General features: G+C 42.5%; 3 protein-coding genes and 1 pseudogene across 3 annotated transcripts; 3 read left to right on the forward strand and 1 right to left on the reverse strand.

The window, feature by feature from the left end:
* Positions 1 to 3,156: 3,156 nt before the first annotated feature.
* On the forward strand, positions 3,157 to 35,737 carry LOC147457306 (uncharacterized). The gene is made up of 5 exons (XM_086513565.1): positions 3,157 to 3,730; positions 3,995 to 4,042; positions 35,097 to 35,154; positions 35,235 to 35,307; positions 35,396 to 35,737. Exons 3-5 carry the CDS (start codon positions 35,097 to 35,099, stop codon positions 35,694 to 35,696), a joined length of 432 nt encoding a protein of 143 aa, XP_086369691.1. The 5' UTR covers positions 3,157 to 3,730; positions 3,995 to 4,042; the 3' UTR covers positions 35,697 to 35,737.
* On the forward strand, positions 31,056 to 32,653 carry LOC147457307 (uncharacterized). The gene is made up of 3 exons (XM_086513301.1): positions 31,056 to 31,221; positions 31,272 to 31,594; positions 31,739 to 32,653. Exons 1-3 carry the CDS (start codon positions 31,056 to 31,058, stop codon positions 32,651 to 32,653), a joined length of 1,404 nt encoding a protein of 467 aa, XP_086369427.1.
* Positions 32,788 to 34,884, forward strand: LOC147457308 (uncharacterized). The gene has a single exon (XM_086513302.1). The coding sequence runs from the start codon at positions 32,788 to 32,790 to the stop codon at positions 34,882 to 34,884; it is 2,097 nt and encodes a 698-aa protein (XP_086369428.1).
* A 7,763-nt stretch (positions 35,738 to 43,500) lies between the features above and the next one.
* On the reverse strand, positions 43,501 to 45,249 carry LOC147457309 (protein ELC pseudogene; annotated as a pseudogene).
* Positions 45,250 to 72,089: the final 26,840 nt, after the last annotated feature.

Raw genomic sequence — 72,089 nt, forward strand, 5'->3', positions numbered from 1 at the left:
TAGGTGCTGAGGGTTGTGGTACAGGGCTGTAGAGGGAACCTACCAATTGCAAGGGTGTCCCCTACAGGAGTTTGTAAAGCCTTATGGCCGAGGGCTTGGGTTGATAGCTAGATGTAACCTTTGGAGTTGTAGTTGCAGGTGTTTGAGTGGATAGGTTTGTGATCGCGAACTGGCAGAGAGGCCAAGCTATAGAGGTGTTTTGCTCCGGCTTTCTTCAGTCAATGTGAAATACATGGACACATTTGCCATCGTAGAAATTTGTAGAGACCTTAACCATAAGATAATCCTAGGAAGACGATTCATGAGGCAACTGATGGTCATTCAAGGTTGGGGTCACATTTGCCTTTATCTTTGTCATGATGAGTTGACCATGCAATTTGATCACCCATGATTATAGGGGCTTAAATAAGCTTCTAATTGCTAACTTTGAGTCTGGCAGTTCTCTCCTTAGTAAAAAAACCAAGATTGCAGACAAGGGAGATAATAACTTTTGACTCTTTGAGGTACAAGGGATGGATAGGATCTCTACTTGGAAAAGAGCTAGGCAAGGATACACGTAGAGATGATGGTTACGCCTCCTAGCCTTTTCTAGAAGATGAATTAGATGCACATCTTGGCAACTATTGATGCAAAGGCCCTTCCTTCGAGAACTTAGTCATGATGAAGAAGGATGTCTTAAGAATTCCAGGGTCCTCTCCACTTCAGGGGGACAATGTAGTGCCGGTAAAGATGATCTCTATTTTTGACAACCCACTTGAGGAAGAAATTGAAGAAAGAGAATTAGCATGGATACCTTCTCATGTACAAGGCCAAGAGTATTACACCTCGACTTATTTGAGTGGAACTAAACAAGAAACAAATAGAAACTATGAGGTGACCACGATCCAACAACTCTTAGCCATTAGGTTCGAACTGAGCAATAAGGAAAAAATTACTGCATGAAATTTGAAGTGTATTGGAAACAAGGGATAGGGTGCAAAACTACAATAGAGATAGCACTACTAGAGGTACCAATCCCAAGCCCTTTTTGTGCTCAAGGGTTAGAGCATCTATCCCCTTCTCTTTCCAAAAATAAATGTATGCTCTCATTCATAGATGATCTCTCCCACTATGCGTTCACCTACTATATTACAAAGAAGTCAGCTACACTATACCGATTCAAGGTCACTTTCGGCTACACATCCAGAAGCGGGGCCAAACAAGCATCTCGACAATGCGAGGCCACACGATCTCAAGAAGTCAGATTTCCACAGGGCATAGGCACCTTTTGAAGAGAGAGAAGAAGAGTATTTTAACTTTGTAGGAAACTATCCCAAGAGACTTTAAAGATCTATCCAACAAGGAGAATTGACCTCAAGACGTTTCCTCCTTTCCTATTGGGGAGTAGGTTCTCACGATCGCCCCTCGAGGGTGTAATGTACAACAATGTACAGTTGTAAATACATGATATGTGTATAGTTTCTCCTTACTATCTTCACCGCGCTCAATGGTAATAAAAAAAACAAAATATTAAAGCAAAGTAAGAGAACTTTGTCTACACACACACATATATACATATTATAAAAGAAAGAGAAACCGCAATGGACGGATTAGGACAACCAATCATTCGACACAAAGAGCAGTACGTTGAGTTCGGACAAAGATGGGAACACTAACATAGCAGGGAAAGCACATTTTTCAAGCACAAAGTTAAAGAGGGAGAGAGAGAGAGCCGAGCAACTCATTGTGACTCCAGCTGACTCCATCGCCCACAGAGAGAGAGAGAGAGAGAGAGAGAGAGAGAGAGAGAGAGAGAGAGAGAGAGAGAGAGAGAGAGAGAGAGAGAGAGAGCAAAGGTACCTGTAGGATGTGACGATATCGACTTCCTCCCTCCCTCCCTCTCTCTCTCTCTCTCTCTCTCTCTCTCTCTCTTCTCTCTCTCTCTCTCTCTCTCTCTCTCTCTCTCTCTCTCTCTCTCTCTCTCTCTGTGTGTGTGTGTGTGTGTGTCTCTGGGCCCCTTTAGCTCCGATGCAAAGCAAGGGCAGTCAATCTGCACCTACGCTTGCATCTTGAAGATGTGGCATTAAGCAAGACGTTGATATGGGCCAGGCCTTCAGCTCCGATGCGAAGCAAGGGCAATCAATCACCAACGCTTGCATCTTGAAGGCATGCAGCTTAAGCAAGACGTTGATATGGGCCAGGCCTGTCATGAGTCAATACCTACGAGAGCTGCTCGAGTTTTCTCCTTGCCCTGTACACAACTTTCATTGAGCCTCCACGATCACAGTCGGCAACCGAAGGCTCTCTCTTCTTCTAGCATTGTGAGCATAGGACGTCTCCCCATGCTCGCAAAGGACCACCTGGTAGCGTTGTTTCAACATTGTGAGAACCTGGCAGCCCACGCGTGTGCATGCGTGCGTGCGCGTGTGTGTGTATTTGTGCTGTGTGTGTGTGTGTGTGTGTGTGTGTGTGAGAGAGAGAGAGAGAGAGAGAGAGAGAGAGAGAGATGGCAGCCCACGCGTGCGTGCGTGTATGTGTGTGTGTGTGTGTGTGTGTGAGAGAGAGAGAGAGAGAGAGAGAGTATTTACTTGCTCATTGCAGGGCTCGAGTGGGCGGGTGGTGCAGCGAATCCTCAGCCCGGGCTACTAGGTAAACAAAATGTTTTAAGTTAAATGTTTTTTAGTTTTTTGCATTTAATTGTTTTATGTTTTGAGAGAGAGAGAGAGATGAAATGTAATGTCATATTGACGTCTACAGAATGCCAAAATAGACCCATTTATGTATTAGAGAGGAGAGAGAGAGTATTTTTTGGCAAAAAAAGAGTATTAAATTGGTAAAATACCCGTCTAATTTGTGGAAATTCCCAAAATACCCCCTTATTTGGTCATAAATTCCCATACTAATAGATAAAGGGGGAGGGGATTCCCGCTCCCCCCTGCCACATGGCGGCATTTCCTTGCTCCGGCAAAGGCAGGCAGCGTGCCTTGCGTGAACAGTGAACAACGAGCAGCCAACTCCGGTTATGTGTGCCTCGCAGCCTAACCGTTGTGGGGGAGAGAGAGAGAATATGACTGAGAGGTGCCGCCTAGCCTACACCTGGCTTATTGTGTTAAAGTAGCCACGCGGTCCCTTGGCTTATTCAATGCTTAGATCCAGCTTCCAAGCCGTGAGCACACATGCGAGCGCAGAGAGAGAAAGAGGGGGAGAGAGAGAGAGCCGAGCAACTCATTGTGCCTCCAACTGACTCCATCGCCCAGAGAGAGAGAGAGAGAGAGAGAGAGAGAGAGAGAGCAAGCAAAGGTACCTGCAGGATGTGAGGATATCGACTACCTGCAGGATGTGAGGATATCGACTTCCTCCCTGTGTGTGTGTGTGTGTGTAGGCCCCTTTAGCTCCGATGCGAAGCAAGGGCAGTCAATCTGCGCCTACGCTTGCATCTTGAAGATGTGGCATTAAGCAAGACGTTGATATGGGCCAGGCCTTCAGCTCCGATGCGAAGCAAGGGCAATCAATCACCAACGCTTGCATCTTGAAGGCATGCGGCTTAAGCAAGACGTTGATATGGGCCAGGCCTGTCATGAGTCAATACCTACGAGAGCTGCTCGAGTTTTCTCCTTGCCCTGTACACAACTTTCATTGAGCCTCCACGATCACAGTCGGCAACCGAAGGCTCTCTCTCCTTCTAGCATTGTGAGCACAGGACATCTCCCCATGCTCGCACAGGACCACCTGGAAGCGTTGTTTCAACATTGTGAGAACCTGGCAGCCCATGCGTGTGCATGCGTGCGTGCACGCGCGCGCGCGCGTGTGTGTGTGTGTGTGTGTGAGAGAGAGAGAGAGAGAGAGAGAGAGAGAGAGAGAGAGAGAGAGAGAGAGAGAGAGAGAGAGAGATGACAGCCCACGCGTGCGTGCGCGTGTGTGTGTGTGTGTGTGTGTGTGTGTGTGTGTGAGAGAGAGAGAGAGAGAGAGAGAGAGAGAGAGAGAGAGAGAGAGAGCATTTACTTGCTCATTGCAGGGCTCGAGTGGGCGGGTGGTGCAGCGAATCCTCAGCCCGGGCTACCAGGTAAGCAAAATGTTTTAAGCTAAATGTTTGTTAGTTTTTTGCATTTAATTGTTTTATGTTGAGAGAGAGAGAGAGAGAGAGAGAGAGAGAGATGAAATGTAATGTCATATTGACGTCTACAGAATGCCAAAATAGACCCATTTATGTATTAGAGAGGAGAGAGAGTATTTTTTGGCAAAAAAAAGAGTATTAAATTGGTAAAATACCCGTCTAATTTGTGGAAATTCCCAAAATACCCCCCCTTATTTGGTCATAAATTCCCAAAATGCCCTTTAATGTACAATTCCCCTGACGAGCGAGATACAGGCCCCGCCTTCTCGACAAAGAGAGAGAGAGAGAGAGAGAGAGAGAGAGAGAGAGAGAGTGGGAAAGCGAGCCGCCTGATATTGGGAATTTGGGGGGAGGGGGCACTAAGATAAGGCTGTATTCATACAACAGCCTGCTTTACTGTACGCACGGCACACACACACACACACACACACACACACACACACACACAGAGTTGTTGTGTTCAATTTCAAAAATGCCGGTTGCGGTCAAGGGAAAAAGGAAATATTTCGCCCCAAAATAGAGAAAAATAGTGGTAAAAATGGAAAAAATAAGCCATTTTTGTGAAATCTCCTATTGGCAAATTCAAAGAAAGCAATTTTGTAAGTTTGGAAAAATGATTTTTCCCGGACACTGGAGACAGACCATGCAGAATCGCAGATATTCAATGTTGGATTTTTGTGCAAGGATGCTGCACAACGAGGGCACACAAATGCATCGAAAAACTGACCAGCCGGCCACGATCTCCACCATCGCCCTTTGATTGATAGCTTGCGAACATGCTTGAGGATGTCCCTCTCCGATCACCTTTGCAAAAATGATGTAGTACAAAAGAAAACGGTTCTCCGAGATGCCCGCGCAGTGCAGCTCCTTTCTTGCCTCTTGAACGACGTTCAAACCGGGGGGAGGGTGAGGGGGCGACGCTTTCATCACGGTGGGGCGTTAAAAAAGGCAGACAAAACGAACAACCTCTTGGCTGACTGCATGTGTGAGCTAGGGCTAGAAAAATACATTTTCCTCAATTGGTGAAAGTAAGGCCAAACTTTAAATTCTCTCAGACTCTAAGTCCAAGGCATCCCTCTCTGATCACCTCTGCAAAAAGTTGCAGTGCAAAAGAAAACGGGTCTTCGAGATGCTCGCGCAATGCAGCTCCTTTCTTGCCTCTTGAACGACGCTCGAACCGGGGGGAGGGTGAGGGGGGCGACTCTTTCATCATGGTGGGGCATTCAAAAGCGCAAACAAACGAACGACCTCTTTGCTGATTGCATGTGCGAGCCAGGGCTAGAAAAATACATTTTCCTCAATCGGTGAAAGTAAGGCCAAACTTTAAATTCTCCCGGGCTTTAAGTCCAAATTTGAAGCTTTTGCCGGTAATTGCTCTAAAAGCTGTGTAAATTTTCTGTTTACTTGAAGGCAAGCTAATGGGGGAAGGGATTTCGGCCCCTCCCCTCGCCCACGTGTCAGCAACAGGAGAAAGCTTCTGGTGTATCCGCCGATCCGCCATGATAGTAGCACTTGAGAGAGAGAGAGAGAGAGAGAGAGAGAGAGAGAGAGAGAGAGAGAGAGCACTCCTATGAGCAGGGCGACCTCCATCGCAAAGGTATTCTACAGAGCTCATGTTGTCAACATGCATATCGCCTTGAAAGGGAGAGATGAGGCCTCTTCTTTGAAGTTGTACAAGGCAGCATGCTCTGAAGTGACAGAAGGAGGGTCGAGAGAGGTGGTAACTCGGCCAGCTTGCGGTGGTGCAATATTGCAGGTGGGCTGAGGATGGATGGGAAGGGGTGAAAGAACATAGGAAGCCTCAGAGCGAAGCCATGGCTAGGATGAAGGTGGTCAAGAGGCATGCACGAGCTGAGGTATTTGTGCAGGTAGCCATAGTGACAAAGCTTCTCAAGTACTGCTGCGAGTCCAGCTCATGCGCCGAGTGTGCCTCTCTAATTTATGCTTTGGAGATCCTGCTAGTCAAGCGGGTTGTTGTTGCCGCTGCTGGTGCGCAGTAATGCTAGAGCTTTGCTAATGCTGTATATTTGCATTATCGATATGTCTGTTCAAAGTTTCTAGATCTCTCTCTCCTTTGTGTAGTGATTCATGGTCCGGTAAGTCAACGTCTCTCTCTCTCTCTCTCTCTCTCTCTCTCTCACACACACACACACACACACACACACACACACACACACTCACTCAATCACTATCTCTTTTTATTGCTGAATTTAGGTCGGTAAAAATATTTTCCTTTGTTGAAATCTTCTCTTCCTATAGTAAATTCTGTTATGTCCCCACTCACCTATATCTTGGAGGACCTGGCCGTGAGCCTGCGAGTCTGCTCTCACTAGAGTATATTACCGCGCCTGTTCCACGAGTATAAACAACTGCTGGAGCGCTGCACTGCAATCCGACTACTATTGGTGTGCAGTACTGCAAACCCCGCCCTTCAGCGCGCCTCCTTTTCTTTGTGGATCTGGGTGCACGTCCATTTATGAGGTCGATGCCCAGAGGGAGCATTAAGGGACCTACTTGCCAAGGATTCCCCTGGAGTCAATTTGTAGGTCGAGGTTGCCCACACCTGCACCCCAAACCTTGAGGGCAAGATTTATTCAACTTCAAAGTTTCAAACCCTTAAGTATTAGGGCGAGGGACCAGCAGATTGAGAGCGAAGGAACCACAGAGGTGACCAGGTTGTCCCTGGGAGCACTACACAGACATGCCAGTGTTGTGAGGGCAGCAAGACTCAAGAGTGAGCGATGATAGTTGGCTGAGGCGGGACTGACTCCTAGCTTGCGTCATGCTCTGGCGTCTGCGCCATCAACACGACAGGAGAGAAATTGGAATTTGGCCATACTCTCTCTCTCTCTCTCTCTCTCTCCAGAGTGTCCGGGAAAATTCCCTTCAAAGGGAAAATTACCCCTCTAATTTGTGAAAATTCCCAAAAATATCCCTCAAATTTCATAAATTCAGAAAATGTCCTTCAATTTTTCCAAAATTCCAAAAATACCCCTAAGGTTGTGAGATTAAATTTCTCCAAAGATAAAAACTTTGTAGCTTTACATAAGAAGACTAATTTTCTATCAATACAAGATGCTAAAACTAGAATTTGAGTTGATTATGTAAGCTCTGGAGATGAATGACTTTAGACCTAATTTCCTTTTGTGACAAATTACAATCCAACCAAATTAGATTAAGCGCAATTTGAGGGGTATTTTCAGAATTTCCACAAATTAGAGGGGTATTTTGGCAATTTCCCTAGAGGAACAATCCCAAGAGACCTCAAAGATCGATATGAGGAGAGAGAGAGAGAGAGAGAGAGAGAGAGATTTATATTTGTGCGAAAAAGATGAGATGCGGTGCATGACCTCGAGCGGGCAGACATGGGGTATAAAACCCAATGTGGTCGCATAGGTAAGTGGGCGGGCCGCCAGGTATGTACACATATTCTTTTGTAAAAACCTAATAAGAACTCACTATGCTCTACACATTACAGTAGAGCGAGTTCACCATATCGTCCGGCTCTTCTTCTCGCACTCTCTCTCGCGTCGCACTTCCGCTCGTACTCCTTCAACTGGTATCAGAGCTCAGATCGAGGCTCGGGACAGCACTGCAGGAGGCTAGAGTCACCAACTCATATTGGAGTGAAATTCGACAGGCGAAGACACGGCCCCAAATCTCATGGGAGAAGTCGAAGGGCTCGGTGTTCTCAAAATTTCATTATGAGGTCATCTCGGCCACCGTTCGGCTTCGACAAAGGTCTGCGCAGGCCATTTTCGACTACGTGGTCTCAGCGAATGCAAATCCGACTCTGCAAATTTGGGGTTTTTCGGCCTACGACTGCATGTGCTGAGGATATCGACACTCCCAGAGTGTTCATTTGTGGCTGTCTACACATCGAAGGACGGCTCACAGTTCTTGGAGGCGTGTCACATACGACACGGGCGCATCTACACACAGACTGTAGGCGACATCCACTAGTTTATCAGGTAGCTTGTGTTTGCTACTTGATATTCCAGATTTCATCCTGACATTGCAGGTACTTCCACATGGGATGTATTGTCAGAGATGATGTATGTCTGTTGAGGGTTTGCTGGCTGTGAGTCACGCAGCAAACAACTGCTGCAGCGGTTACAGCATATAGTGGGAAATTTGTGGATGTATGACTTTGTGGGAAGTCTATGTACTGTCAGATTTACTGCAGCCTTTGTTGAGGGTCTAGTGAGGTTTTATTGAGCTGGGGGATTCTCGAATGTTGAGATTCTTTCGGTGATACAGGTCTTGGAGCGATCCCTCGAGCACCCTTAGATAGGCAGCTAGGATGCATTGACTGTGAGTTAGACAGTTGGGATTGCATCTTTGCTTTACTGCCGTTGAGGCATTGTCACAGTCTATGCTTACAGGCTAGTGACAGGACAGTCAGAGACAGTACAGGTGCAGGACAGGTTTACCCATAGCTTACAGTGTCAGAGAGACTGTGTTTTTTGAGCTGTTTTTAGTACACCGGAGCCATTTTACAAAGGAGACTCTGCCAAAATTTCTGCAGAATCTGAAGCTTTTTTGGTTCGTTTGACAGGTTGATATTGGTTCAGAGGTCAGTTTACAGGGGAAACTCTGTCGAATTATTCCCAGAAAAGTAAACTATTGTGAAGCGTAGCTATGGCTGGATCACAGGACACTGCTCTTTACAATATCAAGAAGCTGGATGGAACCAATTTCCCATTGTGGAAGAAGCAAATTTGGCACATGTTGGTACAAAAGAAGCAGATAAAACCTATAAAGCTCAAGGGGATAAAACCAGAAGATATGGACGAAGATGAATGGAGCGAAATGGATGAATTGACACTTTCTACCATTATGCTGACTTTGGCAGAAAGCGTTTACTTCAATGTAGCAGACGAGATGTCGGCTTATCAAGCATGGTTAAAGCTGAGTGATCTTTATGAGAAGCAGAGTGCAGCTTCACATGTATACTGGCTTAAGAAGCTTGTTGACTTGAAGATGAAAGAAGGAAATCCTATGTCCAATCATCTGAATGAATTCAACACAATCTATAGTCAGTTGTCAGCTCAAGGTGTCAAGTTTGATGAACCTGTTAGAGCTATGTTCCTGTTGATCACATTGCCGGAAAGTTGGGACACTTTTCGCACAGCTTTGAGTAATTCTGCACCTCCAGATGGTTTGAACATAGCAGGTGTAGAAGGAAGTCTGCTTACTGAAGAAACCAATAGAAAGACAATGGACAAAGGCAAAGGAACAGCCTTAGTTGTCAGGGGAAGGACCAAAGAAAAGTACAAAGGTGGAAAGAGGAATCAGTCTCGTAGCAAGTCCCGCAGTGCTAAAGGCAAGAGTGACATAGAATGCTGCCATTGTGGCAAGAAGGGTCACATGAAAAGAGACTACAGAGAATGGAAAGCAGAAAAAGGCAAAGAGAAATCTGAAGACCATGGTGAGAAGAACAAGTCCTCAGTGAAGATTCAAGAAATAAATGTGACAAACACTGTTGCAGTGGATGACAGTCTAGTGTCAGGAGACATCTACTTCTTGAAGAATACAATGGACTCAACTCTTCTTACAGCATCTGATGGAAATGCACTAAGTGACTGGATTATAGACTCAAGGGCATCACTTCATGTGTCTCCAAACAAGGAGTGGTTTACCTCTTATGTGCCCACTAAAGATCATGTTCGGCTAGGCAATGGGCAGACATGTGAGATCTTAGGTGTTGGAGATGTTCAATTGAAGTTTCAGAATGGCTCTTCTTTCACACTGAAGAATGTGAGACGTTCCCGCAATTACAAAGAGATTGATCAGCACAGGTTTACTTGATGATGCTGGCTACGTCACCACTTTTGGACAGAACATGTGGAAGATATCCAAGGGTTCTATGACAGTAGCACATGGAGTAAAGTCTGGAGGACTTTACATGATTTATGTATCAAATGTCTCTAAAAATGTAATCAATGTAACCGAGCAGTCGAACGTTTCTTTGTGGCATAGCCGGTTAGGACATATGTCCAAGAAGGGAATGGAAATCTTGTCTCGTTCTGGTTATTTGCCTGGCTTTTCATTTAATGATTTTGAATTCTGTGAACATTGTCTGTATGGTAAGCAAACACAGCAGCCACATAAGCATAGAAGCAGTAGAAGAGATACACAGTTGGCACTTGTTCATAGTGATTTGTGTGGACCTATGCCTAACCTATCTCTAGGGGGAGCTTCTTACTTTATGACATTTATAGATGATTACTCGAGGAAAGTATGGGTTTACTTTCTCAAGCACAAGGATTAGGTGGCATGGTAAAAGAGGGAGAGTGCAGGCTGAGAGAGAGAGAGAGAGAGAGAGAGAGAGAGAGAGAGAGAGAGACGTGTACTAGGTAGTGGGAACAACCCCTAGGTTGTTTAACAGATTAGAAAAGTTTAGGTGGATGGAATCTTGGTAGCAAATTAATGAAAAACTTTGAATTTGGACCGTAGGTCCAACCAACTGCGGGTGAGCAAATAAAGACAGAGAAACGAAAGGAGTTTTTGAACGAACGGGAAAGGACCACCCACTTTATGAAAGCCGAAAAGCTTGGAGGGCCTCAATCACTATTTCTAATCCACCAGAAGGGGACTCTCCACGCTTCGATCCGACTGGATCTATTCGTTGAAAGAGGAATAGTTCATCCGACATCACATTAGAAACTAAGGAGTGAAATTTCCAAATATAACCTATAGCTTGTTGCGTTCATGCTCCATTGGCCATACTAAATATTAGCAAATGGGAAGATGAATAACCGAGAGACAAGCTTCACATCTATACCACAACGCTGAGATGCTCATCTCTCATATTGACTAGGTTTTGTATATTTTGTATGCCTTTCTTATGACTTAAACGAGGTGGCTTCGGAGTGTATCCTCAATTCTCCCTCCTTTTGGATATTTTAGTATTTTGATCTCTCTCTCTCTCTCTCAAAGTAGGGGGTACCCAATTGTAGAAAAAGAAATTGCAACCAATCTTAAATAGATGTCGTACTGTGTTGGAAAAAGGCGAAGGTGGAGGTTGCGGGATTGATGCGAATCAGACAGACGGAGAGCAAGTGAGGAAAGGCTACAAACAGGTAGAAGAGAAGGCTGGCCGCTGGGGGCACAGAGGCTAAGGGTGATGAGAAGGGGAGAGGGGAGGCAGGTCGAAGCACGCAGAGGAAAAACAGGCGCACGTTTTTTTCTAATTGCATGGCTCGCGATTGAGCGCATTTCAAGGCGTTTGCTAGAGTGGTTACGTGAAGCATTACTAACTCGATGCCTGCCCTTTAGTGCGGTTCGAGTTCACATCTCTTAATTTTATGAGCTAAGGGGGGCAAGGTAGAAATTCCTGCGATTCCCTTGTGAGAGAGGTATCTCAAAGATTACTAGGATATAAATAAGGGATGGGTTTTGAGAAGAAAACCACATTTGGCACATGTCAACCAAAGCTCCCCCAAGGAGGGGGCTACAACTTTGTGCAAAAGCTTTACACATCCTAAGAGATTAACTATGCACGTGTATGGGCTTGCTAGACATATCTTGAAACCAATGTAGCCTAAGGACTGCAGCTAATACAAGAACACATGTGATTTCATCTAAAGAGAAACCTTTTCTTTGCATCCCATGAAAATAGCCCGCACCTCTCTCCAATCAATGCATTCTAAGACCTTCCGCATCCTTCCTTGTTGGACATACCTTGCGATCAATGCATCTATACTAATAGATAATGGGGGAGGGGATTCCGGTTCCCCCCCCCCCACCACGTGTCAACCTGTGAGGGCTCAGGCGCTTCCAAAAAACCTCAGCCGGGCTCAGTTCAAAAAAATGTTTTAAAAAAAACACCGCCAGCCGCCTCTTGAGTAGGCGCTCTTGGCGAGGAGGTGATCAAAGTGGGGCAAGAGAGAGAGAGAGAGAGAGAGAGAGAGAGAGAGAGAGAGAGAGAGAGAGAGAGAGAGAGACGCCATCCTCATCGTGGAGAGAGACAAAGACGTCCTCATCGCCATCGCGGCAGTCCTCAAGAGAGAGAGAGAGAGAGAGGTCATCCTCAAGAGAGAGACCTTAGCGGCTTCTGCTGCCTCCACACACTGCTCACAACTTGCGGCTATTGCCTGCACTGGAAGGTCTCAGCTGCTTCGTCATCCTCAAGAGAGAGACCTCAACGGCTTCTGCTGCCTCCACACACTACTCACAACCTGTGGCTACTGCTTGCGCTGGAAGGTCTCAGCGGCAAGGGCTCCACACACTCCTCATCACCTGCGGCCATCCTCAACGACAAGGGCTCTGTTCTTCAGTTCAGCGGCCATCCTCAAACTGCGCGTCGGCTCCGAACCTCACCGGCAAGGGCTCTGTTTTTTAGCTCAGCGGCTCAGCTTCGTCATCACCTGCGGCTCGGCTTCGTCCTCACCTCAGTGCTCTCTCAGTGCTCTCTCTCTCTCTCTCTCTCTCTCTCTCTCTAGCTCGCTTTGCTAAAGACCGCCACTGCCGGCGACAGCCCTGTGGTGAAGAGAGAGAGAGAGAGAGAGAGAGAGAGAGAGAGAGAGAGAGAGAGAGAGAGAGAGAGAGAGAGAGAGAGAAATGAAATGAAATGTTATATCGAACGAATGTTATGCCGCTGACGTCTCTGTGAGAGAGAGAGAGAGAGAGAGAGAGAGAGAGAGAGAGAGAGAGAGAGAGAGAAATGAAATGAAATGTTATATCGAACGAATGTTATGCCGCTGACGTCTCAGAGAGAGAGAGAGAGAGAGAGAGAGAGAGAGAGAGAGAGAGAGAGAGAGAGAGAGAGAGAGAGAGAAATGAAATGAAATGTTTTAGCGTCTCTATGTGAGAGAGAGAAATGAAATGAAATATTTAGCGTCTTTGTGTGTGTGTGTGTGTGTGTGTGTGGGTGGGTGTGTGTGTGTGTGTATGTGTGTGTGTGTGTGAGAGAGAGAGAGAGAGAGAGAGAGAGAGAGAGAGAGAGAGAGAGAAATGAAATGAAATGCTATATTAAATAAACCTGTGTGTGTGTGTGTGGGTGAGAGAGAGAGAGAGAGAGAGAGAGAGAGAGAGAGAGAGAGAGAGAGAGAGAGAGAGAAATGAAATGAACAAAATGAAGCTTAAAATAGCATGTCTGTGTACAAAAAGAAAAGAAAAGGGGCAGGTTTTGAAAAGTGAAATGAAATGTTATATTAAACGTCTTCGGAAAAAGGCCAAATTGATACCATCATTGGACGCTACTCGAGAAAGTATTGTGCCGACAAATGCTATATTAAACGTCTTTGGAAGGACAAAATGACCTATGTGACCAGCTTAAGGGTCGCACGGCCGGCACGATATTAAGCTCAATTTCAAAAATGTCGGTTGAAGGCAAGGGAAAAGGAGAAATTCCGCCCCGAAATATAGAAAAATAGTGTAAAAACTCAAATGATGGAGCTGATGGACAAGAATGTTGGAATTAGGGTTGCAGAGAAACACACACAGCTTGGAGAAGACGAAGGAAGCTCAAGGCACACAATAGAGAGTGTGTTACTTAGTGTGCAATGGAAAGATAGATAGCCCTAGAGTGATGGGCGTATATACAATGCACGGGGGAAAAAACCTCCTAAAGAGGGAAAAAATGCCCCGGCGGTCCTAGTGTGTTCACACACATCACTACCACATGTATATGGTAACAAATCCCCCCTGGAGTGATGCGGTGAACGAGAGCTGGCACATGAGTAAAGGGAAGTGCCATGCCCTGAGGACAGGATCAGTCCACAAAGGGGAGTAAGCCCAAAGCTTTGCGGAAAGCTTCAAGCTTCTCACGAGACAATGCCTTTGTGAAAAGATCTGCAAGGTTGTCCTGTGTTGGCACATAAGCCAAGCTGATCTCTCCTGCTGAGAGCCTCTCCCTGACATAGTGGTAATGCACCTCAATGTGCTTTGTGCGAGCATGAAAAACTGGGTTCCTCGCAACTGCCAATGCGCTCTGACTGTCAGTGTAGATAGTGTTGGCAGTGTCCTGTCCAACACCCAAGTCAGCCATAAGGCGTCTGAGCCATACACACTCAACCGTAGCTGTGAAGACTGCCCTGTACTCAGCCTCACAACTCGAAGTGGCCACAGTAGGTTGCTTCTTGCTCAACCATGATATACATGAACTGCCAAGCATGAAACAAAAACCACTTGTGGACACTCGCGTGTCAAAACAACCAGCCCAATCTGAGTCCGAAAAAGCATGTAAGTCTGGCGGCAATGATCCCCCCTTGGGATAAAACAAGCCAAGATGTAAAGTGCCACTAAGGTAGCGGAAAATCCTCTTGACAGCCTGCCAATGCTTAGACCCTGGGCTATGCATAAATCTGCTGACCTGCGATACTGCAAACTGAATATCTGGCCTCGTGTTGCATACATAAATGAGGCAGCCAACAGCAGTTTGGTAAAGAGTGACATCAGCAGGATCGCCAGCATCATGTAGACTCAACTTCAAACCTGTTTCCATGGGAGTGGCAATAGGTTTGCAATCCTCAAGTCCAAACTTACATAGCAATGTCTCTATGTAACTTTTCTGACACAAGGCAATACCACCATCACACTGCTTGAACTGTATACCCAAGTAATGATGCAACAGCCCCAAATCTTTCATCTTGAAAGTAGCATTCAAATCAGCCTTAAATTCAGCAATATGTCTCTCATTTGGTCCAGTGATCAGCAAATCATCAACATAAAGAACCACAATGAGAAATACATCATCCTCACGCTTTACATACAATGTGCTTTCTGTTGGACTGTTACGAAAGCCTCGTTTAACCAAATGAGTGTCAGCTTTCTCATACCAAGCACGAGGAGATTGCTTCAACCCATACAAAGCCTTCTTACATTTGCACACTTTGTCTCTTGTCCTTTTATGACAAAACCGCGAGGCTGCGTTACATAAACTTCCTCAAATATGTCACCATTCAAGAAAGCAGTAACAATGTCTGATTGATGTACATCCCAACCAAAATGAGCTGCCAATGCACATAGAAAACGCACAGTAGTCATACGACAAGTGGGAGCAAAAGTCTCTTCATAATCTATGCCTTTTTGTTGTGCATAACCCTTTGCAACAAGTCGAGCCTTATGGCGATCGATCTCACCATCCGGCTTGCGTTTCAACTTGTAAACCCACTTCGTACCAATGGCCTTTTTGCCAGGAGGCAAATCACATAAAGTCCATGTGTCATTCTCTATAAGTGCATCATATTCTGATTTCATGGCAGCAATCCAATTTTTGAATTCTGTGCTTCATCAAAAGACAGAGGCTCCTCAACATCATGTAAACTAGACACAGCCAAAGCATAACAATCTGATGCATAAGATGCATGGCGAGAGCCTGAACGAGTACGACTAGATAAAGGTGCATCCAATTTACTGTCACGCAAAGTGTGCACCAGCCATTTTGGCATACCTCTAGCCTGCTCATTTTCAGCCCTTTCCTCATCAAGTACATCATGTACATCTGCATCAGTAATAGGCTGTTCTAAAACATTTTCAGAAACCCCCATAGGCTGTACATTTGCCTCATTGGAACTTACATTCGTATTTCCACCACTGAAAAGAGGCAACAAAGTGTCATAAATGTCCTGTGAGCTTACATTACTGTCTCTAGTACATGACAGCAAGGGTTGAACAGAATCTTCCACAAACACTACATCCCGTGAAACCAAAATACGTTTTGTTTGCGGATGATACAACCTGTAACCTTTGCTTTCAGCACTATAACCAACAAAAATACATTTGACAGCCTTATCATCCAATTTTCTGCGCTGCACTTGTGGCACTAAAGCATATGCCAAACAGCCAAAAACACGCATGTGCTCAATAGAAGGTTTTCTATCATGCCATGCTTCATATGGAGTAATAGACTGCAAAGCTTTCGTAGGACACCTGTTAAGTACATAAGTGGCACACATGATGGCCTCAAGCCAAAAAGAATGCGGCAAAGCTTGACTTTTGACCATACATCGTGCCATTTCCGTTAGTGACCTGTTTTTCCTCTCAGCAACACCATTTTGCTGAGGTGTATAAGGCACTGTACATTGGTGTTTTATCCCACGACTAGCCAGAAATGCATTAAATTCATGAGACATATACTCCCCCCCTCGATCGGAACGGAGGGTGCCCATAGTACATTTTGAGACATTTTCAGCCATAGCCAAAAATTGTTTGAAGCACATAAAAACTTCGGACTTTGCTTTAAGCGGAAATACCCACGCATGCCTGGAGTAATCATCAATGAAAGTCACGAAGTACAGGTAATTGCCCAAGGACGGAGTTTGCATGGGCCCACAAACGTCACTATGCACAAGCTGCAACCTGCATGTGGCCCTAACTGAACCATCCTTTGGAAACTTAGAACGCTGCATTTTACCCAGAATACAGCCTTCACAAACATGTTTGATAGGTGCTTCAAGAGGCGGCAAAGAAGCAACCATATCAGATTTCTGCAAACGCAGCAAACTGGCAAAATTCAGATGACCAAAACGTGCATGCCAAAGTTTTGCATCTGAAATAGCCCTTGAATCTACAACAGCATTTGCAAAATTTTGTCCACACTTGTCATACAAGGTGAGCTTATACAGCCCACGGCACAAAAGCCCAGATGCAACAATTTCATCACCAAAACTGAGATCATGAACTGTACATCTGTCATCCACAAATTTGACTACAAGTCCAAGTCTAGCAAGTGCGGATACAGACAAGAGATTCTTCTTGATCCCAGGTACATAAAGTGCATCAACAAGTGTGAAGGAACTGCCATTAGCAGCAGTGAGCACAATCTTTCCAACTCCCTGAACTGGATAAGAGGCGTTGTTGGCACAAGTGACTGAATTCCCATGAGGGACAGACTCGAGAGAGGTAAACAATTCACGATGTGAGGTAATGTGCTTTGTAGCACCACTGTCGAAATACCACACATGTGAATCTGCAGCAACTGACAAGCATGCATCATGGACAGCAGGATTGTAAGTGCACTCTGCGCTAAAAGCCCATTCTGCATCAACATCAGCATCACAATCTCCTTTCACAGAAGACTCAACAATGGCTGCATTTGTAGTGGAACCAGCATTTGCAGTGGAACCACCCTCTTTCTTCTTAGCCTCTTTGGCCTTCAACTTAGGACACGACTTGATCAAGTGATCATTGGCTTTACAATAATGGCAACGCATCTTCTTTTTGCCCTTATCACCAGAATTGCCAGACGAAGTGCTGCCAGCAGAAGCATTAGGAACAGAAATTTTGCCACTCGCAGCAGAACCATAAGAAGTGGCTGCATTACTGTTACCACCCTTTCTTTGAGAAGCAATAAAAGCCTGTTCAACTGCACGCTGCCTAGTCCTGTTTTTTCTAGAAAGTGACTCTTGCAACAGCAATGTGCATAATGCATCAAACTTGACAACTTCAGGATTTCCTTGGGTCATCAGTCTCCAAGTACTAGCAAAAGTCTGGTAGGAATCTGGTAAGGCATCAAGAACAGTCTGCACAAGGGAACTGTCAGAAATGACTTCACCTGCAGAAATGAGTTGCTCATTGATATCCTTGACACTAGCAAGGAAAGTGTCCATATCATCTTCCTCATGCATAATCTTCGACTCTAGCTCTTTACGCAGCAAAGCAATTTTAGCCTCATTGTGGCTTGCATAAAGACCTGCTAGAATATCCCAAGCCTGTTTTGCAGATTTTGCTGAACGGATGTGAGGAATAATGGTGCGCTTCACAGACAACGCAATCAATGCATGAGCCTGCGCATCCTTAACATCCCAACGAGCTTGTTCTGCTGTAGGCAAAACAACTCTAACAGCTGCAATCCTTGCAGCAAGACCTGCAACATCCTCAATATCGCCTACATCTTCAGAACCAGGACGTACATCAATGCCCTGCACAATGTTCCAGACACCTTTTGACACAAGAACGTGTTGCATCATATAAGCCCACATAGGGTAGTTGTCCCCATCCAACCTGTCCTCAGCAGCAAACATCTTGAACACATCTGTGTTGTTGTTGTCAGCCATGGTAAATGCTGCACCTGATGTGAAAACTGCCCGAAAATAGGAGAAATGGAGCGGGAACAACTTGTGCTATATAGCACAAACCGTAGAAGACTATAAGGCACCTGTTATGCAGAAAACGGCACTGACAGAAAATCTGCACAAAATGACGAAATAACCTGTGCAGTACTGCCCGTAGTGGAAACGGAGGCCGAAATGAGCCCAAATCAAAATTCTGAGCAGACCAAGCTCTTTGAGCTCTCCCAAAATATTTGTCGACCTGCGAACGCTTGCCAAAGCTCACTGAAATCAGAGAAAGTGAGCAGGCGTGTGCTGGAGCAGCTGGCGACTAAGCCCGGGAGAACGTGACCTGCTCTGATACCAATTGTTGGAATTAGGGTTGCAGAGAAACACACACAGCTTGGAGAAGACGAAGGAAGCTCAAGGCACACAATAGAGAGTGTGTTACTTAGTGTGCAATGGAAAGATAGATAGCCCTAGAGTGATGGGCGTATATACAATGCACGGGGGAAAAAACCTCCTAAAGAGGGAAAAAATGCCCCGGCGGTCCTAGTGTGTTCACACACATCACTACCACATGTATATGGTAACAAAGAAGCATTAGGTGGGGCAGCCGCTCTCTTGGCCCTAACCGAGTTAGGCATATCCCACAATCAGTGCATTCCAAGAGACGACATCCTACACAGGAAGCTTCTCAAACACTTTTTGTGCTTTCCAAAATGCACAACAAAACGGAAAATGTCCTGGCCCTTGAGCGCACTCCCCAGTGCCCACATGCCTAAAGACTGTCACGCATCGTCGCGCATGTGAATCAACGCCGAAATAGAGAGAGAGTGTGTAAAAACCGGTAGGGGCTCAACAAATTGGCACTATTCAAAGCACCAAAGTTTGGGAAAACTGTGTCTCGGTCGGAGTCAGCTTAATATCGTGCCCAAAACAATTTCAAAAATGCCGGTTGAAGGCAAGGGAAAAACGAGAAATTCCGCCCCGAAATATAGAAAAATAGTGTAAAAACTCAAATGATGGAGCTGATGGACAAGAAGCATTAGGTGGGGCAGCCACTCTCTTGGCCCTAACCAAGTTAGACACATATCCCACAATCAGTGCATTCCAAGAGACGACATCCTACACAGGAAGCTTCTCAAGCACTTTTAAATGCACAACAAAACGGCAAATGTCTTATCCCTTGAGCGCACTCCCTAGTGCCCACATGCCTAAAGACTGTCATGCATCGTCGTGCATGTGAATTAGCGCCGAAATATGCTTAACCTAGTTAGGCATATCCCACAATCAATGCATTCCAAGCGACGACATCCTACACAGGAAGCTTCTCAAGCACTTTTTGTGCCTTCCGAAATGCACAACAAAACGGCAAATGTCATGGCCCTTGAGCACACTCCCTAGTGCCCACATGCCTAAAGATTGTCACGCATCGTCGCGCATGCGAATTAGCGTCGAAATATAGCAAAATAGCTTATATGCGCTATTTTGCATTGATACGGAGCTTTGATGATGGTGGGGCTCACAGAGCTAGAATTTTCCCTGAGCACGTTCAAGGGAAGGAATTTTGTATGTTTAAAAAAATGATTTTTTCTCAATCTTGAACCTAGCACTTCATAAAGCACAAAAAGTGCTTTGAATGAGCTTAAGCAATGAGCTCTGATCCCACTTACAAATTTTGGTATTTACCTTTAAATTTAAATTTGAACTTGAGAAAACCTACCACTTACAAATTTTGGTATTTACCTTTAAATTTAAATTTGAACTTGAGAAAACCTACAACCTCTAGAGAAATTTAGTGTAAAAACCTTGAATTCTAGCATTGCCTTGGTCGACATGTATGCCAATTGCCATGCACTTCATAAAGCACAAAAGGTGCTTTCAATGAGCTTATTCTATCGGATGTTGTCTCTTGGAGTGCACTCATTGTGGGATATGCCTACACATGAGTAAGGGAGAGACGAAGAGAGAGAGAGAGAGAGGAAAGGGGGGGGGGAGCTCATGGAAAAGAAGAATTAGGTGGGGCAGTCGCTCTCTTGGCCCTAACCAAGTTAGGCATATCCCACAATCAGTGCATTCCAAGAGACAACATCGTACACAGGAAGCTTCTCAAGCACTTTTTTTGCTTTTCGAAATGCACAACTTTTGGCATGAGAGAGAGAGAGAGAGAGAGAGAGAGAGAGAGAGAGAGAGAGAGAGAGCCTTTGTGTGTGTGTGTGTGTGCGGGAGCCTGCTCGATTTCACATTATGCCCATAGGAAAGTCAACAACCTTTTGCTATGGCCATAGGATGCACACAGGCTTTTGCTATTTCTCTCTCTATAGCCACCTTGCACCATGGAGAGGGAGGTATAGAGAGGTGGATAGGGGAAAAATAGAGAGAGAGAGAGAGAAAAACATGTATCACCCGGTGCTAAATATATATCTTATTCTTACAGTAATGGAGCATGTGCTTACCTCAGAAGGAGATTCTTCGGAGGTGATATTTTCTACCCCAGAGAGAGACCCAGGCAAAAATTTACGAAATGCCAAGCACATTGCCCGAGGTGGGGATGGACCTACAAAGAAGCAAATTGTAGATGGATTAGGTATCATCCACACAGTATGCTTCAAAATTCAACCCTCATGTGAGAGAGCGGAGGCATCATAGGTTTCCTATAGAGAGAGCATTCACTGGTTGAGCCATTCACAATATGAGCAAGGGGTTTATCTTCATCGTCTAGAGGAGCGGATGCAACTACAGATCAATGGTATTTTGCAGCAGCAGAGCTCAGTGTAAGCACAACTTTCTCACATAGAAAGCAACCAGGCAAAAATCATGAGTCTCTTGGTCCCTTCTTGACAAGGATAGCATGGATTTCAAAAGCATTGTGCCTGAATTACGAATCAATAGCAACAGATTGACCGCCATAGCAGTACAACATACTACAGGTGTCTCCGAAGTTAGATCTATCTCAAACAAGCTCCATGCATTGGTAACGACCCATTGGCCCAAGAAGGGGATTAATGCCGTTGGAGATGTTCCATCCAGTTCAAAGCAGGGCAACCCTTTCAAGAAGTGAATTATGTAATTGATAATAATACTCACTTTTTTCTCATTTATAGGCTTAGCGGATCTATATTTTTGTGGCTTTGGGGATATTGACTACATTTTGGGGGAGGCTTATGTATATAGTGGATACCAATTTGCTCACAACTCTTAGTTGTCTTCTTTGGATACTACATTCTCAAAGGATCTCCAAAAAACATACTCACTTCTTTCCCATTTATAGGCTTAGCGGATCTATATTTTGGTGGCTTTGGGGATATTGACTACATTTTGGTGGAGGCTTATGTATGTAGTGGATACCAATTTGCTCACGACTCTTGGTTTTCTTCTTTGGATACTACATTCTCAGAGGATCTCCATAATTGTAGTATTTTTGTTGCCACTGTGTCTTTTGAGTCACACCTCTCGTTCCCCCCCCCCCCCCCCCCCCCCCCCCCCCCGCGCCCTCTCTCCCTCTCTCAAGTTATGGTGCAATGAATCTCTCTCTCTCTCTCTCTCTCTCTCTCTCTCTCTCTCTCTCTCACACACACACACACACACACACACACACACACACACACACACACACACAAAGTATTCTAGGTGTGTGCAATGTCTGACTTATTTCTAGGTATGACAAATGTGAAGCACTTCATAAAGCACAAAAAGTGGGAGAGAGCTTCCTATATAGGATGCCGTCTCTTTGAATGCATTGATTGCTACATTCTCAGAGGATCTCCATAATTGTAGTATTTTTGTTGCCACTGTGTCTTTTGAGTCACACCTCCCGTTCCCCGCCCACCCTTGCCCTCTCTCTCTCTCTCTCTCTCTCTCTCTCTCACACACACACACACACACTCACACACACTCACACACACACACACACACACACACACACAAAGTATTCTAGGTGTGTGCAATGTCTGACTTCTTTCTAGGTATGACAAATGTGAAGCACTTCATAAAGCACAAAAAGTGGGAGAGAGCTTCCTATATAGGAGGCTGTCTCTTTGAATGCATTGATTGCCAGATATGCCCAATTTGGGTAGGGTCAAGAAGCTCTGGTCTATTTTTGGCAGATGCAAAGTGAGAGTGTCTCTCCCAATGAAATCACATGCACACAATTGCCGATGTGGTATTTGCTTTTGATTGCGTAAACGGAATGTACACAATAATTCAAGCCTCAATGCAACTCTACCAACTCAAATGGGGACCTGTCACCATGGTAACTCTTCATAATGAAGCACCTCGGGGCTGATTTGGATGCACCCATCTTGATGTGGGTTTCCAATGGCCAATAATGGGTTGGCCAATAATGGGTTGGCCAATAATGGGTTAATTTGGCACATCTGCATCGACTGCGAGAATCCGACTGACGTGCAGACTGGCGCGTTGTAACCGTAGTGGAAAATTGCCGACTAAAACTCAGACCTTAACCTGTCAGCATGGTAACTCTTCATAATGAAGCACCTCGGGGTTGAGTTGGATGCACCTTTGAATCCGTCTTGATGTGGGTTGCCAAAATGGCCAATAACGGGTCGACCAATAATGGGTTAACTTGGCACATCTGCATGGACTGCGAGATTTCGATTGACGTGCAGATTGGCACGTTGTAACCGCAATGGAAATTTATTGGCTGAAACCCAGGCCTTAACCGACAATCGTCAATGGGCTAATCGGATGGACTCGCTCCTCCAATTATATCCTTAGTAGTAGTTAGATGAGATATAGAGAGACAGATATAGAAGTATATAGACATTTACCATGTGGGTTGGCAAGCCTCCTCTCACTGTCTCCTTCAAAGAAAGATAGACATAGTTGGGAAATCCTTTCTTCTCCATACTCTCTTCTTAATTCTCTAGATACTAACCTATATATATCTGTGAGTACTTATAAGAGTTCTTTTTTGGACAGATGGCTATTGGTCCAAAGGTGTTGTCTCCTGGACATGCAAGACGTAGTAGGATATGTCATGTAACAATTACTGGTCTATAAAGCTTGTAAATAGCGGAAAATAACTTAACATAGTGAGCATTTCATTAAGAGCAAATTCCTAATGAGCATACAATAGTGCTTGGTTGGAGATAACAACATTAACATAACACCTAATTAGTTTACACTAGCTAACTTCTCATTGGTCCACCTCTCTGACCATCCAATAGGATTCAGGCAAGAATTGGGGGTTTCTTTGCATGCCTGACATGTGTCCTCTTTACTTTGTGGAAAGGGTAAGCTTAGGTGTATAGTGTGTGTGTGTGTGTGTGTGTGTGTGTGTGTGTGTGTGTGTGTGTGTGTGTGTGTGTGTGTGTGTGTGTGTGTGTGTGTGTCTAGTCCTTATTAAGCTTTGTCATCTTCCCAAAATGTTTTTGCTTTTGTTCTCTAGCTTATTGGTTTTTTGCACACACACAAAGCATCCAATTCCATTTACAATTGACCATTGGACTTTACACTTTGAAATTTTGGAACTTAACCTTTTGGAAGTCTTAATGGGCTGAACCCTAAGGTCTTTGGAGCCCATTCATTGCACATTGCACATTGCTCTTGTGCAGATGGTACCCCTTTGGATCCCTATTGTGGGCCCCCTACTGTGACCAATTTGTTAGCTTTACTAATAATCTAGTTTTTTCTCCCCTGACACTTCCCCATATTAAATGACCAGTTTAACATGAGAAAATCATTTAGGAGAATTAGATATTAGTTATTATGACATTACCTCTCTCTTGAAATCATAGTTGTCCTCGACTATGAGGTAGAGATGATAAAGCATAGTCATTAGTCCTTTTCTTAGCAGGTATAGGATCCCTATTTTACCCCACGACACCGTTCCACAATGGATGACTAATCCATTTGGCGCTTGAGAGCCGAAGCTGCCGCAAGCATGTCTGCACATTAGTTCTATCAATCTTCCATAGTAGAGTGACAAGCTCTACTTGGTGTTTGGGGGACGTCGTCTCCGCAAACTTGATCCTAAGCATGCATACTTCTTAACATTTGTGCACAATAAAGAAAAAAAGAGTCTTATAAGACAAAAACATTGATCATTTGAAACATATTTACATTTGCTTACTCAAGGGAATCATTGTAAGCATTGACAAGGTTTAGGTTATCCTTTAATTGTATGCCTTGCATCCATCTAGCATCTTCAAAAGGATAATTATTAAACTTAATAAGATACCATCGGATAAACTTACCACATTTCAATACCTTGTCTTCGTGTCGGAGAATGGACTCTGGCTGCAGTACCTCTTCTTGGTCTTCAATCTCCGGTGGGTCTTCTATGGTTGCTTCTTGGGGTGGCTCTCCTTGGTAAGGCTTTAACAGGCTCACATGAAAAGCATTGTGTATGAGCCAGTGGTTGGGCAACTTGAGCTGATAAGCCGTCTCATTGATTGGCTTAAGAATCTGAAAGGGGCCATAGTACCTTTTTGCTAGTTTAGCATAGTATTTTTGGTGTCCAGTAGGATTCTTGCCCGTCGTGTGCCTTAATCGAGCCTTGGGAAATTTAAGCAAGACCCAATCATTTTCTTTAAAGTTCAGGGCTCTTCTGTGCTTGTTAGCAGTAGCCTTTTGCCTTTGCTGTGAAATGGATATAGCATCTTTAATCTTTTGGAAAGATTCTTGTAGGTCGCGTATATATTCATCTGCAGCGAAGATCTTCCCATGTACCTTAAGTAGCAGGGGACTTTTTGATCTTCCCTCAATTACCTCAAAAGGTGCTTTTCCCGTGGATGTATGTATTGTGTTATTGTAAGCATACTCCACTAAAGGTAAGTACTTCTCCCATTGGGATCTTTGATCTACTTCAATGACATAAGCTTTGAGTAGATCAAGAATTGTTAGGTTAGCTATCTTACTTTGACCATCTGTTTGCGGTTGATAGGCCGAAGAGAAATTTAGCCTTGTACCTAAATTCTCAAAGAGACCCTTCCAGAAATTGCTGGTCATTCTAGGATCTCTATCCGACACTATTGACATTGGCAATCCGTGGTACTTAAAGATTTGTGATATAAAGAGGGTTGCCATTTGATGGGCCTTAATAGTCTTTTTGACAGGTATGAAATGCGCTTGTTTGCTGAACCTGTCTACTTTTGTCCATATTCCCGTATTCCCATGGATAGACTTAGGCAATCCAAAGATAAAATCCATGGATATGCTCTCCCAGGGTGAATTAGGGATTGGCAAAGGTTGAAGCAAACCAGGTTGCTTCCCTCTATCAAACTTTGTCTTTTGGAAAACCACACATTTTGAAACATACTCTTGTATGTTCGCTTTCATGGTAGGCCAATAGAAGTACATTTCTATCCCTCTTAGGGTAGCTTGAATCCCTCTATGCCCCGCATATGGAGGAGCATGAGATTCATACATTACTTTCTCATGTAGTGAGTTGGTAACAAATAGCCTATTACCATAGAGAAGATAACCATCTTGTAAGGTAAATGGTTCCTCTTTCTTCCCTAGTGCAAGGGCTGACATCACATCTTTAAAATCGGAATCGATAGCGTACTCATCTATCATAGAAGATAGATCATTGTGAGTTGCTATGGAAACCGCATTCACTCTCGGACGTCTTGAGAGTGCATCAGCTACTTGATTATGCTTGCTAGCAATGTGAGCAATATGAAAATGAAATTGCGAAAGGAAATTTGTCCACCTCATTTGTTTGTCGGAGAGCTTGGTTTGCGTCATGAAGTACTTGAGGGTTTGGTGATCCGTCCGCAGAATGAAAGGAGTCCCCAATAAGTAGTGCTTCCACGTGTCTAAGGCATGTAGAACAACAAGGAGTTCCTTTTCATATATGCCTAGAGCTTGCTCAACTGGGTTGAGCCTTCGACTTTCATATGCTATGGCGTGCCCTTATTGGAGAAGCACGGCTCCAAGGCAATCACCACAAGCGTCGTATTAGACCTCAACTGGCTTTGAGAGATCCGGTAGTGTAAGCACAGGTTGAGAGATAAGCTTCTCTTTAAGCTTTTCAAAAGCAGTGTTCTCTTTGGTAGTCCATGCATACTTAACGTTCTTTTTTGTTAGGTCATGCAATGGTCCTGCTATGAGTGAGAATTTTTCTATGAAGCGTCTATAATATGCACACATACCTATAAAGCTTCTTAATTCATGCAAATTCTTTGGGTTAGGCCATGCTTTTATTACTTCTAACTTTGATGGATCCATTTGGATGCCATCTTTAGAGATAATATGACCTAAATACTGAATCTCTTGTAAGAAAAATTCACTTTTCTTTTTATTTATGTAAAGCTTATTCTCTCGCAAAACTTGAAAAATTACCTAGAGGTGTTGTTTGTGTTCGTCCAAGGAATTGGAGTAGATGATTATATCATCAAAGAACACTCTAGTGTAACTGCGGTGAGGCCTAAAGAGCTTCTCCATCATGCGTTTGAATGTAGCTGGTGCATTGGTCACGCCAAAAGGCATGACAATGAATTCGTAGAGACCAAACGTAGTGCGAAATGCGGTCTTTACAATGTCTTGATCAACAATCCTTATTTGGTGATAGCCACTTTTTAGGTCAATCCTACTAAAGTAGGTCGATCCTTGTAGCTTATCAAATAGGTCTTCTACCCGCGGAACGGGAAACCTATTTTTGATAGTGATCCTATTTAGTGCTCTGTAGTCGACACACATACGATATGTGTCATCTTTCTTTTGCACTAATAAAACTGGTGAACAAAATGGGGATGAACTAGGCCTAACCATTCCTTTCTCAACCAACTCATGCACTTGCCGCATAATTTCCTCTTGTTGAGCTTGAGAAACTCGATAAGGAGGTTTATTAGGCGGTGAGCTTCCTGGAAGAAGCTCGATTGCATGGTCATCATCCCCTCGTTTTGGAGGCAATTCATTAGGAATGTCGTCAATAAAAACATCTTGGAATTCATTAAGGAAATTAGATAATCCTAATTCTTTTTTATTCCCTTTATTTTTATTTGAAAGAAAATTAGGTTCATTTTGAGAGTCTTTTACAAATATCATGTACACGGAAATAGAGCTCTTTATTGACTTATCAAAAGCTTGCTTATGTACAAGAGGTATAGTGTTACCTGACTCATTAGCATATATGTACATGTCTGTCCCTGTATTTAAAGTAAATTTGCCTTTCAGGAAACTTGATGTTGGCCGCCATGCGATCAAACCATGGTGCCCCTAGGATTACATCCTCATGCTTAAGGGGAGAGATGAATAAATCCTCTTTGTCCACATAACTTTGGACATGAAGCCTCAATTTCCCAATCAAGGGAGTAGCTGGGACTTCTTCTCCCTTGAAAGCATTATCGGCTGGTAGGGGATTTCCCATCTCAAAGGCTTGGATGCCTAGCTTAGTGGCCAACTCCATGGATATGAAATTGTGAGTAGAGCCATTGTTGAAGAGAATGAAAGCATCATGTTCTCTCACCTTCCCCCAAGCATGGCATAGAGGAGATCCTTTGTGATGAGCATCTTCTTATTTAACTTCAATTATGGAAGCTCTAGGAGGTTCATTGCGTGTGTTCTTCTGTGGGCAAGCACGATAAGCATGCCCTTGCTCCCCACATTTGAAACAACTGTTATCCTTGAGATAACGCTCTAGCTCTTCAGGAGAGAGTTTATTTTTGCCTTTGTAGACTCCCTTCTCCTTAGCTTTGTTGTTGTTGAAGTTGCCCTTGGGAAACTTTTGGACATGGTCCTTCCCCTTAGGCTCATTACAGTCTTTGATTTCCATGGGTTTAAGATTTTTCTTAACCCCTTGTTGGAAGTGGATTCGTGAAGCCACCATAGTATGGTGTATGACCGCTGAAATAGTGCGAGGCCTTTGGGAGTTGACATACTCCGCCATACCTTCAGATAAACCCGCACAAAATTGTTGTTTTTGCTCTCCAAAATCTATCTTTTTGTAGACAGTGGCTTTAAGATGTAAATCTCAAAACTTGTCTACGTATTTGTGAATACATTCGTAGAGAGAGAGCTTCAAGCTTCGCCATTCGGTGAGCACTTTGTCTTTGGCATCGCTAGCCAAAAACTGCTTCATAATGGAAGCTCTTAAAGCTTTCCATGTTCGTGGAGCTTCACCATTTGCTCGTAGGCTAGACCACCATTGCCTGGCAGACTTTTGGAGATACATGGCTACATGATGTATCTTAGAGGACTCCGTGAAGCCCTCATCTCCAAATGCCGCATCAAATTGTTGAATAAAGGCCAATACTTTGTCCGTAGCACCAAAGGTGCCATCGTAGGTAAGAAAAGAGATACTCTTTCCTCCCTCCTTGAATTGTTTGATCTTGGACGACCTCTTCCAAGCGGCATAGGATTTCCTATGGCCTCTCCTTTTGAATTCGTTGGGAGCCGCACCATCACTTCCTTCAGAAGAGGAGGAGGATGATGAAGATGGAGAAGAGGGTGACCTCTTTCTCGGCTTTTTCTTCTCATACTTCCTTTCTTCCTTCTTTGAATTACGGTGAGAAGGACTATCCGATGGTCTTCTCCGTTTAGGGGGTGTTGGAGAGCGTTTTTCCCGCCTTCTTCGTGGTGCCATCCCCGCCAAGGTGGCGGGAGATTCACTTCTTTCTCGTTCTTTCGGTGGGGGCTCCACCGTTGAGATTTGGGCTCTCCTTGGTGAGGGAGTTGCCCCATCAACTTGTAAGCTTTTGGGTCCTTCGTATGGGAGGCTCTTCTCTCACCGTAGAGAGACCTCTTTTAGAAATCTCACTAGGAGCTTTCATAGGCACTCCCTCTTCTAGGTGAGGAGATTGGAGAATCCCATGGATGCGTAATTGCTGTTGTACTTCACCTTGGAGGGATGGGTTGCCCATGGCTTGTTGAAGCCTAGTAACAAGATAGTTCACAAGCATAGGGGCATCATTAGTAGCTTGACCATTAGCAAAATCAAAGCCATCAACATTAATTTCACTTTCTCTACTATTGTCAGCCATTATAACTAAGTTTTAGGTGTAAATTTTTACTTGTACTTTGGCACTTCAAGCCCTAGTTGCTAATCCTCTTTACTTTCAAAGATAAGGACTCAAGCATCTATACCCGTGGCTCGGAATATCATTAATTGCAAGGAATAGAAGAGAGGGTTTATCATAGCCCAATCGGCACCAGTTCCTGTCAATCTTCTAATAGCTCAATAATGGTTAAGCCGTAGGCAAGCCCCTTGGGACTCCATTATTAAGACCATAGCTCTTGACAGTGATACCATGTTAACTGCATGAAGTAGGCGCACCTGAAGGATAATAAATCCCTGTTCTCCTTACCCTCATGCAATTAATAATTCCAACCGTTTGGAGCAATCTTGAGGACCTCTCTTCTTGAGCAAGAAAAGAGAAACCAATAGCTATGATACCAATGTAACAATTACTGGTCTATAAAGCTTGTAAATAGCAGAAAATAACTTAACATAGTGAGCATTTCATTAAGAGCAAATTCCTAATGAGCATATAAGAGTGCTTGGTTGGAGATAACAACATTAGCATAACACCCAATTAGTTTACACTAGCTAACTTCTCATTGGTCCACCTCTGTGCCCATCCAATAGGATTCAGGCAAGAATTGGGGGTTTCTTTGCATGCCTGACATGTGTCCTCTTTACTTTGTGGAAAGGGTAAGCTTAGGTGTATAGTGTGTGTGTGTGTGTGTCTAGTCCTTATTAAGCTTTGTCATCTTCCCAAAACTTTTTTGCTTTTGTCCTCTTGCTTATTGGCCTTTTGCACACACACAAAGCATCCAATTCCATTTACAATTGAACATTGGACTTTACACTTTGAAATTTTGGAACTTAACCTTTTGGAAGTCTTAATGGGCTGAACCCTAAGGTCTTTGGAGCCCATTCATTGCACATTGCACATTGCTCTTGTGCAGATGGTACCCCTTTGGATCCCTATTGTGGGCCCCCTACTGTGACCAGTCTGTTAGCTTTACTAATAATCTAGCTTTTTCTCCCCTGGTACTTCCCCATATTAAATGATCAGTTTAACATGAGAAAATAATTTAGGAGAATTAGATATTAGTTATTATGACATGTCAAGCCTCTCGAGCTACACGACGTGCAACAGCGCGAGATAGAGTTCGATGTTTTCTAGGTGAGATTGATGTGCCTCACTTGGAAGATTGCCACCATTTGATAAACGTCAATTGATGCAATGAATTTACTCAGGGAAGGATTGCATGGATGTAGATAACGAGTCAATTCTCTCGCAAAGTTATGTAAAAATTGAAGTGGAAGACAATTTGGAAGCCAGTCATGGAGATGTTCCTGAGGAGCCTGTAATTGTCTCCAGAGAGGGAGATTACTCCAAAGTTGAGACACTTTGTCTGTCTATCACCTACTTATATTCTGAGACCACTTCCTTGATGCATATCTCTATGTTGTCTCTTTCTCATGAAAAGTGTATTCTTCACAAAATAGGCAACTTGGATTTTGCATGTTCCTTTTGTGGTGCTTTAGCTTGGAAAACATAAGCAAAGACCAACCGCACATTTGTGGGGAAGAGTTGTCGCAACTCAGGAAATGTTTCTTTGCCGCCATTAAGTGAACCTCCTTTAGAATTAAGGGAATTGATGCACGGGGGCAATACTAGAAGTAGAAAATTCTTGAAACATATCAGAGCATACAATAGTGTGTTGGCATTTTCTTCTTTGGGAGCTCATATAGATGAATCTCTCTGCCAAAGAAAAGAAATCTATACCTTCAAGGTGCATGGATCTATTTATCATAACATTGGTCCATTGATGCCAGAAGAACGATCAGGTCAAATCCCTCGCTTTGCTCAGTTGTATTTTCTTGACACTAAGAATGAGTTGCAAAACAGGATGAGTCATGTTTCAAAACTCAAACCAGATGTTTTGGAAAGCTTGCAATCGATGATGCATCAAGTAAATCCGTATGTTCAAGCTTTTAGGGGGTTTGCTACAATGGTCCAACTTCCAATATTCCGGAGATTAGGATGGTCATTATTGAGAAGCGTACAAATGTCTGGCAATATTTTGCTCCAACAAGTGTGGGAGTTGCTGCAATCATGCCTGGTCAGGGTGAAGAGAGCAACATTGGCCATCGTGATATTGTGTTGAATCTTTTGGGTGGTGGTCTAAAGGAATCTCAAATTGCCATAGGTCATACATGCCTCTATTATATGTGTTGCTATTTCCAAATGGTGAAGAAGGTTGGAATCCTTACATACCCCAAGTGAACAGAGCGGAAGTAAACAGAGAGCGAGTAAATGGAACTACAAAGTATATTTCTACGATGGATTTCTACAAGTATAGATTGCAAATTAGAGATGACACAACACAATGTCTTTTACGTGGTGGTAGGCTACTGCAACAATATATTGTTGATGCATATAGTTGTATGGAGGAGTTGAGGCTTTTGTGGGTTCATAATCATCAAAGTGAACTTTGCAGTGAGGTGTATCAAGGCTTGGCAGATATGGTTGGAGCAAGAGATGGAGCAAGGGATGATAGAGAATTGTTATTGGGTGCTAATGTTTGAAGAAGGGTTGTATTGCGTTCTTCGTATATTGGTGGCCCTCGCTATATGCACCAGCTGTACCAGGATGCCATGTGAATTGTACGCAAGAGAGGAAAACTTGATCTCTTCATTACATTCACATGCAATCCTGGATGGAAGGAGATACAGGATGCATTACTGCGTGGACAGACATCCAATGATCGTCCTGATCTTACTGCCCATGTTTTCTACCATAAGTTCAAGGATTTGATGGGCTTGCTGATTAAGAGAGCTATTTTTGGTAAGGTCATTGGACACATTTCTATGATTGAGTTCCAAAAGAGAGGCCTTCCTCATGCTCACATTCTATTGATACTTGCATCTGAGCATAAGCCAACAGAGACATTGCATTATGATAAGATTGTGTGTGCAGAGCTTCCTGATAAATTAATGTTTCCACAGTTGTATGATGTTATCAGTCGATGCAATGTGCATGGCCCATGTGGAAACTTGAATAAGAATGCCCCATGTATGAAAGATGGAAAGTGCAGGTTTAAATATCCTCGAAGCTTCAGTGCGTCGACTACTGTGGCTAGGGATGGATACCCAACGTACATGAAGAGGGATGATAGAAATTACACTGTTCGTAATAAAGTGGAAATGAGTAATAAATGGATTGTTCCATACAATCCATTTTTGTCAATAAGGTACAATGCACATATCAATGTGGAGGTTTTCTCCACTATATCTGCTGTCAAATATCTCTACAAGTATGTGTATAAGGGACGTGACAGGGCCACTATTGTTCTACAAGATAGTGAAGGGCTTCTAAATGAAGTTACAAACTATCTTAATGCTCGATATGTATCAGCATCTAAGGCTATATGGCGTATACTTGGGTTTCATATGCATCAAGAGAAACCTGACATACAACGGCTCCAAGTTCACTTGCCTCATCAAAATCAAGTCATCTTCAGCGAGACAGAGCGACTGTACAGAGTGTGGTGGAGGGAGAGGTCAGCAAAAAGACAACGCTCACAGAGTGGTTTGTTGCAAATCAACAATATCCAGAGGCCAACGATTTGTTGTACATAGACTTCCCAACAAAGTGGGTTTGGAAGCCAGCAAGTAGAACATGGACTCAAAGACTGATTGGTGACATGATTGGAAGAATGTAGCACATTTTTCCCATTGCTAGAGATTTGTACTATTTGCATATGTTACTCAACATGTCCAAAGGATGTAAGTCTTTTGAGGATATTAGAACCTTCAATGGACAAGTATATGACACATTTAAAGAAACATGTAATGCACAAGAACTACTGCAAGTTGATGATGAATGGTTTCTTTGTTTGGAAGAAGCTTATTTTCAACAAACATGGCAACAATTGCGCCTACTGTTTGTAGTCATTTTGGTTTTTTGTGATCCAATACATCCTGGTGCATTGTGGAATCGCTTTTGTAAGGAGCTTTCTGAGGACCATGTATATCATATGAGGGTTCGCACAAATGATGCAAATATCTGTGAACACATGGCTCAAAACCAAGCTTTATCAAACTTAGAGACAATGCTTCAACACTATGGAAAGAGGCTCTCGGATTATTCTGGAATGCCCCAGGTGGATCACACACTGCAAACTATGAGTGAGCATGGAGTGCTTGCTAAAGAGTTTATGTATAACAGAGAGAAACAAAGAGTATTGTCTGCTCGAATGGAATCATCTTTCAATGTTGGGCAAAGGGAAGCTTACAATCGGGTTTTACAAGCAGCTGGCATGAACAGAGGGACTGTTTTTTTCTTGGATGGGCCAGGTGGAACGGGAAAGACTTATCTCTACAATGCATTGCTCTCTCGAATACGTGGAGAGTCCAAAGTTGCTTTGGCATGTGCATCGTCCGGGATTGCAGCACAACTTCTCGACAACGGAAGGACTGCAGACTCTAGATTCAAGATCCCTCTTGATATAACTTCTGAGTCCACATGTAACATTAAAGTAAACAACGAGCTTGCTGAGCTGTTGCGAATGAGTTCACTGATCATATGGGATGAAGCCCCCATGGCTCATAGACACGCTTTTGAGGCTCTTGATAAGACACTAAGAGATGTCATGAAAAATGACATGTTGTTTGGTGGAAAGGTTCTCCTCCTTGGTGGTGATTTTAGACAGATATTACCTGTTGTGCGTAATGACATGTTGTTTGGTGGAAAGGTTCTCCTCCTTGGTGGTGATTTTAGACAGATATTACGTGTTGTGCGTAATGACATGTTGTTTGGTGGAAAGGTTCTCCTCCTTGGTGGTGATTTTAGACAGATATTACCTATTGTGCGTAAAGGGGGAAGAGAAGACATTGTCAATGCATCTTTGTGCCACTCATACAGTTGGCAACGTACAGAAATCATGCATCTAACACAGAATATGCGAGTGGTCAATTGTTCTAGTAATGTTATTGAAAGAGAGTTTGTGCAGTGGACACTTGATATTGGTAATGGCCATGTTTGTGATTGGGGCATACTTGACAATGTGGCTTTGCCGGCCTGCATGATGCTACCACAAAATAATTTGCAAGCATTGGTTGCTTGCATATATAGAGACCTTGAAACACAGACTTGCCATGCAACCTTTTCCAAGGACAGAGCAATTTTGGCTCCACGAAACAAGGAGGTGGATGCTATAAACAATTTGGGCTTGCAGCAATTTCCTGGTACTTATAAGGAATATGTCAATGCAGACTTAGTGTGTGAATCAAATTGTGATAGCATTTTATTCACAAGTGAGTTTGTAAATAATTTAGATCTTGGGGGAGGTTTTCCACCGCATGTTTTACAATTGAAACAGAATGCTCCAGTTATGTTGCTTCGCAATTTGGATCCAAGAAGTGGTCTTTGTAATGGGACATGCTTGATTTGTAAGCAATTCCATAGCAAAGTGATTGAAGCAGAAATCATTACAGGGTCACATGCAGGAAATGCAGTGTTCATTCCAAGGATTGATTTTGTCATGGGATCTAGAGAAGGTCTCCCTTTTGATTTGAGACATCGCCAATTTCCCCTACGTTGTGCTTTTGGGATGACAATCAACAAGGCGCAAGGCCAAACATTGGGAGTTCTTGGATTGTATCTCCCAACACCTGTTTTCACCCATGGTCAACTGTATGTGGCAATGTCTCGCGTGAGATCCTCTTCTGCCATCAAGGTTGTGGTTGGTGATAGTCACTTAACAAGCGTTAGTAGACATGGAGATCAAAGAACATACACTTCTAACATTGTCTACAAAGAGGTGTTGCAATTGACCTGCCCCCTACCACCCCCTTGCCATGGGGTTTAACGTGGTTGGATATGTTTCATCCAATAAAAAAGCATGGTGACTCTCGCAACTATTTCTTTGTCATTTATAAGCTTAGTATATCTTCTTATGAAACATGGTATATTCGTTGAAACAATTGACTAAGATTTATTAGTGCTGAGAGATTTATGATTATGTGCTTTTTGATGAATTTCTAATCCTTTATGTATATATATATATATGTATGAATGAAGATGGATCCTAACGCCTCTGTGACTTATACACTAGGGAGACGACCTCGACACGTCCGAGGTAAAATATTATATATGTGTGTTTGTGACATTTTGATACTTCAAAGAATTTAAATCTCACAGTCAACGATTATGTATTAGATCCACCATTATGGAGGGGTCCAATCACAGCCATGCAAGTGATTCATCTACTCGAGGACTTGGATGTAGCAAGGTAACAATGTTCATGTTGATATAGTAAAGTAATAGCTTTTGTGTATCATAATATCTATCCATATTAATAGCTTTTTGTTTGGCTATAGATCACAATATTACCCAGAATTCTTGATGGTAGGTATATATCATGTTTCATATGATCCGAGCTTGATGTGCTACATTCAAGTTGCTATTCTGAGAGGATTCAGAACACGTGTCACCATTGCAGAGTTAGACAGAACCCATCCAATTAATGCTATGTTTGCTCAAAATCTTAGTCTCGGTGCTTGGTTCCTACGTGTTTTTGTGTTAGGATATCTTCCTCCAGTGATTGGTAGATGTGTTTTACATCGTGGGCCATGGATGGTTCGATACCGCAGTAGGGCATGTCGTAGGCTACGCTTTTGAGCGTATAAATCTTAAGTCTCTACGGATGTTATATTTTTTGGCATGGGAAATATCACTTGCTCTATATATGTTGGTGCAAAGTTAGTTTGAAAATATGTTGTGATGACTTTTTGCAAAGAATCAAATGTTGTCCATCTTATAAATTTCAAACACATACAATACCTCTCTCTCTCTCTCTCTCTCTCTCTCTCTCTCTCTCTCTCTCTCTTTGTTGTCCATGTACATAGCTCTCTCTCTCTCTCTCTCTCTCCTTCGCTCTCTCTCTCTCTCTCTCCTTTCCTCACTCTCTCTCTGTCTCCTTTGCTCTCTCTCTCTCCTTTCCTCACTCTCTCTCTCTGTCTCTCTCTCTAGCTAGAGAAAACTCTCTCCTTCGCTCTCTCTCTCTCTCTCTCTCTCTCTCTCTCTCCTTTCCTCGCTCTCTCTCTCTGTCTCTCTCTCTAGCTAGAGAAAGAGAGAGAGCCCAGTACATGGACAACAAAGAGAGAGAGAGAGAGAGAGAGAGAGAGAGAATCCACCCAGTATGTAGACAAAGGAAAATGCTAAAAAAAACCAAGGTTTAGTGTAATCCCACCTACAAATTTTGGGATTTACCTTTGCATTTGAAATTTGAAGGAGGAGTGATGAAAGAGTGCCCTATAGCCTTGATGACTGCGTGCGAGAGAGAGAGAGAGAGAGTAAATGTTCATCTGTTTTTATGAGATTTGCCAAGAGCAAAGATCTTGAATGTAATAGAGGCCATGCCACCGCCGAAGGCGGCGCCGTTTTACTAGTCCCAATAAACTACAACCAGATAAGAAGCATAGGTGTTTGCATTCAAAGAGAAGCCCTTGTATCGCATCCAACATGAAAATATAGGCCATAGATTCCTTTTATTGGACATATCCTAAAATTAATAAATCCTAAGGGCCACAACCCAAGATCCAAGCTCACTGGTGATTGCATTTGAAGAGAGTCCCTTCTATTGCATCCAACAAAAATAGCCTAGAGACTCCTCACACTTTGTCATGCCTAAGATAGGACCCGAGGTCCTAATCTACGTATACATGGTCAAGCGGGCTCCTAAAATAGGGACCAAGGGTCCATATGGGGGCAAGAATGGGTGTAGATGACCATGCTATAGTCCTCGAGTCCTTTCACTAGTATTAAAGCTAAGGGAAGGTCGTGTGTGCGCATCTGTCACACGTGTCAAAGCAAGGGACTTTCTGTACACTGTGTGCGAGCCACAAATGGTTGCAAGCACACAACTAGATTAATCTAGCAACCTCAAGAGAGCAAGGGTGTGTCACTCACCGCCCTACGCTCGCCTTTGTGAATCTCGCCGTGAAGAAGAAGGAGCTACCATTGTGCTGCGCTCAACCACCTCGTCGTCGCCGTGTCGTCATAATGCTCGATCACACACACACACACACACACACACACACACACACACACACACACACACACACACACACACACACACACACACACACACAAATACACACACACATACACAAGGAGATGAAGAAGAAGATGGAGATGGAGCAAGAGCACTCTTCAACTGCACAAATGAGAGAATGAGTGATTTTTAGGTCTAGGTGACTTTTATATGAGCTCGCTCATTCACACTTGGGCGCCCATGCTTAGCCAACTAACCCTTGAATGTTCCACTTAGAGTGCGCCTCTCATCGGTGATCACTCTTACCCTTTTCCTATTGGACCGACAAGCCCGACCCCGTGACTACTAGAAGTGGATGCTGGTGGTTAACATGCCCCCCTTCCTGATGTAGATCCCGCCCTCGGAATATAATAGTGCAGCATCGGGATTCACAATAGGAGTACATGTATAGCATAAGAAAAACAACATTGTGAAAACTCAAAGGCAACATATGCAGGTGTGCAATAAGTGAGATGCATACATGATATTCTAGGAAATGCAAAAAAAATTGATGAATTGTAATATTGCTAACTAGAACAAGCGTAGTACCTGAATGAAATGCAATTGAGTTAAGGTCTATTAGGTTGACTCTAAGAGAAGTACACAAGATCTAGCGATAAAGTAAATACTAGATTGACCAACGTTAATTAAAAAATGCCGCCTAAAGAGTAGTTAACCTTAGGAATGCTTGTCGGGGTCTAAAGACTAGTGATCCTGTCACTTATACCACTTAAGTGTGATCAACATTAAATACAAGAAAGTTTGTGCTCTTTGCCTTCTCTTTTCTCTTTTTTTTTTCTTTCTTTTTGTTGTTGTCATAGTTGCTACAAGTAGCTGGGGGACTCGAGGTCTCAAATACCAGCAGCTGGGAGACTCGAGGCTTCAAATACCAGCTTGAGCATAAACTAGCCGGGAGACTCGAGGTCTCAAATACCAGCTTAACACATGGATTTCCACAACACAAGTCATACTTAGGTGGAATAAGCGAGAGAGAACTATATCATCATAGCCTAAAACATTACTAAAGTTACTGCAATTGATAGACTATTTAGGAATTAAAGTCAGCAATTAAGTGGCTTAGTTTAGCCTAAGGTCCTGATACCTACTTAAAGCCAACTAATAGACCAAACTCAAAGAGAAGAAAAAGACACTAGAAGTTTGAAAAAGTTATAGCATCTAAACTGGCAATGTGTGATCACAACTTCATAAATTTTATACATTGTTAGAACTCAAATAACAAGATGCAAACATGTAACTATGGAAAGCATAGATAAGAGAAAGTAGTACACCTTATATAATGGAGAACATCCGTTGTAACATGTAATTAACATCCATTGTTGTTGTCCTTCGAAGGCATCCTTATGTAGTCACAAACTGCACAATAGTCAACACTAAACATCCACCTTCCAGAGGCACATCAGTGGGAAAAAAGAACTTTTGTAATCACTAAACTCTAAAACAGAAACATTCCTATCGTATTAATCCTACCTACCCTCCATCACTTGAGTGATGAGGATCAAAGTAAGTGGAGGTTGGAGAGCTCGGTCGGTAGCTCTAAGGCTAAACCGATATCCTCATCATCAAGGTAGGTGTAATCCTCTTTGGTAAGGCCATATTTTGACTAGTATTGTGCACACTTGTTTGCTAATTTCTCTTGCTCTTTACTATTTTTTTTAACTTTAAAAAAAAACTAGGGTGGTTAGTTACTATATATCTATATATATACAATCCCTAAAATTGAAAAGCTCAAGGGTCAAGGAAAGAAGGGTAAGAGGAAAATAATTCAATAGGCTGACGTGAATGAAGACTCCCCCCTTCCTTGGGTAGATTATACTTTAAAAGGATGTCATCATGTTTTGGAACCAGTTATTCCAATTGGTAATAGGTGATGATTTTAGCCAATAGTTCTCTATTACATTGGGTGCCTCATCGAGTTGTAAGGGTGGTAAGGTACTCTCCCATGAACAAATTTAAAGTAGTGCATTAGGCAATAATTCAACAATGGGAGGTGTCGAATCTTTTGTAGCTTCATGGAGGCTGCCTATGGTAGGTGGAGTGAATGGACATAGGGAGATAGACATGCCAATAACCACCCAACCATACCTATATATAGGCACTTGACCCTCCTATATATAGCCCCTGTACTGCATGTGTATCTATCGCCCTTGGCCAGGGCCATACCCTCCTATAGTCCTACCCTTGGCATGACATTACTCCCCCCTTGGAGAAGCGTTTTCGTCCACGAAAACAAAAGTGGTAGGATCTTCATAAGAACACTAATTTTTTTCAGAGTGGTATCCATCATGGATCCAACTGTTTGTTTGATCAAAGCATTGTACAGTAGGAGGTTCAATGAAATCAAGAGTAACATCGTGATTTTTCACATTGTTGTCCTTTTGGAACCATCTAGTGTGTAGACTCCATTTAGAATGCACGTGAGCATGCTTAAACGAGTTATCACAGCAAAGATGTACCTGAAAGAGTACCGCTTTTCACTTTCCATGAAAGTAACTTGCTGACATAACTCATCAGCCAAGTATAAGTCCTTGACTTGTTCTCAAATTTCATCAGTAAACAACCCCACCATAACTAGTGTTCAAGATTGAGAACCTGACTTATACATGAAGAGACTAAACTTAGTCGCAACCATGCGTTAATTGATAGTAAGTAAACGGCAAGTGGAGCAATAAATGCTTATTAATTGGAGTGCTTGGTGCTAATGTACGCACTTTTCATATCTTTTAGCCCAAGATTACACTTTGTAATCTGTCTATCTCCTTGGATAACTGACAGTGATGAGGTGTGTTTCCCCCATGGTTTACGGACAGCCTTCCTAGATGACTGGTAAATGGGAATCACAATATGTATAACATTGCTGAGGAATCAACCATGTCCGGAATAACCATCGTGGTTAACTTGAAAAATCCACAAACACCCAAACCGAGCCATGACCTCTATTGGTGATTAGTAGACCCAAAAGTAATCTCATAGAGATACTGCACACAGAGTGAAAAATGCTTCATAAGCAACAACTTGATGAATACGCATGCCGTTCCAAATCAGCCTTTGTTAAACACTAGGGCCCATAACACCTAGTGTGCATGCATTTAACAAAAAATAGATCCGAGTCTTTATATCCATGATCATCCTTGCCAATAGTTATGGCAAATGTGATGCGCCTAGCACACATTAAAGAGGAATGTAAATAGTTCTGGAAAGAAACTAATACTTTAAGTTGCAATCATTTGCAAGCATTGCTGAAACGTTTGAACCATAATAGAAGGTGAAACAATGATCACTTCTAGATACAAACAATGAAACTTTTTCATTAACAAGTCATAGCCTTTCTATATGTAAAACAACCATTTGTAATGTTGTTTAACAGCACTTGTACCTTAACAAGTCTTTCTAAGTATCCAAAAAATTTTGGCCACTAAAATTGCTCTTGATACGTCATGTTGAAAATTCTCTAGAAAACAGATGGGACCAACACCTAGGGACATCGTCGCGACACATAATTGAAATAACAGCGCCAGTGTTTGTCCCAGAGACTCATATGCTCCACATAACCGTGTACAGAATGATGAGAATCAACTTGAAAATTTGATTTTTTCGCTACCGCCAGGTAGATTGCGGAATTCTTTCCTTGAAAGTATAACGGGAATAGATCAAACTGTGATCCCCAATGCCTATGGGGTGATTTAGTAAGCACCCACGCGGTCTTACCCCAAAACAATGCGTCCATAGCCACTCGTAGTGCTATAGAGAGAGCAGGAGATCAACAAAAGTGAAATGCCTAGCTCTGATGGACAGCCATGCTCTCTCAAGTGATTGCTGCATCGATACTTCCTTGTAGAGATCAACTGCTGTGAGTTAAAGATTATCAAAAACTCAACTTGAGTGTCGCACTGAAAACATGTAGTGAAAAAATTGACACCCTAGACATCCGTAATGACAAGACTCTTGCTTGTCCAGTAACATCGATGTGTACTTCCCGGGGTAGATCTGTTCAATCTTGAAAACAATCACCCAAGGAATGGTTAGGTCTTACCCTTGGTCTGACAATGGCTCTTAGCCCGTGTGACTCATAGCCATTATGCAAATTAGTGTTCAATGGACAAACCGATGAAGATTAATTTGAGTAGCATCTTAGGCACGTGTTAGCTAATAGTTAGAGCACCTTGGCTCAGGTTGACTCACGAACAAAACATGTATCAAAAGATTCTTAAAAAGGTTTCTTTATTCTTTGAGAGAAATATGAAAGAGGGTGAGAGAATGCTGGGCTGAGGAACTTTCCTTGAGTGACCACTGTGTATATGCTTTGGCCATGCTCGTGTGCATCTTATGTGTAGCATATAGCTTATCATATAAGCGTGCATCAATTTTCTGCTACGACTTCCTCATCGAGAGAGGTAACAGAAAAACACGAACAAGTCACAGACTGACCCACCTACCGTGTATGTGGTTGTGACGACACCAATGTGACTTAATGATAACACTTTGCCTTTGAATTCAGTCCTTGATTTAGGTTCTTTTTAGTGTTGTGTGCCTTGAGCTTCTTCATATTCTCCAAGCTGTGTACGCTTCCCTGCAACGCTAATTCAAACAAAGGCAAGAGAGCATGTAGCTTGTAAGGGTATCAATAGAATTTGCCAAAGTATCAAAGTGCACAATGAAGTGCTACATGGTGACCATGCCTGTGTTTGATGGTGAGAATAACATGGGCTAGAACCCCCCCCCCCCCCCCCCCCCCCCCCCCCCCCCCCCGAAAAAAAGAAAAATACACCCAACATTGTTAAGATTCTAGCTCGCACAAAAAAATGTTAAAGTTCAGCATTTTGCGATATAATTGTGAATGAGTGGTGTGTACATCGCATTACTTGATTAAGAGCCACAAAAATCCTCATTTCTTGCAAGCATGATTATACATATAGACTATGATTCAAGGTTCAAGAGTGTGGAAAGTAACCTAGTGCCTTCTCTTAACTTCATGTGTTGAGCTTACGATTCAGGTGCAATTGATTTCACCAAAGATATACTAATGAGAAGTTAGAGAGATAAAGGTATGCCCTAAATTGATAAATTAGTGGTTTTAGAGTCTACCAATCCTACCATGATATGTTCCCCCCCCCCCCCCCCCCCAAGAGTACCAAGTACAAAACTATGGCTTGAAGGGCTAGCTTTAGATTTTAGACCTGCCAATGTTAAGTGGATCATATCAAGAAGTTGGTATGGATTAGCTTGACACTAGACACAAATATAAATCACCATACATTCCGCATTTGACTAGTGTCAATTAGGAAATCGATAATGTATTGTTCTTTATTTGGCTTTTCCTATCTGCAAAAAATCCTCAAATTTCATCATTAAAACCATCCAAATTACTAGCCGAAGAAAGAGGCGTATGGCGTGATATTTCTAAAGACTGTTGTGATATGCTCCATTACCCAACGTCTCCCAAAATTGCTATAAAGCTGTTAACATACCAAAAGCTATCAATGCTCACAGAACACTTTCAATTGGTCTAGAACCATGCCATATTAATGCCTTTATCTTTCAATTGATCACATTGCAAATAGGTATGGATTGGCTTGACATTAGACACAATTGCAATTACCTAACATTCTACTTCTGACAAGTGTTAATTCAGAAATTGGTAAGACATAGTACTATTTCATGTCTAATGTTCTTTAATTGGCGTTCCCGTTCACCTAAAGTTCATCATTTAAACCATGTCAATTTCTACCCTAAGAAAGAGGTATATGGCATAATATTTCTAAACCCTGCGCAATATGCTCTAGTACTCAGAGACTTTTGAAAATGCTCCAAAGTCGTAGCATACCCAAAACAATCAATGGTGACACAACACTTTCAATTGATCTAAAACCATACTAATTTACTGCCTCGTGTTTTGCAGATGGTAGGAGACAATCAACTCCCAAAATCTTTGCAATAAGAATCATTCTTGATTTTGCCCGACGAAAGGTTTTAAAAAATCCCAGTCTTCAGCCTAATTATATCAGTGCCATCAACTGCTTGCTGCAGACACCTTGTTATTATGACATCCACATTATTACTCTAGCGTATTCCATTGCGAACCTGGGAGCTAGACCTCCTAAATTCTAATATGGCCAAGCAATAGAAACAAGCCAACAGCCTAAACAAAGGCTGGGAGGTTTTCTTGCTCCCTCGAGCAATCAGTACCAATGGTCTGCTCACTTTCCTTTGAAAAAAAAAATTAGTTAGGACACCCCTCGGAATCAAACTGCGGTCTTTACGCATCCACACACAAACCTCGACACATACAACTTCCTACATAATCTAAAAGTAAAAGAAGTATGCTATGTGTTAAACAACTATAAAACCTAGCTTCCATCAACTTTTTACAAATTTGATCCTCAAAAACAATGTAAATAATTTACAAACAGGACTAGTCCATATCCTTCAACCCGGAAATTTATACTGAGGTTTTATTGGCAAGTATATCATGCTTCTATTTTCTGCAAGATATACTAGGTTTGAATTTGTGCTATGTGATCATCATGGCTACTTTAACAAGCCTATGCATACAGAAAATGAAAGAACTTTGAGCTGCCCCAGTGCAGCTGCGGACATTGACCCCCATAGACTTTTGTAATCGTATCCGTCTGTATGTACAGCTCACCAAAATCCCCCCTTTTTTGTTTATATGTACAGCACATTTCTTGGCAAGAAGACAAAAGCAAAAGCAGAAAAGCAGGAATGGTTTTGCAGAAAGCATACTTCAAGCAATGCGGTCGCTGGCCATCGGATCTCAAACAGTGTACCTTGCTGCTATGCTGGAAATTTGTTCTTGTCTCTGAATTGCTTCAATCTTCATAGAGGTGGCTCTATAAAAGAATTGTTCACGAGCAATTGTGCGCACATGCCTAAGATACGCATCCATCGGCATGACCCCTTGGTGCACTGCCTTATCCAATGAATACAACACATCGTCGAGCGCAAGATCTGCTGATTTGTTCTTAAGCATCTGGTTTGATAGTGCATCACATGGCACAAACACATCATCTACATCAATCTCTCCACAATGATGCAACTTGCAGTTATTTGCGCCAAGCCATGTCTCAACAACATCAATGTTAGTGCGGAGGATCTGTAGCTTGTGCTCAAGGGCCTCTCGCTCCCTCTGCTGCCGATCAACAGCCAACATAATTTTCTTGTGCCTTGTCTTCAGCTGTGCTTCAGTTGCTGTAAGTTTCTTCATGTCAGCATCACGCATGCTTTGATGCTCCGCAAGTCCCAGCTTCATACGTGCAGATAATGCTTTAATGGCATTCTGACGAAAAACTTCCGAGGGGTCAATATATTGGTTATGCGACATTTGCAAATCCTCTGTAGATGATGACGAGGATGGTGATGATGTTGATGATGAGGGTGACAAGAATGAGTAATCATTCATGTTTGAAGTCGACGACAATGGACTGGAATGCGAAGACGAGGTTTGCGAAGCTAATGAGAACTCATCAATGGCATTCTTAAGCGATGCCACCTTGGTGAACAACGGGGGATCCAGCCCAAAGATTCTGCTGAGACTGCGGGCAAGGTCAGCAAGATTGGAATTAGGGTAAGCCCAATTGACTAGATAGGGCAAAGACACGACGCCCGATTTGCTGACATGCTGGTGATGCGGCTTAATGACCATGTCGCTCGTAGGAGAAACAAAGACAAGAGGCGAGGAGATGGGATATGACTCCAGAAGCCACATGGTGATGGGGATGTTGTAGGGCGATCCCCGGAAGGTCATGGGAATGGTCCCCTCAGCTTGCAGTAGCTGAACGCAAGTGCCGTCATCTTCAAAGAAGGGCGATGGAATGATGAGAAGGCTCGGAAAATCCTGTGTTAGGGCTAGCAAGTGCTGCTCTATCAGCGTCCCCAATCCATCGCTGTAGGGAAGGCTGTCAGGACCGCGTTGCGTCAAAAGGGACCTCAGGTAGTGCTGCTGAGCGGATGAAACCATCGTTTCTGAATCTCAAACTCTCTCTCTCTCTGTGGCGCTCCGCTCTCTCTCTCTATCTCTCACTCACACACACACACACACACACACACACACACCGTCGGTCAAGTCTTCTGAAGCTGCGAAAGCTTGCCTTGTCAACGCTTTGGAATGTCCAACTTTGTGCTTTTCTCCAACACAGTGTGGCCTTTGATAGGTTCGCTTTATCCAAAGCGTGTTCAAAATGAAAACTGGCCGGCTCAAATTTGAGCAAGAAGCTTCTCATGCCGGTTCAAATTTTGGAACTTTTAGTTATACTATGAGATTTTTAGTGTGATTATCCCTCTCAAATGTAGAGTTAGCTTGTTCATATGCGTGTGAAAAGGTTCCAAAGCCTCCCGAGCCCTACTTTGAGCCCATCAGAGGCTGTAAAATTTAATTTGATGGCCCAAAACTTCATAGAAATTCTCTGGTCACTGTACCGACTCCTAACTCCTTGTCTCGCATGCATGTAAGGGTAGATGTGATTCCCTCTTTTAGAGAAGAAGATGGTTTTGTAGTTGGGGGTAACGCATGTGGTGTACTGTATGAAGCATGAACCCCTAGATTTTTCCCAAGTTGAGAGGTTGAGAAAGAGAGAGAGAGATGTCTAAGATTTCTTTCATGAAAAATTAACTGCCTTCACTACCAACTCTGATTGAAATAAGAGACAAAGAGAGGGCTCCTTATCTTGCTCCACTCCCCATGCCAGATGTCCCTCTTTTTCTTTCTTTGCTTTGGTCTCCAATTCCTCTTCGTATGCCATGTAGGAGGAGGTCTCCTTATGCCATGTAGTAGGAGGCCATCAAGGTGTCTTAGATAGTATAGAGATAGAGATGCACGCCATTTTGGTCACAAGTGGTTCATATTGACATCTAGAGAGACCATGAGCTCTCCTTAGAGAGAAAGATTCTCTTGTGACCATGAACTCTCTCTACACACATTCCTCTCCCGACCAAGTTGTGCACTTTCAATTGTGGCACTCATTTCCACAATTCTTGAGCATAGAGAGTCACTTATTAGCTCCACACATCCCACATGATATATTTCTTTTGGTCACATAGTTCACATTTGACCTTCGAGGTATGTGTAGATGTTTTACATTATATAATAGAACATAAATGGACTTTTAAGCTCAAAAAACAGTTGGCTTCAGACAAGTGACAATGATTAATACAAAAACAACTCAGACTTAGAATTATTTTTGTACAATGCTATAAGAATGAGGTCTCATTCTAGTGTAAAAGTACAATAGTTGATTTAAAAAGTAAGTTCCAAGAAGTAGTAAGAGCATGTGATGTCAAGGACAAACATTTTCTTCAAGCCAAAAAAAATTCCAAGAAATGATAGAGTCCTCACCTGCATCCATTCAAACAAGACAACAGATGTGTTAGCCTTGAATGCGTTTTACAGGTGTCAACAACTATATCAGTTGTTATCCTGTCCAACTTACAACTTTTTTAACTTAAAACAAACTTCCAAAGTGCACATGTATTTCAATTTTGTAAAAAATTCCTCTTAAGCCTGTAAAAAATGCCATTACCCCTTTGAATTATGGTAGTTATTATATGTATGGTTTCTATATAGCCCAATTTTTAATAGATATTTACATATATATCATTCTGATCAGAAGGCCACCACCCCTTCTGATCTAAGTGTCTTAATACCAACATTAGCTCAAAGTTACTTTGTGCCTACTCCTCAGCCATACACCATCAAAATTTACATAGCAAGTTTGTCATGCTCTTACTTAATGTGGCAAAAATCAGTCCAACAATTCATCTAGACTAATCAAGTGTACGCGGTAACCCTCTTACGACCTCCATCCTTAAAACCATCAATCAAAACATAGTAGCCTTAGCATCAAATATGGCCCTCAAAAAAACAATGTGTTATACATCAAACAGTTGTTTATTGCTTGGTTTAGGCAAAAAAGACTCAGCTAAGCATATCAAGCCAAACAAATCCACTAGATTAGATTGAGTAAGAGAAACCAAAACCATACAAACAAGTGTAATAAAGCCATGCCTTATGTACAAAAACCCAGTAAATCTAGTCTGTTTAGTCACGACATCGTTATCAAAGACCTCCATCATGGTATGAAGTATGACCCAGACCATATTGCGCAATACATCGTTCCAAATGAGACACCATATTTTTGATAGCAGCCCAACAAAAAACCAGGTATCAAATGCAATAGAGCCCATCGAACCCATTCCCTTTATATACAGTGATTCCAATATACCCAACTAGTATGAAGATGAATCCATAGAGTATCTTGCCCGTTAATGGCATCGGCGCCTAAAACTGCAGTTGTGAACTGCATGTATATGACCCAGTGTCAGTTACCCCTATACATCAAAAGGATAGCCAAATGCCAATTTTTTAACATATATGCCAGCCAAAGCCTTGGTACAAAGAAACCTACAGCTGTGTAGTCATAAATCACAAGGCATGTGAATCATCACAAAAGCCCTTATTAATTATGCAGACCACATTTTAAACCCCTAGCATAAACAAAATAGGGTGCAATAAACCTTAGGTAGTTAAATAAATCCAACATATGATAATCCGCGGACAAGTACTTAATGGGTGCTTAATGGGCGCCTTTTTTTGGGCCGACAATATCAAAGGTATTCATTTATTAAGTTTAAGCTTGCCAGCAGCAAGGGTCTAACCACCCAATCCTACTTATTTGCTTAGGCCAAATGGCTTCCATGCCCAAGTCAAAACATATCAAGCTAAAGTCTGTCGAAAAAATAGTTTTTCTTTTAGAGCCTCGTACAACGGCGTCGTCTAAAAAAACCAAAGAAAATGCATCAAATGGATCGGCTAGTCTACTGCTCGTGGCTAATAAACCCCAAGCCAAAAAATCCCTCCCAATTAGTTAAAACGTTTTCCTGCAAACCATATAAAACCAAACAGTGCAGCGGGAAAAAACCCTACTTAATTTATGTCACCACCCAAGTGGGAGTAGTTTTTTTTTTCTCAAATGAGAAGTTCTTGGTAAGCTACCGACTTGAGAAGTATCCCCAATTTCCACCAACTCCATAGCTATACAGTAATTAGTCGAACAGAGGAAGCTCTCAAAAAACAACTCTCTTTCACATACGTGCTCAGAACACAAAAAGACAAGGCTAAGTGAGGGGTACAGAACCTCCCTCACCTTGTTTAAATAATGGAGCCCCTTCAAAGGTAGTACTCATTAGGCGTTCAACGAGGAGAATCCTTTCCACTATCATCCATCAACACGCTAGAATCCCAAGGCATAATGATACAGGCGGCAGTTTCCATGGCCACCTCTATGGGAGAGAGACATAGACCTTTAGTCGGTGCACATGCATAGCACAGAGAAGGGCAGGGAGAAGGAGGAGCAGAGTGCACACACGGCAGTATGATTGGCCTCATAAACTGTGTATAGAGTACTTGCCCCACCCATGTGAGAAAAAGTGTCAATCTTGTCAGGTAGTGAGACGTAGTTTGTAAGCTGGTGTTGCTCTGGTGTAGATCCACAAATGTATAAGTACTTGTGTGTGTGTGTGTGTGTGTGTGTGTGTGTGTGTGTGTGTGTGTGTGTGTGTGTGTGTGTGTGTGTGTGTGTGTATTCACCCTGTCCCAAGCTCCATACACAATGGGTCCGTAGTAGGCCCATTGTGCATGGGCCTACTACCTAATTAGAGAGATGAGGTTAGCACGACTGAGTTGTAATCCATGCCATCATTTCGAGAAATAGTATTGATGATTTTTTTTATGAAGTCATTCCTCTTAAATCCATTAAGGCAAAACTTGTGAATAAGTAGCTTGATGTCTTCCCATGCTAAGAAGCAGTTAGAGGAAGAATATAAGATTAAGTATAGGAGGCTGATGCATGTATTAAGAGCAGCTTTACGAGGTCGATTACTGTTCTTTTTTATGAATTCTATGGGAGGGATATTCAATAGGTCTATTTTCCAAGTGAAATGGTAGTCATAGCCTCCATAACAAGGGTTATGAAGTATAATTGTAAAGTAAGGAATTGTGCCAAGGTAGAAAAGAAGCCAGAGGTTGTAGTAAAATCTTGACCATAAGTTGGTTCAATTTTGAGGCAGTTAGGGTAAATAAGATTAATTTCTTCTGAAAAAGATGTACAGTTGAGGCTTAGGATGTCATACATATATCTATAAGTATGTTTATAAGGAGAGTTTATGACAACCATCTTTATCTTCCATGGTTGTTGACCGATGGGTCAACAACACAACATAACTCAAGTTTCGTACCAAAGTCTTATCTTCCGCGAGTTATGAAATGCTACGGATTATGGCTATAAATGTCATTTGTAATGAGTAGTTATTCTAATTTCAGAAGCCGGGGTGCAATGGCACTTCCAGATTGTAAATACGAAGCCATTTGATCCTTTCAACCCCATTTTTGGTTAAACCTAAGGTAGCCTTAGTATATAAGGTACCTAGGTCATTTTGTAAAAGGGACTTTTATCATAATCAAAACTTTAGCACTACCATCTACTGTGTGTGAGAGAGAAAGAGAGTGAGCGTGAGCATTATCCTCTCGCTACGTCTGGCTCGCTCAACACATTGGAGATCCGACTGCACCATTGCTGTAGGTTCGCGGAGAGCTACGCGACAACGCCAAGCATTCCACGCGAGACGAAGCGCACACGCCGACGCATCTACGAGCTATTTGTGGTCGTAAGTGTATCAAATGATGTCTGTTTTTTGCATGCTAGTAGTCTATAGAATCGTGGCGACATAAGCTACGCATAGGTACTCATAAATTTCAGTTTCGGGCACTTTCAAAATTCGGCTCTGTCATCCTACACGTTTTCCGCAGATGGGTTTAGAGTGAGGGTTTTGAGTGTAGAAGCTTAGGGACAGGTGTATCCTAGTGAGGGGATGGTGTTCCTTAAGTTTCGTATGAATCTGGCATGATTAGGTGAGTTACCTTTCGTATGTGTGTATGTGGCTAGGTGGTGTAGTTGAGAGCAGTGAGGTTCTTGATTGTGGTTTAGTTGGCCTCCCTGAGTGTTGTATGTGTAGGATGGTCTCAGCCTGACAAGCTAAAGAGATTTCCTCCGTGTGCCTATTGTGTCATCTGTGTCCTCGATTGACATTATGTTGATCTAGGTAGTGTTTGCATGCACTTCATGGGTGTGTGAGTCGCTCCTGTCCAACATTGGCGCCGCTGCCGGGGACACAAGGACCTAAGTAGGTTTCCTACTAACACTCGTGTGATGGTTGCTTGATTTAGTTTCGGCTAAAGAAAGCGTTTTTCTTAAGTGGATCCGGTAGAGGATATTCCGCGATCAAGTGGATAGCCAGGAAGCGTGTGTCTTGCCGAGGGTCTGCGACTAGATAGGTTTAGTTAGGATCTGGGGATTAGAGTAGTTGTTGGTGGTCGAGTGATTTGTGAGGTGATAAAAGCGTTTACTAGTTCGTGTGTGGCAATGAAGCGTTTTTCTACTCAAAGATGCAAAACCCCATATGATTTGTAGGAGTAGCTTTAGGTAAGTGATCCGATTATGATCTAGAGCTATTCAGCACTGAATTATTTGCTAAAGTGATTGTTTGCATTTGAAATCACGGAAAAGTGTGCTTTTGTGGGTAAAAATGCATTAAACAAGCTTTTGTGGATATTTTGTATGACTGACTGATGTTGTGCATATAAAAGAGCATTTGCAAGGGTTCTGTGAAGAAAACCTGCAATTTTGTAAACATAGACATCCTACGCGTAGGATGTCTCGAGGGGGTTTTGGAGACCAAATTTGAAAATTCTGACTACACTAGTGGGTTCAGAGGGTAGCTTTTGTGGACATTTTGTATGACTGACTGATGTTGTGCATATAAAAGAGCATTTGCAAGGGTTATGTGAAGAAAACCTGCAATTTTGTAAACATAGACATCCTACGCGTAGGATGTCTCAAGGGGGTTTTGGAGACCAAATTTGAAAATTCTGACTGCACTAGTGGGTTCAGAGGGTAGGTTTTACCCTAATAACACATTGACTTGGGTGTTTTTCCCTATGTTTGTTGACAAAAAGCCAAAAGGCGGAGTCAGAAAACGTAAAATTTCAGAAAAGGCTTAAATTGAGTGATTTTTGCATGTTTTTGCAATTGTGAAGCATACTTGCACTTGCTGAGAGCATAAGGAAGCATCAGGGACACTTCAATCTCAAAAAATCAGCAATAGACATCCTACGCGTAGGATGTCTACAGGGTGATCTGGTGGAAATTTTGAAAATCTGAGGTTACTAGTGTGTTTAGAAGGTAGGCTTTACCCTATTTTCACGTGGAAAGTGAAAATTTGACCAAATTTTGACAGATCAAAGCCAAAAGACGAGAATTGCTAGACATCCTACCCAAATTGTGTCCAAGGCATAATTTTTGAGACCAAACCATAGTATGGCTCCATAGGCATGTTCTAAATGTTGTATTGAGTGCATGTGATAAATTTCATCTCATTTGGGTCAGTGAAAGGGAAGATTGAACAGACTTTAGCATTTTTGACCGAAAAAGGCAAGAATAGCTAGTTTTGGGGTCTTTTGACATCCAAAGTCAAATCTAAGCATAGCATTGGGTTGCTGACATCAAGGGGAAGCTGTGGGACAAGTCTAGGGTCAAACAGGCCAAAACGACATCCTACGCGTAGGATGTCTTCTGTGTGATTTTGGACTCTAAACAAAATTCTGAGCATACCACAGTGATCAGCACCTTAAGGAGAGTCTGTGGTTAAAATTTGGGGCAATTCTGAGCAGTTAGACATCCTACGCGTAGGATGTCTAAGGCATAATTCTGAACCAAAATTCTATTGTGACCATACCATGATGTCATATAGCCTTAGATAAGCCTCCTAGGCATGGTCCAATTTGGAGTTGATTTGACTTAGGGAATTCATCAGAACAGACATCAGGCTTTTGAAACAGATTCTTGATCATTTGACCAACCTATAGGTGTTAGAATCAAAAAGAAAAAATAGCTGTGAGTTTAGCACATCAAGGGGAAGCTACAGTGCAAGTTTGAGCTGAAACAGAGCAAAAAGACATCCTACGCTTAGGATGTCTTCAGCTTGATTTAGGACTCCAAACCAACTTATGAGCACACCATTGTGATCAACACATCAAGGAGAAGGTGGGGTGAAAATTTCAAGTCATTCTGAGCAAAAAGACATCCTACACGTAGAATGTCTCTAGGCCAGTTTTAGGGTCCAACTGTACTTTTGACCATACAGAAGTGTTCACAGTGTCACAGAGATCCCAAATCTTCTTTTAAAATTGAATTTGGACTCATTTTGACCAGTCTAAACTGCATTTCACTATTTTGGCCATAACTTTCACAAACGGTATCGGATCGGAAAAGTTTTTATATCAAAACATAGCTTGAGAGCGGCTCTACAGATCTTAGAGCAAAACCTGAACTAAATGTATGCCATTACAAACCATTTAGTTCAACTTTGAAAAAAACATCGTTTAAGGCCTCAAAATTCATCCGGAAGTTGGGGGTGTTTGAAAGCAACAATTTGCGAGAATTGTGACGAAACGGTTGCGGTTTTGGATATAGTTTCGACTTTTCCCTAACCAAAGCACTTGAACATAGTGGACTAAGTCTACTTGAACCAAGCAAAAGCTCTTAAGCCCAGAAATCATGTCTACCCTAGATTCAAACGCAGCTTACACAAGCCTGGAGATCCCAACGATAGAGGAATATCCTCCCACAATGGATCTTCCAAACTTGCAATTGATAAAGACCCATCTTGTTGAGAGAGTTTGGATGATTGGTCATGAGAGTGAAGGACTACATAGATACATTGACGACAATGAGGTCAATCTTTATAGGTGCTCAGATCCATACCTAGAAGAGATAACAGATTGCAAGCTCTTATATGTCTACACATACGGAGTCGACTGTCAATGGAGATCTATAGTTGTCGACAAGTATGGACGAGAATACAGAGTTGTAGAAAGCACAAATCCATAGACTGTACTAGAAAGAGGTGGATATTTGGTCAATGAAGGACCACAAATGCCTCCACCAAACACGAGAATTCCTATAGGAATTCCAAGAAGAGAGCCACCAGGATTCCCTTCAAGAGCGATAACGAGAGAAGGATTGGGAGAGTCTCTGGTTAGACTTGTAGACAATCGACGAGTTAGACCATCCCAAGTCCAAAAATGGGTAAACAAAAAATACTCCAGTGATAAAGATCCGAGAGATCACGTAACGGCTTTTAGAAGAGTGATTAGAGTAGAGGAAGTTTCAGATTTTGCGACACAGTTTGCGAGATTTGGATTGACTCTAGAAGATGATGCAGCTACATGGTTTGACTCGGTGGAAAAATGGGATTTTGAGACCCTAGATGAGCTGTTTGAGGAGTTTATTGAAGAATTCTCTCCAAAAGGCATTGCTCACAACACGGTCTCGCAAATCCATAGATTCAAACAGAAAGAGGATGAATCAGTACGCAAAGCATCATTACGACTCAAGATTTATGTTAAGCTCTGTCCGAGAGCAGAATTACCTACGCAAGCATGACTGATGCTGATCTTTATCCAGGGAATGAGAGATGAGGGCCTTCAGAAGTATCTGCATATGATAAGGAGGATGACGCTAAACGAGTTGATCAAAGAAGCTCTTTATCTAGTGGATAATTGTGAGGCATACAAAGAAAAGGACTTAAAGAGTCAAGAAGATGACACATCCTCTCAACACCGTGTTTTACAGATAAGTGAGTCCATTGCCAAGCCAACGGCACCTATTGATCAAGAAAAGCTTATCGATGACTTGGTCAAGAGGTTGATTCCTCTTGTAAGGTCTGATTCGGGAGAGTCGAAGTGGTGTGAAATTGAGAGAAAATGGACGAACCATACGAAGAAAGAGTGCTATTACAACATGGAAAATGATAGGGAAAGGTATGTACAACCTGTTCCAGAAGCACCTACTCCACCTATATACATTACGGGGAATGCGCTAAGACCAGTAGGAGTTTTAAGGCCACAGCTTGTCTTAGGACAATAACCTCCGCTGCTGCCAGGTGTTAGAATGCTAGTAGACATGAGATACATGCCAATGATGGAAGCATCAAATAAACCAACGCCAGTACTAGCTACAATGTGGTATAGCAACCAAAGTGAGTACTACCCTTCGGAGCAACAAAATGTGAGAGAAACACATGGAGTGGTGAGGCCGGTACAACCTCCACCTCCTGGGTTTCAGTCGAAAGAAATAAGGTATGAAATGGATGAAAGGACATTGCGATTCATTGCAAATAGAGGCTTATCTAGGTCAAAGCTTGCTTATAGCCAAGAGGAAATGCTAAAAACATCTCCTCAACCAGAGACAGATTGTCACAAAAGTCGTGACAACCACTTGGTCAAACAATGTCCTCATACGGCGATCACTGAAGTAAATGCCTATTGTCTTGAGTGTGCCATCACTCACTTGATCCCCGATTGCCCGAAAAACCCAAACCAAATCAGGAAAATCACGACAAATGTATTAGGGATTGTTCAGCTCCCTAGTAGCTCAGAAAATGAAAATGTCGTACCAGTTCAAGTGGTTACGAGAGCACAAGCTCAAAAGAAAGCTGATGAGAATCCAGAGACAATGAACACGGAAAGTGACATGAGTCCAAAGACAGATGATGGACCAAAGACAGACGCACCTAGTCAGAAAACCAAGAGCAAACGAAATAGTTGGAAAGCTAGAAATACTAGGATGAAAGCACACAGGGAACGAGAGCAAAAATCCCTAGCTGAGAAGCTTACCAAAGCTGAGGAGAATATAAAACAATATGAGGAAAAGGAGGCACCTTCTCTTACACAGATGGTTAAACCTCTAGAAGAACCATCCATGGATGATAAACCGAGAAGTGCTAGTTTAGGAGGATCTGTGTTGGTAGAGAAGGTTAATGAGACATTAGATGCCCTCTTGAAAGCCTATGATGTGAGGCTCAAAAACAACCAAACCCAAGAACACAGGTGGATGACATATCCCTATGCGGAACTAGAAAAGCAAAGGTTTGAAATGTGCAAGAAAATGATTCAAACAGCCCAAGATTTACTAAAACCACCAGTTGCAAAACCTGAGGATGTGATCCATGTCATGCCTACACAAGTAATCCCACCAAACCAGGAACTAAAAGAGCCAGATTTTAGTCATGAGCACAGACCAAACCTCAAAGACCCAGCATTAGAACCAAGGATAGTACTGAATACCACAGATAACTCTTCCGAGGGATTTCACCAAGCTATACCTAAGGATTGTAAAGAGATAGATGGTCTTGACGAATTGTGGAAACAAGTCAGAGAGGCCAATGAAGCTGATGACCTAAGAAGACGAGTAGACAAGACTGGTGATGAACAAGGAGTGTTTCTACCACCAATATAGGAATTTGAGACTGGATCTCAAATGAATTTAGACATGCGATCGTATTGGGGCGACAAAGGATCTGTACAATCTATGGATAGTCAACCCCATTCACTAAGAACACTACCGTCCTACATGGGAGAGTACGAGACCAAGTCAGATGTGGTTGCAGTCCCATCACAGAGACTGTCTCCCAACAAGGCCATTGATTCAAAGGGGCTAGTAGATATTCTATCTACCCCAGTCACCTGTACAATAATGTTAGCCGAGTTGCTTAGAATAAGACCAAACATGTGGGGTAATGTGGGTAGATGTCTAGAGAAATTTGGTGTAAAAACCCCAATGAATCGAATCGAGGAGAGCATCAACGAGCTTGAAATGCCTCAACTAAATACTAAGCTAGTGCCATTAAACAAGGTAGGCGAGTATTATGAGGGAGAAGATGGAAACACCACCCTTCCTATGGAATTCAATAATGTAAAAACCATGGCAATCCTTGACAGTGGAGTTGGTGTGGCCATTGCAACCAAAGAGGTTTGGAAAAAATGGGGAAAACCTACCTTGAGATCCACACGAATGACCCTGCAGCTTGCAGACGGACACAAGGAAAAGCCCCTAGGACTGCTAGAAAAAGTACTTGTTACTTCTTGTGGCATTGAATATGAACACACTTTTGCTGTTGTTGACTTTGGCAAGAAGAACAACTATGACATCATTCTAGGAAGACCATTCATGCGACAATTGAAAATGGTCCAAGATTAGGGGTATGACCATATATACCTGAGACATATGGAAACCATAACAAAGGTAAACTTGAGGGACCATAGCTATAGGGATGTGTTGAGAACACCGGTTGAGGAGTTTGATTCCGCCACAGTATCAGGATCAGAACTTCCAGCTTGGTTAGGTAAGCCTAAAGAATTGTGGATGTGTGGAGCTTCACAATGTGGTAGCGTGAAACGTGAGGAATGTATCCTAGAGCGGGTTATAGAGGATAAGGACTATATCCCAGAACCATTTCCTGAAGAAGAGTTAGAGCCTTTTGGATGGGAACACATCTTGGCTACTCTGGACGTGTGCGCCATGGAGGATGCTCCCACAACAAAGTTTTGTGATGAAAATGGCTATGATGTCGTTCTTTATTTTGCAGTAAGTGTAATCCAGGAAAAGGAAGAGAACCAGACATCAACAAGCTCTCGAAATAAGGAGCAAACAAAGAAATATGGAGAATCAAACGATGAAGAAGACGATGAGTTCTATGACTCTATAGAACACTTCGAGCTTCAAGAAGATCAAAGACCTAGGAATCAATGTCATCGCTACACGAATAAAGTGCATCAAAAGTGGATTCCAAAGTCCTCGGTGAAGACACAGCCACCACAAGCATCCTCATACATGGCTCCTAATAAGGATGCAAAGACTCAGCTAGGAGGAATACGACCAGAGCAACGAGCTAACAATGCTCTAATCAATGGGCTAGAAAAGTCCTCCAAGAAACTACCACCCACGAGCAAACAGACAGTAACTTTCGACTACCAGCCAAAAAATCAAGGGAAAGTACAAGAAGTCAACCTTGCTGAGGATAGTAGCGATAGTGATGAATCTTACGACATCCCCTATCATCAACTCAGGCCATCACTATCACCAACCCCTTCAGCAACAACCATGACAAGTCAAAAGAACAGGACAACAAGTCAAAGCCAAAAAGCTCGACAAATCTAGATACCAAAAAGCCAGATCATCCAAAAACAGATATGGATCAAGAAGACAAAGATCTCTAATGAAAAATCACAAGATCCAACACCAAAACAAAAACAAGGAAAGCGTGCACGAACGGGTAAGAATATCACAAAGTCGCAAGCTTTCACAACTCAGGTTTGGGCTCCAAAGAAGTTGATTCAAGCACAAAAAAGTCAGGAACTCATATGGATTCCAAAACAACCAGAGTATCAACTTTCAAAGCCTGAATCCCGTCACCAAACAAGCGTACAAGGGCTGAAGCAAAGACCACTGTTGACTCACACAACAAAAAGGTGGATCCCAGAGAAGTCTCTTCAAACACAAACAAAGCACGGGCAAGTATGGGTTCCCAAACGAGAGCCAGCAACAAAACAGCCAATAAATGGAAAGAAATGGGTCCCAAAGAAGAACAACAAAACTGCTGTCAGTGCATCGCCGCTTGAATTCTTACAATTCTTTCTACGATTACAGTACAGTTAGAAGAGAGCAAGTCGCTTCAATCAAGCAACGATACAGGAGCTTCAAATACCATTACATTGCTTAGAATAGGAAGCCTCGTCAACAAATGCCAATAAGAAAATTGCTTATACCCACATCTTGCACAACATAAATCTTTTCCATGCATTGACTATGTATGCATAATAGGGCTACATTACAAGGTCTGCATAGGCACAACTTTTAATTGCCCAAGCACAACACATACCCTTTGCAATACCCTGTCGCAAAGGATGACTCCAAATAGGAAGGGGGGAGGCATTCTGAATGCGGACCTAACATTATATTATGACTATTAGAGGGCAATGTTTTGTGAGATGCATTGAATTTTTGCGTTTTATTGTGATAATTTCTTGACGAAATTTAGAGTATATGGGCGCCCTCATAGTAGTGTTACAGAGGAGTATGGGGACAAAATCCATATATGAGCCCCTAGGGACATGTGTATAGTGTACATAGCATTTAGATTTCTATTTGAATGATTTTTCTTTTGTTGAGTTGTTTTAAGATTTTCTTTGTTTATTAATAAGAAAAAATAAAAAAATCCATAATCCACATGAAGAAAAGACTGACAAGAGGCCTGAGCACTACAAAGAGAAGAAGGTACAGGGAAACGATGAAACTTCACGAAGTATGTCTCAGCAGCCACTACAACAGCCGAAGAACTTGTCACAAAGCAGTGTCAACATGCAACCGACAATTCATAAAAGTCAGAGTCGAGTAGCTAAGCCACAAAATGAGTGAGGTATTAGTCCCAAAGCTTCAAGTAATATTCTATGTGGTCTAAGCGTCTTAGCTATTCTAGGTACTGTTCAAGCTGGAAGAGTTGAGCATGTTTACGTTGTGTCGCTCATGCTAGTACAGGTGAGCAAAAGAGTCGAAGTCTAAGTACTTAAGTCTGGTGAAGTGAAGGAGAAGGTCCAAAAGACACTCACGTACTGCGCACAGTGAGATACGAGTGGAGAAACTTCTACATTGAAAACCCTTCTTGGAAAGGTGGAAGCTATTGAGACATCTTTTGATGTCACATGTGCTACATTTATTCCTCAAAACACCCATCATCTCCTTCGTTCACATTGCATGCTTTTGTTGACAAATTTATCATATGCATATAGAGTGTCCCATAATTGGCACTTGCATCAGGCACTCTTTTCGTGTTTCACCCAAGCACTCACCTTACATGAACATGTACTTCACGTTCAACTGCTCAACTCCAATAAGAGCGTATACCAAAGGCATTTTTTTTCCCACCGGGTTTTTTCCCTTTGGTCATCCAGGTTTTAGACCCTAATCTAAAGACACCTATCACCATCCTCTTGTACATACTCCTTCTACATCAACAATAAGGAAATTCTACTCAAATCAATTGACAAATGAATTGGAGCACCAATTTCAGATCATAGCATACTTCTCCTCAATGGCGAGTCGAAGAATGGCCTACAATGACAAAGCTGCAGACAACACTAACAACATGATTGCACAGGAACAAAGAAGTCCTCAATGACAAAGAGCAGACATAAGGGTAATCAGAGGATCTCAAAATCTTGTCCTTGATAATGCGCATCGAATGCTCGGCAGGGTTTTGAACCTCAAATTCGAATAATTAAGTCCTGGATTCGGCCTGACAAACCGACTTTGCATTGGAGTGCAAATTGGCCTAAAGAAGTTAAGGGTTTAGCCATACAATTTCTACAAAATCCTTACAAAGTTTTCATTGGCTCACAAGATCAAAAAGCCAATCACTCAATTCTACAGATTGTAGAAGTTGTTTCTGAGAATCACAAATACTCCGAATTCACAGATTTGTTGGAGCAAGTGATGGATGGAGCTTTCTCTATTCATGATGATAAGAGTCAAGTTAAACAACATTGGGTTCTTTTTGAATTTAGACCTGGCAGTAGACCTATAATGACAGAAACAAATATTGAGCTCGGAGCGTGGATGTGAAAGACATAAAGTTCGTCATCAATTATGACTTTCCTGAATCATGTGAAGACTATGTACATCAGATTGGACGAACAAGACAAGCTACTACAAAGGCTATAGTCTATACTTTCTTTCCAACAACAAAACGACAGCAAAGACCACATCGCCATCGACAATCAGGTCATGTCGGGGACGACATGAACGCGGAAGGGGGGAATGTTGACCGCTGGGTCAACAACACAACATAACTCAAGTTTCGTACCAAAGTCTTATCTTCTGCGAGTTATAAAATGCTGCGGATTATGGCTATAAATGTCATTTGTAATGAGTAGTTATTCTAATTTCAGAAGCCGGGGTGCAATGGCACTTCCAGATTGTAAATACGAAGCCATTTGATCCTTTCAACCCCATTTTTGGTTAAACCTAAGGTAGCCTTAGTATATAAGGTACCTAGGTCATTTTGTAAAAGGGACTTTTATCATAATCAAAACTTTAGCACTACCATCTACTGTGTGTGAGAGAGAAAGAGAGTGAGCGTGAGCATTATCCTCTCGCTACGCCCGGCTCGCTCAACACATTGGAGATCCGACTGCACCATTGCTGTAGGCTCGCGGAGAGCTACGCGACAATGCCAAGCATTCCACGCGAGACGAAGCGCACACGCCGACGCATCTACGAGCTATTTGTGGTCGTAAGTGTATCAAACGATGTCTGTTTTTTGCATGCTAGTAGTCTATAGAATCGTGGCGACATAAGCTACGCATAGGTACTCATAAATTTCAGTTTCGGGCACTTTCAAAATTCGGCTCTCTCATCCTACACGTTTTCCGCAGATGGGTTTAGAGTGAGGGTTTTGAGTGTAGAAGCTTAGGGACAGGTGTATCCTAGTGAGGGGATGGTGTTCCTTAAGTTTCGTATGAATCTGGCATGATTAGGTGAGTTACCTTCCGTATGTGTGTATGTGGCTAGGTGGTGTAGTTGAGAGCAGTGAGGTTCTTGATTGTGGTTTAGTTGGCCTCCCTGAGTGTTTGTGTAGGATGGTCTCAGCCTGACAAGATAAAGAGATTTCCTCCGTGTGCCTATCGTGTCATTTGTGTCCTCGATTGACATTATGTTGATCTAGGTAGTGTTTGCATGCACTTCATGGGTGTGTGAGTCGCTCCCGTCCAACAATGGTTCTGAGAAACCATTTGTATTCAAAGAAGGCTAAATATAGATTACACATAAGGGGTGAGCAAGAAAATCCCATAGGGATGCCTGGGCTTTGATTAAAGCATTGGCCTCCAAAGAGTATAGTACAGTTATCCAGAATCTAGGTAATGTTATTTAATAGTTTCTCCTCATTAAAGTGTAAGGGGTGAGAAGAGTGGGGTTTTTTAATCCATCTTGGTTTACTGGTGAGAGAAATGTAGAAGAAACCTTTCTTCCTAGCATGTTTAAATGCTAGCCCAATCATTTGTAATAGAATATTCTTCAGTCCTATGTCTCCATCCAGAGGTATATTTTCGTAGCATTGAGGGATGTCTGTTGTCAAGAGATGGAATGTCATGCCAAGGGTATGACTATAGGAGGGCATGGCCCTGGCCAAGGGCCGATGGATACACATGCGATACAGGGGCTATATATAGCTAAGAGCCAAAGGGCCAAGGGCCTATATAAAGGTATGGTTGGGTGGTTATTGGCATGTCTATCTCCCTATGCCCTTTCACTGGTATCAGAGCTAGGGGAGAGGAAGGCTATGGAGGAGGGAAGGAGAAGGGTTGGCTTGCTTTGTGCATGGCTTATTGCATGTCTTCTCTCTCTCTCTCTCTCTCTCTCTCTCTCTCTCTCTCTCTCTCTCTCTCTCTCTCTCTCTCTCTCTCTCTCTCTCTCTCTCTCTCTCTCTCAAGTCAAGCCATCATGGCATGGTGAAGAAGTGGACTGCCGTGGGCAACAGTCCTTAGCAGTCGAGGGCGGGAACCATCGGCATGCAGGGCCATGGGAGTGGCTGCTTGCACACAAAGGGGACCAGTTTGGCGGACTTGCACTGAATGGGCTGTGCTCGGTGTCGTTGGGCTCGCAGGAGGGAGAGGAGAGACATTCGTCTCTGTTGCCTTGGCCCTCGGGGCCCAAATCGTCCCCTCCCTTGCTGTTTTTGAGCCAGCGTAGATCGCCATGGCGACTGGAGAGTAAGGTTTTTTTTTCTTTCTTTTAGGCTTGCTTTTTCACACGTTGGGCACTCAAGGGGCTGCACACACAGGGAGTCCTCCTAGGGGTCCGTCCTATTCTTCGGTGCCCAAGGGGCACTCCCGAGGGGACCCTCTCATCCGGGCATGGTTGCATGGCATGTCCCATGCGCACCATGCTCTGCCAGTATTCCCTTGACAAGGTCGATTCTCCTCGAGCACAGCTTGGGATTCAAGCACGGGGAAGATTTCCTGCCAGTCGACTTTCACAAATTCGGATATATTACTTCGAGATCCATGTCACCACTTATCAGCAAGGGCATTGCTTTACGACCACAATCACGGCCTTTTGCTGCGTACTTCAACCATGACGGATTATCAGGTTTGCAACTTTCCGTTTTTGCTAATTTTCATAGCTATATGTCTACGCTTGTAATGCAAGAGCATATGCTTCTGTAAATCTCGATCTTGTTGCTCTGCGAGAGTACGGAGAAAGGCTCCAACAAGGATAACCCTTTCAATGGCGCTCAAATGAGGCAACATTGCCTGGCCTGTCTCTCATACGGCAATGATAATTGGCAATCCTTATTTCAATTATTTGAAGCCGGCATGGTGAAGGTCAATCCACTATCAGCAGTATTCATCCAATGGGATTTTACTGGAGCAAAGCTCAATCAAAGATGCTCATGGGGCATGGTTTGTGTAACACCATTAGAGCATTGAAGTTGCTTACAAGCTTCGAATTTGCTTGGTAAATCAAGCACAACCCTTGACATCAAAAAGTAGATCATCTGTTGCACCAAGCAACAATGTTTAGAAAATCATTTCTCAGTTTGATTCTTGCTGGCAACTCATTCGATTCTTACAACGACAAGATTCGTCGACGGGTGTACTTAATGAGGTATGCATTTGATTTTTGCTTAGTGAGCATGTGCTTGATAACTATGGTCTTCAATGGACGTCTATGAATAATCAAGGATATCATTCATGAAGCCCTGCAGGTACAAGATAAGATTTTACACGCCTTATTCTGCTTTGCCATTCGGTTTACAAGTAGACAAGGTCTACTTTTTTGTGAATAATCGATAAGGTTCACTTTCTTTTGCTATGACATCTGTTTGTTAGCATTAGTATCCTTTAGCTATTAGCTCTCAGGAACTCCATAAGTCGTTAAGGGAAGCAAGGCTTCCAGTTTGGTAGCGTGCATTGAGATTTTCCCATCTGAATTATGCTATGAGCATACATACTTAGAGGAATTTGTCAGTTTGTCTGCGTGTTATTTTATTACATGCAAAGAGGGTGTATATGATATACGCAACAACTCTCTCTCACGCAATAGCTATGGCTATGAGCCATCTTCTAGCGAGTTTTTCCTTCGGAATTTCAAGACATCTGTCTACAGCAGGATGACCATATTAGACAATTTTAAGTTTTCCTTGTTTTTCCCTGTTTCACATTTACTTTGGAGAATATTGTCTGCTATGAAAAGCAAAGTACTTTGACAATTTCACACAAAGCAAGGCTTCTCACGCGTGCCATGATACTGCCCATTGAACAAGAACATTGGCACACAAGTTTGGGAAATTGGCAACATAGGGAATATCACCTCACTGAATCCCGACCGGTCTAGATTGTGCAAGGCACTTATGGTTTTGGCTCTCACATTTGAGGCCATCAATTTTGCCAAGGGCTTAAAATTTTTCACGGCATGCTAGCTAGGTGGATTCACTTTTACCGCCTCATGAAATACGCTTCCGCTATAACAGTAGGCACTTTGTCAAGGACAAGAGGCAAAGTTCCAATGCTAAGTCATCCTCATACAATCAAGATCCCTGCAAGGTAGGTAGGTTAGGATTTGTTTTGTGTTTTTCTGTTACCTCTCTTGATGAGAGAGTCATACCAAAAAAATATGGCATGCTTATAGGATAAGCTGCAAGCCAGGCATAAAATGCGTAAGAGCACACATATTGGGTACACACTCTAGAAACTTAAGGAAAGTTCCTCAGCTCAGCATGCTCTCCTTCTCTCTTTTTCTTATTTCTCTCAACGAATACTGAAAATTTTCTAAGAAGATTTTGATACATGTTTTGCTTGTGAGTCAGTTTGAGCCAAGGTGCTCTAATGCTCAGCTAGAATTTGGCCAAGATGCCATTCACATTAGTCTTCATCGGTTCATCGATTGAACACTAATTGCCATAAGGGCTATGAGCCACACACATGCTAGCTAAGAGCCATTGTCAGATCTTGGGTAAGACCCAACTCTTGGCATTCCTTGGGTGATTGTTCTTAAGATCGAACAAATCTGCTTAATGGAGTACACATCAAATACATCGACATTAATGGACAAGCAAGAGTCTTGTCATTACGGATGTTTAGGGTGTCATTTTTGCACTATGTGTTTTTAGTGCGATGCTCAAGTTGGGTTTTGATAATGTTAAACTCACATCTGTTGATCTATACCACGGAGTCTAGAGGCAGTAAACAGTTGAGACAACATGGTTGTCCATAAGAGCTAGGCATTTCACTTGTGTGGATCTCCTGCTCTCTCTATAACACTACGAGTGTCTCTGGAAGCACAGTTTTGGGGTAAGATCCAACGGGTGATTACTAAATCACTCCATAGGCATTGAGGATCAAAGTTTGATCTATTCTTGTTATACTTTCAAGGAAAGAATTATGCGATCTACCACACGGTAGTGGATAAATTCACCTTTTTTAATTGATTCCAATCATTCTGTACTCCGTTGACTATGTTAGTTACCATTCACTGCTACTTGTGCAGTTTCTCTCACACGTCGGGCCAAGGGGTTTGACTACAGAAATTCTAACCAACGGGTTTGGATTGCAAAGAGAAATGACACAGTCATGTAAGAGCCAAGCCATTTGGGTTGTACTGTCCAAAATCAATTTCTGCATTATGCAGTTATAGACCCACTTGCAGGGTGTATTTGGCACATGTTGTCACATGGGATACAACATGGTCTAGGGACTCATGGAGTTTGGTCTAGCCAGTGTGGAGCAAGGTTAATGAGGGTCCCTCTCACTCCTGTCGTAGAGTGTTTGCAGTTACCTCCACACACAAGTACATCTTGTACTTGTAGGATGTTCTTTTTTCAGCCATCCTTAGTTGAGACATATTTCACATGTGGTGAATATGAGTCTCTGGGACTGACACTGGCGCCCACTATTTCAAATATATGTCACGACAAAGTCCCTTGGTCACATCTGTTTTCTAGACCATTTTCAACACAACGTAACCGGAGCAATTTCAGTGGCCAAAAATTGTTGGATACTTAGAATGACTTGTTCAGGTACAAGTACTCCTAAACAACATTACAAATGGTTGTTTATACATATAGCAAGGCTCTGAGTTGTTAATGAAAAAGTTTCATTGTTTGTCCCTAGAAGTGATTAATGTTTCATCTTCTATTATGGTTCAAACATTTCAGCAAGGCTTGAAAATGATTTCCAATGAAAGTATTTAGTTTCTTTTCGAAATAATTTACATTCCTCTTTATTGTGTGCTACGATCACATTCGCCATAAGTATTGGCAAGGAGGATCGTGGATATCCAGGTTTGGATTTGTTTTTCGCTAAATGCATGCATACTAGGTGTTATGGGCCCTAGTGTTTAGCAAAGGCTGATTTTGAGCAGCATGCATATTCATAACATTAGTTGCTTATGAAGCATTTTGCACTCCATGTGCAGTATCTCGCTATGTTTACTTTTCAGTCTACCAATCACCAATAGAGGTCATGGCTCGGTTTGGGTGCTTGTGGATTTTTCAAGTTAACCACGATGGTTATTTAGCCAATAGTTAATTCCTCAGCAATGTTGTACAATATTGTGATCCCCGTTTACCAACCATCTAGAAAGACTGTCTGTAAACCGTTGGGGAAACACACCTCAGTACTATCAGTTATCCAAGGGGATAGGAAAATTACAAAGTGTAATCTTATGCTAAAGGATATGCAAAATGTGTACATTAGCACCCAACAATCCAATTAATAAGCATTTATTGCTCTACTTGGAGCTTGCTTACCATCAGATAAAGCATGTTTGCGATTAGGTTTAGTCTCTTCATGTTTAAATCAGGTTGTCAACCTTGAACACTAGTTATGGTGGGGTTGTTTATTGATGAAATTTGAGAACAAGTCAAGGACTTACACTTGATTGTTGAGTTATGTCAGCAAGTTACTTTCATGCAAAGTGAAAAGCGGTACTCTTTCAAGTACATTTTTGTTGTGATACTCGTTTAAGCATGCTCATGTGCATTCTAAATGGAATCTACACACTAGATGGTTGCAAAATGGACAACAATGTGCAAAATCAATATGTTATTCTTGATTTCATTAAACCTCCTACTGCACCGTGGTTTGATCAAACAAACAGCTAGATCCACAAAGGATACCACTCTGGAAAACATTAGTGTTCTTATGAAGATCCTACCACTTTTGTTTTCACGGACGAAAACGCTTCTCCAAGGGGGGAGTAATGTCAGGGTAGGACTATAGGAGGGCACGGCCCTGGCCAAGGGCCGATGGATACACATGCGGTACAGGGGCTATATATAGCTAAGAGCTAGAGGGCCAAGGGCCTATATATAGGTATGGTTGGGTGGTTATTGACATGTCTATCTCCCTATGCCCTTTCATGGAATGTTTGTTTGGGGAATTTAAGAGCGACCTCAGTAGATTTTTTAACTAGCCAAAAGTATTTAGACTGTATTTGGAGGAAGTTAGAACAGATTTTTTGTTTAGTTTTGCGGACAAATTCAAACTATGAAGTACAAGGTCAAGGCAAAGGGTGATATCTTTAATAATGTTAATAAAAAGCATCTGATATCCATATGAATTTATGCTTATGATGTTTATATGTGGGAAAAAATCAGGGGAAGCTTCATAGTCTAAAGAGAGTAGCTAAGATTTGAAAGATGCTTAGAGATCTTATTAGTAACCATACTAGGAGAAAGGTTTAGCACTGTGAATTCCTTCCCAGATAGTCAAAAGTGAGCCACTTTCCAAGCCAAGTTTTTGCACATAAGAGTAGGACAATTGGAGCTTTTATCCAACCCTACTATAAACCAATTCTGTGAAAGTTTTTGAAATTCAACTCTGAGGTGTGGTGTGATCCAGGAATTCTCAGTGGACAACCATTTTTGTATGGTATGAAAGAGATTTTCTAAAAGCAACATTGTTCAACTAATTTAGTTAAGTCTAGTAGGACTGTCTTCTCTAGTTGGAGAGTACTGACAAGGTCAGTTAAGCAGCTGATAGAGCAAAATATGGGTTTTTTGGAAAATTAGTGACGTGATTTAGCGCTTTAGCTAAGATTTTTTGGACTGTGGTTTCCTTAATTAAGATCACAAGTGTAGACATGCTTGCCATAATTATCAAAATCCTTGCAAAAAGAGCCATATTTATCACAAGCACATTCCGGGACAGTGTTGTAAGAAATCATTATTGTAGACAAGACTCTTGATAGGTTGTTGATACCTCCAGTCAATAAGCACATTATCAAGTATTTCATGATTTCCAAAAGGTAACTCAAAGCACTCACAGAATACTGTTTTTTTGCGGTGAACCCAATCAATAAGTTCATTGTGTAACACACATTGTAAATAGATAAACTCCTTGGAAGAGGTCTTCTTTGTAAGATGCATCCTTCCACAAGGGCCAAAAGCAACTTGCATAGTGTCAATGATCATAAGTCAAGGAGGTGCCGGATGGGAGTATTTCTTCCTCTTCCCCTAGCAAAGCTACGAGACTTTTCTCTGTTATAATTGGAGGAAGACATGGGGGTCAAAAAAGATGTGAACACGTTATTGGGGGTGGTTAAAAAGTTAGATCTTTTCAGTGAAGGGGAGTCATCATCTTCAATACAAGGCTTAAGTAGACTAGCGATGATTTTGACACCTTTATAGTTGGCATAAGTTGTCGGATAAGTCCTTGGTTCATCGGATTTGAGTTCTTTAAGGATATCTAGCATAAGCCCACGAAAAAATATTAAAAGCAATTTGAGCAACCACTAATTATTTGGCTTGGCCTCCTAACCAAGAGCAGATAAGGGATAAATGAAAGCCCACCGGTTTCTTGGGGAAGAGTTGGTCAAGATGGTTAAGGATATACCAGATACCATGGTCAAGCCACATGATGCTTGATTCACATGAGGCTTTGGGGTCAAGAAACTTACAGGCACACATTTCCAACAACTAAGCATGCCACATTTCAAGTTCTTTAGTGGGGATAGTAACACTTTCATCTAGATAAGGGTCCTCAAAGGCTTCAATACGTCCCATGTCCAAGGAACTTTGGTCTCCTTTAGGTGGGCATTTTGGAGTAAGAATCTTCTGAGCTTTATCCCCTACTTTGGGGCTATCACTTTTTAACCCATTGTCCTTGTCTGTATTTTTGAGATTATGATTGAAGTTCTCAAACTTTTCTTGTGATTAAGGCAAGGGAGACTTACCCTCTGTTTCATATGGTTGAATGTGCTCCTTTTGTAGTCTAGCTCCATTAATTCCATCAACATCCCTAATATGTTGTAGTCGTGCTGCTCACACTTTTTGCACGACAAAAAGATTGGACTACACATGTCACTTGAGGTTGACTACCATGTAGAGAGAGAGTTGCCAGTTACATCGCATGCATTTTCAACCAATTTTCAAACGCATTCAAGTGGGAGGATCTCCCTAGATTCCCACTACTTGGCATTTAAAATAAACAAGGACCTCCTATTGGCAGATTTAAAATAAAATTCATTAATTGAAAGATGCCTTCAAATTTTCTAGTCATACGTCTCCTTCTATTGAGTATGTAAGGATGCATGCAGGTGCAATTCTATGAATGTAGGTAGGACCTGATGTGTGCACGTGTGACACACATACACACATATGACACCACTCTCCAAGTAACCCTGAGAGAGAGAGAGAGAGAGAGAGAGAGAGAGAGAGAGAGAGCCCTCTCAAGTAGCCAGCATGTGGGAGAGAGAGATAGACATAGAATTACCACTCTTGCGTGAAAGAGAGGGAAGGAAATTGGAAAGAGATCGGCATGGCATTGTATGTAACCGGTTCTCATCCCTTGGTCATCCCATTCCACAACTCTGTGAAGGTGACCAACTCATTTATGATCACATATCTATTCTTAGTGCCTCCCTTCTCAAGATAGCCAAGTTTAATTGGAAGGAATTCTTGAAACCCATTAAAAAAATTCTATGGAAAAATAGCACCAAAGATATAATACCTTGGCAGTGGGCTAAATGGGAATGCAAAGGTAGATCCAAGGAGAAAGCTATATCAAGATCCTCAACCCTACAATGCATGTTGAACTCAACTGTGCTAAATTCATGGCCACAATTATTGAACAAGACTAGGAGTGGTCCATCACATGACATGGGTCATGATTGACAATGCGAAGCTAATCTCCTAGGGGGGCCCATGGAAAGAGGTCGAGGTTCATGAGAAATTGTTGGCACCTCAATGGGAAAATTAGAAACTAGGTGGCAACATGGGTGAGCTGGTACAAAAATGCACTAAAGCCTTAGAGAATGTCAGAGAACTGGAATTAAAGTGCAACAAAATTTAGATTAACTAGAGTAATCAATCAATTGTGTAACATTGAGCATCTTTGAGCATGCCAATTACAAAGCAAGTATTAACTTAGACTCAATCACACATCACATAGATGTTCCAAAACACACACACACACACACACACACACACACACACACAGAATTCAACACCAGTTGAGGGGGTCCGGACTTTTTGGACCCGACCCCTTGAAAGGACTTTTTATTAATCAATCCTTCTTCTTCTAAAGATCTTTGATCAATACAATGGACTAATTGTACTTTTAACAACACAAATTCATCTTCTTCTAAAGATCTTTTGATGAACATAGCGGACAAATTGCACTTTCAACATCACAAATTGAAGACATGAAAGCTCTAAAATTTGATAGAGGTTGTGATTATAATTTTCACTTAAAATACCTCAATGAACTAAATGCCAAGGCCCTAAACACCTCGTGGGGAAAAGGAGTTGTGGGGATTAAGCAAGAACCAGGTTGGAAAGAAGATATGTAAGTAGTAAGAACCAAGTTGGAAAGAAGATATGTAAGTAGTAAGAAGTAATAACCTATATAGTTAAATATATAAAATCTTGAGCAGCCATAACTATGGAGACTTGTGTGGGAGAGAGAGAGAAATAAAATGATGAAGCTTGAGAGGAGAATGGGGAGCTTCCTTTTGGTTGAGGATTTCCTAGAGCTTCAAGAGCTAGGAAGAAACAAGTTTCCCTACTCTCTCCTGTGCATTCCTAAAGAAATATCCCTCTTGTAGTCCTCAAATGAGAAAACTTTGAACTACAAAAATGATCTCACCATTTTCAATAACTCTTGAGGGCTCTTTTTTCAGAAATGCCTTCTTTTTGAATTATTCCAAAAATGCTCACCTCAGGTCTTGCAAAAGCCATTTTTTATTTTTAGAACTACTCCTCTTACCTTCTCTTTTGCATGGGAGGCTTGTGGACCACATCCCTTGTCTCCATATAGCTTTAGGTTGGCATGTGTGAATAATAACACGTTGGCTTCCATTCCCACCTTTTGGTTAACCATACTCTTGAAGGCTTTTGGGATCCATTTTGGACTCTTTTGAACTCACAAAATATCCCGGATTTGTCTCATAAATTTTGGGGAATATTTTTTGGCAAGCATTTTTCAGTGAGGGCTTTTTTGGAATTCGATGAGCAAAGTTTATTTCTCTCTCTCCTCTCTCTCTCTCATAATTTTTTCCCTTAGAGAACACACTTCGATCAAACATCATTGCCACCATTTCTAAAGCTCTCTCTCTCTCTCTCTCTCTCTCTCTCTCTCTCTCTCTCTCTCTCTCTCTCTCTCTCTCTCTCTCTCTCTCTCTCTCTAATTGCCCTAGCCGTTCCTTCTCCTTCCCCCCCCCCCGGGTGAGGGACTGCCCTATGGGGGGGCGTTAAGTTATAGCTCGCCCCCCACTCGACTCAAAAACTCATGTGTGGCCTTGGCTCTACCCTGCACAAATCGTTTCAACCCTGCTTGACACAAAAACGACCTGGCTCTGGTTTTGGCCCTGCTCGACTATGCCCTGGCTGTAGTTTCGGCCCTGCTCGACTATGCCATGGCTCTGGTTGCAGCTCTGGTTTTGGCTCTGTTTGACTACCCTGGCTCTGGTTTTGGCCCTGCGAGACCTGGTCTTGCATGATCGCCTATCACCCTGCGACCTGTGTCCCGTTCTACCCTCCTCGAGAAGGTGTCTGCTTTTTCAACCTGCTCGGTGGGTTCTGCCTACGACCTCAAGAACTCAAGATTTTCCAATAAGGTCGGCCCTAAATCCGACCTAAGGTGCCCTAGTCTCTATTTCAAGCAAGAAGATGATTCTCTGTTTCACAAGAAGGTGATTCTCTATTTCAAGAAGGTCAGTGTTTGCTACTCCGACCTAAGAAGCTCACTCTTTGCATTCATGGCTACCCGGGTCTCGTCCCGAGGTAAGCTCAGTTTCGCTGGAGTCGTAGCAACACCTTTGAAGGTAGACAACATCACCCGCCTTCAAACCGAAGTCAAAAGCCTACGCAAGGATAATGATGAGCTGAAACAAAGGCTTTCAGCTTTCGAAGCCCGACTTGCCACAATAGAGAATCGCAAGGAGGAGGAGTTGAAACATATAGAAATCAGATTCACAAAGGTAAAAGAAGAAGTAGAGATGACTGTCACAAAGGAGATTAAAAGTCAAGTACAAGAGGTAATCTCTCGGAGGCCCGAAGATTGTGTGGCATCCACATTACATGAATGGCAACGATAGGAGGATATCGCCCTCAATGTTTGCATTGGTGGGCTCTCAAGTGATTGGAAAGGGGAGGGGGACATCTAGTTTCACGAATCAACTTTCCACATCCAATTTGCAATCCCCATGATACAGTGTGATTCAGCAACAATCACTTCTCTTGCACACAAACATTGCACCAATCATGCAATCTACACTTTCAAAACCAAGGTGGACCGAATCAAATTTCTTAAGCAATCAAGGCCTCTCAAGGACACCAAAATGTGGTTTGCAGAAGATTTTACACCCGCTCAACTCAAGCAAAAGAAGGCAGAACTACAAAAAATGCGAGAAGCGTGCACAACAGGGAAATGGCAGTCTACCAAGGAGGTAAAGCCATTATTCAAGAGTTTTGAACTCCCAAACCGGCTCCCTCCTCACCCCCTTCTGCATAGATTTTGTTCATCTTATTTTATCTTACCTTCTTTTTGGACC

The sequence above is a fragment of the Adiantum capillus-veneris genome, chromosome 5 (assembly GCF_014529385.1).
Source record: "Adiantum capillus-veneris isolate H3 chromosome 5, ASM1452938v2, whole genome shotgun sequence".
Lineage (NCBI taxonomy): Eukaryota > Viridiplantae > Streptophyta > Polypodiopsida > Polypodiales > Pteridaceae > Adiantum > Adiantum capillus-veneris.

What these genes read in the sequence shown, in the direction of transcription:
- LOC147457306 (XM_086513565.1), top strand. Translation starts at nt 35,097, where the DNA reads ATGGATCCTAACGCCTCTGTGACTTATACACTAGGGAGACGACCTCGA. An exon ending in ACGACCTCGACACGTCCGAG is followed by an intron (nt 35,155 to 35,234) that starts GTAAAATATTAT and finishes ATTATGTATTAG; the next exon opens with ATCCACCATTATGGAGGGGT. An exon ending in GAGGACTTGGATGTAGCAAG is followed by an intron (nt 35,308 to 35,395) that starts GTAACAATGTTC and finishes GTTTGGCTATAG; the next exon opens with ATCACAATATTACCCAGAAT.
- LOC147457307 (XM_086513301.1), top strand. Translation starts at nt 31,056, where the DNA reads ATGGTCATTATTGAGAAGCGTACAAATGTCTGGCAATATTTTGCTCCA. An exon ending in GGAATCTCAAATTGCCATAG is followed by an intron (nt 31,222 to 31,271) that starts GTCATACATGCC and finishes ATGGTGAAGAAG; the next exon opens with GTTGGAATCCTTACATACCC. An exon ending in AATTGTTATTGGGTGCTAAT is followed by an intron (nt 31,595 to 31,738) that starts GTTTGAAGAAGG and finishes CCTGGATGGAAG; the next exon opens with GAGATACAGGATGCATTACT.
- LOC147457308 (XM_086513302.1), top strand. Translation starts at nt 32,788, where the DNA reads ATGTCCAAAGGATGTAAGTCTTTTGAGGATATTAGAACCTTCAATGGA.